The sequence below is a fragment of the Lepidochelys kempii genome, chromosome 4 (genome assembly GCF_965140265.1).
Source record: "Lepidochelys kempii isolate rLepKem1 chromosome 4, rLepKem1.hap2, whole genome shotgun sequence".
NCBI classification, from domain to species: Eukaryota; Metazoa; Chordata; order Testudines; family Cheloniidae; genus Lepidochelys; species Lepidochelys kempii.
In genome coordinates, this window is record NC_133259.1 from 6,018,073 (window position 1) to 6,090,161 (window position 72,089).

Genomic DNA, 72,089 nt, shown 5'->3' on the forward strand with positions numbered 1-72,089 from the left:
GCATGTGATTGTATCTGCTGTGTTACCTTAGACTGTCATTAAAAAGATGCAGCCTCTGAAGGAGGTTAATTTAGTGGCTAAAATCCATAAATAATCTTAAACTTCGGTCCCTTGTTTCACCCCAGAGCCTAGTTGCTGCAGACATGCCAGTCCAAGCGATTACCTGGTCACGTGCTACTGCATCTTTATACCTACCTAGGTAATACCACTGGGCTACCGTCACTGGCTTTGTCACTGAGCCACATTCATGCACAGTGGTGCAGGGAGAGGAAACTCCACCTCCTCATATGATATCAGGAACATCTTATGTCACCTTGGCAGCCCGAGCATGATAGGACCTTTTCAGTGCAGTCACCAAGGAAGCAAATCAAGATAGTCACAATACGTGTATCTCTATCATTCTTATTCATAACTGATAGAACTTCAGTTGTTGCCCATTCAACTCAGCTGTGTGGTCATAAATCTAGAGCCAGAAAACTGCTGTTTGAGGGAGGCGTGCACCTGCATTGCCTAGCAAGTTCCAGCCGTCATTCTGCCCAAAGGGTACAAGAGGAGGTGGGCACCAGATGAGCTGGACTCAGGAAGCCATGTGCAGCCCATAGCAACAGCTTTATTGAACTGGGTAATTTATAAACAATGCTACAGATTCCCAGCTCCCAGGAGATGGCATGCCTTATATTAACCCTCTGCCCGGGGGGCAGTTCTGCAGTAGCTTGGGTTCAATCTGTCCAGCTGTCCTTTTCTAAAAGAAATAAAACTCTATGGCTTGAACCCCCACCCAGAGCCCTACTCTGAGTTCTGACTTTAGGAAATGAAACTATAACTCAAGCTGGTTGGATAAGGCTTCTCAGGTGGGGACTCAAACCTGGGCACTCCAAATCTCAGGCAAGTGCTGGGTAAAGTTTATACGTGCCTATACTCACTCTGTCCCTTAAATGTGTGCCCACATGAAACTCATAATATATCGAACTGGGGAGTAATTTCAGGTTAACCAAAACTGCATTTTTCAATAAATAAAACAATTCATCCAAAAAATTCACTGTAAGGGCCCTAGCCAGCGATTGCTGCCTATGTTCCTGCACTGTGCATTGTAACCTGCGGTGTACCTTTTATTGCTCTAAAGCCACAGGCTTGTGATTAGAGCCAGTGAAACGCTAACTGGTTTTCTTGGGAAATATAGGGAAAAAAGTTTCGAAAACTTCCCATGACTATGTCCAGTTTATTGATGACAAAAACAGAACAAACAACCCTAAAACTCCAGACTGGATTTTCTTCAGTAAAATATTAATGAATGTTACCTAAACTAGGGCTGTCGATTAATCACAGTTATCTCACACGATTAACTCAAAATTAATTGTGATTAAAAAAATAATCATGATTAATCGTGGTTTTAATCTCACTGTTAAACAATAGAATACCAATTGAAATGTATATAATATTTTAGATGTTTTTCTACATTTTCAAATATATTGATTTCAGTTACAACACAGAATACAAAGTGTACAGTGCTCACTTTATATATTTTATTACAAATATTTGCACCGTAAAAATGAGAAACAAAAGAAATAGTATTTTTCAATTCACCTCATGCAAGTTCTGTAGTGCAATCTCTTTATCCTGAAAGCGCAACTTACAAATGTAGATTTTTTTTGTTACAGAACTGCACTCAAAAATAAAACATTGTAAAACTTTAGAGTCTACAAGTCCACTCAGTCTTACTACTTGTTCAGCCAATCGCAAAAAAATTGTTTACATTTATGGGAGATAACGCTGCCCGTTTCTTATTTACAATGTCACCTGAAAGTGAGAACAGGCGTTCGCATGGCACTTTTGTAGTTGGCATTGCAAGGTGTTTACGTGCCAGATATACTAAACATTCATATGCCCTTTAATGCTTTGGCCACCATTCCAGAGGACAGGCCCCCATGCTGATAATGCTCTTTTAAAAAAATAATGCGTTCAGTCACAAACTTAATTAACTCCTTTGGTGAGAATTCCATGTCTCCTGCTCTGTGTTTTGCCTGCATTCTGCCATATATTTCATATTATAGCCATCTCGGATGATAACCGAGCATGTTGTTCATTTTAAGAACACTTTCAATGCAGATTCAAAATGCAATGAAGGTACCAATGTGCGGTTTCTAAATATAGCTACAGCACTGGACCCAAGGCTTAAGAATCCAAAGTACCTTCCAAAATCTGAGAGGGACATGGTGTCGTGGATGCTTTCAGTAGTCTTAACAGAGCAACACTCCAATGCAGAAACCATAGAACTCAAACTAGCAAAAAAGAAAATTCAACCTTTTACTTTTACAGTGTAAATATTTATAATAAAAAATAAATATAAAGTGAGCACTGTGCACTTTGTATTCTGTGCTGAAAATGAAATCAATATATTTGAAAATGTGGAAAACATTCAAAAATATTTAAATACATGGTATTCTATTAACAGCATGATTAATTTTTTTAATCGCTTGACAGCTCTACAAAAAACACTAATTGTATTTTAAAAAAAACCCACTAAATTTCAGTTTTCCGATGTTTTGACAAACCTAGACTGTTTCAACCATGACAAACATTTTGGTTAAAATGATTTTTTTTTTTTCGTTTTGGTGGGAATGGGAGGGGAGTTTCAATGAAAAAAACTTCCAGCAACTCTACTTTTGATGTGAAATTGGGAGCAGCCTCTGTTTCAGAGGGGTATGAACGAACACAAATGAATGGGAGATAGGAGGCTGGCATGTACAGCTGAGGTCGAAATAGGTTTAAGTGGTACTAATGCCTAAAGAAGTGTCCCAGATATAGTCTAAAAATCGTACCGTGGACTCTGTTTCAAAAATCCTTTGTCCTTGCTCTCATGACAATGATCAGTATAACTTCACATTGGGATGGTTTTTCTGAAATATGGTGTTAAAACATCTTCTGGAAATGGAGGTAGAGGAAAATAGATGTGTATGTCTAAAATAGGATTAGCTGAATTGCCACCAGTTAGATTAATGACAGTACATGTGAGTGCATGGCTTGAATGGAGAAAAAGCTATTAAATTAAGTTTCTTTACCATCAAGGTTTTCCCCTGAATGACCTTAGTTCCCAACGAATACATATTTGTTTAAGCTATAAGAATTCAATATCCTTGAGACTTGACATACATTTTCTATTACCCAGCTAAATACTTTCACCGTGGAACTTTTATTGTGAAGCAAAGCAAAATAGTTATCGCTTGGATCATTCATAATCATTTATCTTTTCATTACCAATATGTATTTCAGGCTACAGCAGAGTTTCTCATCTTGTCTACTGCAGCTGTTCTTCTTTAGCATGGCACTTTCTACATAATTCAGCTGTTTCCGCAGCAAAAGCTGATGTGAAAAAGCGAGGATGGTGTAAATTCAAAATATTAACCATTTTAGAAAAGAATGAAAGGAAATCCTGTTCCTTTTTTTTTAAAACTGTCATAAATCACAATCTCCAGTGCCCTATTAACCTGAAAGTCCTGCATCCATAAGGGGTTGTTTTTGTTTTTCTGTTGGATTGTGGGTTTTACAGATTCTCAATCTCTCTTTGATAGGGATTTTTTTTCTTCTTTTTAGTCGGAGTCCAGTGACGTGGATTCCAATCTCAGCTCTGGGATGGATTTTCTGTGTGATGTTGCACAAATCACCTTGGGCTTGTCTTCATGGGGAAACTTAGCACCAGAACTGGATCATTCTAATTATAGTGCTACCAGCATAACTCCCTGTGTGGACACCCCTCTTCTGGAATGAGCTCCCTTTTTTGATATAGCTTGCACAACTTCTAAAGGGACATTCGCTCTACCGGAAAAAGGCACTCATTCCGGAGTAAGACTTACACTGGTATAACTACAATGCTATGATATCAGTATAGATCTGCAGGTAAATCTCCCTATAGAGACTAGCTCTTCACATCACTGTAAGATGGGCAGAGTATACTCCACTGGGATGTGGGGAGGCTTCATTCAGTAGGGTCTAGGTTTAGGGGGAGATTTTTCAGATGCACCACTGGCAGTTAAGTGCCCAGCTCCCCTTGAATCTCAATAGCTCTTAAGCGCAAATGGCAGTTAAGTGCCTTTGAACATCTCTTCTTTATCTTACAATCTGCCAAGGCTAAGGAGCAGCATGCAGTTATGCTGCATCAGCAGCAGAGACCAGATTGTGACTTGAAATCCACGATTACAAACGTGGTTGCTTGATGGGCCACCTATCCCAGCCTGCTCTGCTCTCCAGGGCTTCGGAGAGAGGTCCTCTCAGGACTACCAGATGATCGGCTTGTCTCCTCACTGGTGAGAAGATAGGGGAGTTCAGCACATCCTGATCATGGAATTTTGACTGCAGTCTCTAAAGCTAAGGCCAACAGAATGGGCTTCATTACAAATCCCAGATTGCTTCCCCGAGATCCTCTGTCCCGCTCAGTGACTGCCTCACTCCCTGCCAGACAGGAATTCTTGCACTCAGACATGGAATGACATGGGGCTAGCCCTGTGAGGGTCCCTTGAATAAGCCTTGAAGGGCCTGTATATCCTGTTACAGGCTATTTAATGTGACTGCTTCCCTCTTTCAGGGGAGATTTTTAAAAGCATGTAAGATATTAGAGCACAAGCTCCCCTGAAATCCAATGGGATTTATGACCCTAAACCCCTTAAGCATTTCTGAAAACTTCCCCTTAGAGATAAGGGAGTTTTGAGATGTAAAAGTTCCAGTTATTAGGCTGTGAAGACAGAGATCCCACTAGTAAAAGACAGAGCTCTTTGGGTAATGGTGTCTACTTGGCCTAAATTTATACAAAGGGACTTAGGGGTTGAGTCAGGTGACTCAAGATGGGAAGCTCATTGGTACCTGGAAGCCCTGACTGTAAGCTACTTAGATGCCTCATGAAGTAAATAGCCAGCACAAAGCAAGTGCAAAAACCAACACCCCCTCCTATTTTTATCAGGAAGACTTAAAGGAAATGAGGGTGGATTAGAATTGTATCCCCACCCCTACTGGGAGCCACATAAACACTGAGCCTTGGCCTACACTATGGGGGGGGGGGGGGGGCAGGAATCGATCTAAGTTATGCAACTTCAGCTACGTGAATAACTACGTACTTAGATTGACTTACTCCGGTGTCTTCACCGTGGTGAGTCGACTGCTGCCGCTCCCGCATCGACTCTGCTAGCGCCTCTCGCGGCGCTGGAGTACAGGAGTTGATGGGAGAGCTCTCAGGGGTCGATTTATCACGTCTAGACTAAACGTGATAAATCGAACCCCGCTGGATCGACCGCTTCCCGCCGATCCGGTGGGTAGTGAAGACATAAGCTGAGGCACTCTTGCCAAATCTTTGTTCGCTAGTCTTGTGATATTTGGTGCTTTTTCCTCAAAGCCCTAGGTGCTGGATTCATGTGAATTTGCAAGAATCTCAGCTTTCACTTTTTAAAAGATGGTTTCTAACCTTCATGGCTGCAAAGAAAACATTTGAGTAAACCCGAAAAGCTCAACCCAGAAGTAAATAAAGAGAACCCTATAGGGATTAATTTAAAAATCATTTTTTTAAACCAAACTTGTGACATTTTGGGGCGCCTTTTGCATGAATTTTGAATTCTTGGATTGGCAATATTGGAAACAGTGAGAGGTTTTGCAGTGTGAATAAAATGGCAATAAAAAGTTTCTGAGCAAGTGCCAGCCTTCTCCCCCATGCTCACAAACAGTAAAGTGGGAAGGGTTTCTTTTAAGGAAAATGAGAAGTGACAATGGTTGAATGGACTGGAGTTTGACAATACCACTAATGCAACCAGAACTGGGAAGGACAGAATCATGAAGATTATGTGTAAAAGGAGATGATGTGGAGAACTGAGCTCTCTGGTCACACACACAATTGATTGGACTCCCAGAAGGAGGGGACAGGATCAGCAATGTTAATTGGTTTGTTTCATGCCTCTCTACTGTCCCTCATTTTCAGGGAGGTCACCCATTGAAGTCCCAGAGTTAACTTTCCTCCGCAGAAATCTGGCACCCCATCACTTTTGTTGTTGACACTTTTTCATCACAAAGAATTGTGAAACCAAACAGGGCATTGGCAAAAACCAAACTTGAATACATCACTCCTCCTGCAAGATAGGAGCATGTCACTACCAACTGCGATCTTTTCTCTTGTTAGTCTGAATGTACTTCATTTGCATTCACTGTCACTGAGCCCTCAGCTATTCATTTCACTGGGGTTCTGTGCTGGTAAACCAATAAATACATTTCCCATGATGCACCATGGTCTCTCTTATTGTAAAGAATAGAGGGGGGCATCCTGAAATCCCTGGCAAGAGAGCATTATGGGAGCTGTGATACATCGAGGGATCCCAGCCAACACAGAGGAATGGAGTCATGAGGCAACTGACCTGCAACTTCCCTGAGGTACCATGGCTGCCGTTCTTAATTTAAATATTTCATTCTTTGGATGAAATACTTTGGTTTTGCCCTCTTCAACAAAAACAAACAAAAATCATTTTCCATGGGAAACAGACACTTTGTAAACATTTGTTTACTTTAAAACACACTTTTCCATGGAAAAACCTGGACCTAAAGGCTAGACCCAATGCCCACTGAAGTCAATTTGAAATACTCCCATTTCTATCACTAGAAGAGATATTAAGTTGGGAGTCCATATTAACTATAAACAATTAGGTCCTTTTTACCCAATTATTGACACCAAGTATGTATTGCTATAGATAATATTAAAAATAATCCAGATCTCAGGGTTTTTCTATTTTATTTGCTTTTTCAAATGAGAAGTTTCCTGTTACAAAGAGATAATAAAAGTGAAATGCTAACCAGAGGAAGCAATTAACTTGGTGAGAGTTTTATTTAATAGATAACAAAGGAATGCATTACCAGAGAGATTTGCAGAGGTTTACATAGCTTAAACAGTGCTAAAACTGAGACTGCAACTTCTAGATGGGAAAATGGTCTGAATATCCTATTAGAACTGGAAGGATGGCAAGACATAGTGTCATACCAGAAGCTGTGCAGTGACTTGCAACTTAACAGATACAACATAAAATACTTTGGCGAATATATTATATCCTTGATTAACATGAAAATTATTATTTATTCTAGCAGAGTATTTCCTAGAGGGCCCCTTCAGAATCAGGGCTCCATTTTAGAGTTGATTTAATCTCTTCTAGCCTCCTTACCCCCCAAAAGCAGATTCAGGCTGGCCAGTGCATTTCTTGGATTTGTCTATCAGTGAATTGTTGTGATATAAAAAAAAGAGAAATTCAGACGAATCAGCCCCCAGGTTTGAATCCCCACTCTGGAGCAGGAACTTGAATCCAGGTCTCCTCCCACCAGATGAGTGCTCTAAGCCCCAGGATATACAGATCAGTGGTTGTCATAAATATAAAGGGAAGGGTAAACCCCTTTGAAATCCTTCCTGGCCAGGGGAAAGCTCCTCTCACCTGTAAAGGGTTAAGAAGCTAAAGGTAACCTCGCTGGCACCTGACCAAAATGACCAATGAGGAGACAAGATACTTTCAAAAGCTGGGAGGAGGGAGAGAAACAAAGGGTCTGTGTCTGTCTATATGCTGGTCTTTACCGGGGATAGACCAGGAATGGAGTCTTAGAACTCTTAGTAAGTAATCTAGCTAGGTATGTGTTAGATTATGATTTCTTTAAATGGCTGAGAAAAGAATTGTGCTGAATAGAATAACTATTTCTGTCTATGTATCTTTTTTGTAACTTAAGGTTTTGCCTAGAGGGGTTCTCTATGTTTTTGAATCTAATTACCCTGTAAGATATCTACCATCCTGATTTTACAGGGGGGATTTCTTTATTTCTATTTACTTCTATTTTTTATTAAAAGTCTTCTTGTAAAAAACTGAATGCTTTTTCATTGTTCTCAGATCCAAGGGTTTGGGTCTGTGGTCACCTATGCAAATTGGTGAGGCTTTTTATCCAACATTTCCCAGGAAAGGGGGGGTGCAAGTGTTGGGAGGATTGTTCATTGTTCTTAAGATCCAAGGGTCTGTGTCTGTAGTCACCTAGGCAAATTGGTGAGGCTTTTTACCAAACCTTGTCCAGGAAGTGGGGTGCAAGGTTTTGGGAAGTATTTTGGGGGGAAGGACGCGTCCAAACAGCTCTTCCCCAGTAACCAGTATTAGTTTGGTGGTGGTAGCGGCCAGTCCAAGGACAACGGGTGGAATATTTTGTACCTTGGGGAAGTTTTGACCTAAGCTGGTAAAGATAAGCTTAGGAGGTTTTTCATGCAGGTCCCCACATCTGTACCCTAGAGTTCAGAGTGGGGGAGGAACCTTGACAGTGGTTCTCAACCTTTCAGGCTGCCTTATCTGACCCTTGGTGTAGACAGCACTGTGTCGACGGCAGGGCCTCTCCTGTCAACCTAGCGACCGGCTCCCATGGAGGGGGGTTAACTATGCTGACGGAAGCAGCTCTCCTGTCGGTGTAGTAGCCTCGTCACGGAAGTGCTACAGTGGCGCGATAAAGTGTGGACCTGCCCTAAATTAACATAAGTAAGTCGACTAACAACGGCCTTAAGGCACAAGACGGCACAAGCCTTTGTTTATGGTTGTGTAAAAACCACAAGCATTGCAAGCTGCTGGTAGACAACCACAATGGTAGCAGTTTTAGAGTAATTAGTACATGGTTATACTCTCCACCTACCCTATGCTCAGACTGGCAAGCCCCAGCATACTTCAGAGGTCTTCTGGAGGACCTCCTCCATTTTCACTTCTCTATGGGTGCTCTCTGAGCACTAGCCCCAAACAGAGTTTTGGGGGTTAACTACCAGGAAAAGGCCACTGCCCCCAAAACCTAAGGGAGTAGGATGCAGGCTGATCTTTTCCTCCCTCACTGCCTGCTTCCACTGCTTAGGGTCATATACACCTTATAATCCTCACCACAAGAACGAAGGGGTCCCTGGCAGCCATTGGCTAGGGATTATGAGGTATTTCAGGTAGGGGATGGCTGCTAAGAGCTCCCAGGGTTTCCTAGTTAGCAGTGCTGGCAGAAGGAATGGAACGGTTTCCCAGCTCCTACTGTCCTCTGTGCACTGGGGATTTTCAGGTTGCTTCCTGTATTTCTTTTCTGACAAGCCTCTTCAGGATTTTGAAAGGCAAGTGGCTCTTGGTGGCCCCCTGAAGATGAAACACCTTGTCCCAGGAAGTGAGGGTCAGGACGCTGGTCCCACAAAGACCTTTAAGGCAAAATGAGTGGGTGCATGGGAGCTGAAAGGATAGGTAGGGAAGAGGCCCTATTGCTGGGTTAGAAGTGGCATTTGCTTTTGTGTCTAAAATCCAAATTAGCCTTCAGAGATTGATTGATTCCCACCCCTAGGAGCCTACCCTTGCACTGTTCACTGCTTCTACTCTTATGCTTTCACCATGACTTTTAAAATGAGGAGCCTATGTCTGTCTCAAGCCCATGGCTAGGCTCTTAAATGAGTGAGCTGATTGGGAGAAGTGCTGAGTACCCAACAATCCTTTTCAGATAAAAATCATCATTACACCAACCAGCAACTTCACTATGAAATTTCTCTGCATAAGCAGCTCCTACTAGCCAAGACTCCAGCTACCAAGATGGTCTGAGGGTCTTCTGGGCATTGGTTGCTGCTGCAAGAATGAACACAGCTTGGATTCTGGCTGAGATTTTCCAAAGGGCCTATGGGAATTAGATGCCCAAATCCCATTAAGTTACAATGGGAGCAGAGCACCTAACTCGTATAAACTCCTTTGGAAATCCCACCTCAGTGAGCCCAAGTAGCTGGAAACTGATAAAATGGTTTTGTGGTATTCATGCAGCTGAGACAAGTGATACACTCAGACAAATCAGCGTACAAGTCTCTGGCTGAAAGGGGAAGCAGGATATGGGGAAAGAGTTAGTAATGACCAATGGGATCAATCCATCCTGCTCTTCCCACGATCTCCTAGATTCTCTCAGGATGCTCACGAGATGCTCATTGCTCCCCCAAAACATCTTCTTGCCCCACAAAACATTCTCCCTTTTCAACAATAATGTCACATGGTGACAACAACATGATGTCAAAACAAATATGCAAATAGACAGAGCCACATAGACTGACAACCCCACCATAGTCCTACTTAATGGAGGATTATTTGTTGGATGAGCAGGGAATCGGAACTGTAAGATAAAGCAAGGCATTAGTTGGGCTTTTCTTCATCTTGGTATTCTAGGACTGAATGATAATAAGAAAATATGACACACACAACCCCTTTGAGTGTTTGCAAAATGTTAGTGGACTTTGAAGCCATTGCAAAAATGGCAATATAGGAGATAAAATAAAGAAACCGGAGATGCCTCACACTCAATTCCTCTTACCTTTCCAAATTGACACACAAGCTTTCCATATGTATTTGAAGTATGAAGAAATCTATAAAATGCTGTGGTATGGACTGAGATTGTCTGTGTACTGAAACTTAGATTAAAACCCCTTTCAGTCAGTTTTATTCAGCACTGTAACTCTGAGCCAAATGTATTCTAGCAAAGTGAAATGCAATTTACACATTCCACAGGTCCTTCCCCTCTGATTAGGAGCTATAGTTATTGAAAGCCTCAGGGTGCTGCTCAGAAGCACTGCAAAATATTCCACCCAACTAAAAGCTCCCCTTTATGCAAGCAAAGCTTATTACCATCTGGAGAAGAGAAGCTCTTATGTGTAATGCATGGCTTACACCTTATTCATCGGGGTCTATCTCTGTCTTTGTGATAGCGAGGGGAGTTTGCTTCATGGGATCATATATCACAGGATAACTTTCCCTGCATTCTTATTCACAAATTGGCACTGTTCCCTTCTCTTGCTTTGAGGGTCCTGCCCTCTCTAGTTTGCACACTTTCTTGCCTGAATTCTAAAACTGTCTCCCCATATTCCCAGAGTAAGATCAGATTGCCTTATAAAGATAGTATCTAGCGTGAAAGGAGCAGAAATGCTGGTCATTAATACCTTGACATCTCTAAGGTTTTCCCATTTAAGATATGGGGCAGATTTGGTTGTTGTGACATGATTTCTCCTTCCCAACTCACAATGGCCTTCATTATTTTGACATTTGATCTGATTTCCTTCTGTACTCTTGGAATGATCACCTGTGCTTTTCTGAGTGTTCTGTACTGTGCAGACACCATAAGACACTCTTACTTGACTCAACTACAGCCAAACAAGAACCTTTGACTATGGGTCCTGCATTGCTCCGTGTACAGGAACAACTTACAGAAAGCTGACTCTTTGGATGAAGGTGCTTGGCATTTTGTAACAAGTACAGCCCTACAATGTGAGATCACCCCCTGCATTTCTAACTAAAGCTGTGTGGAATTCAGTGGTTTCAATTCACAGGGACACATACCAAACTTTTGTTGTTTGTTTGTTTTATAAAACTCTGGCATTTCTGCCCTTGAACCCAAACACCCACGTGAACCCCAGCCAAATCCATCATTTTGCCCAGCTAGAGAGCCACTTAGAGCATTTTCCACCTTCTATCTTGAAGGAGGGTTATCAACTCCCTGGCTTCCACTGTCCTGAATCCTGCCTAACAGAAACAGATTCCTAACTCAGCATTTGGGAACCATGGGGGTGGGGAGGTGTGAGTCAGGTAGGGTTAAGAACCAGCAAGAAACCACGGATCATGGGAGTTATATTTCTGGAGCAAGCAGAGAAGGAGATAGACACAAAGGGAGCCAATGGACATACAAATGTGTGCTGCAGTAGCTTTACTGAAAACTGAAACTATCAATAAAGTGAGGCTTTGCAGTGGAGAAGGGCAAGTGCTGAAACATTTAAAGTGACAGGACATTGCATTCCTCCACCCTACTTTAAAAAACTTTCCAAACACACACACATTATCATTTTACCTGGCTAACAATAAACACTATATAACCTAAGAGTCACAGGTGGACTATAGCAGACTCTTAAATTGCAAGGGCTTATTCTGCCCTGGAATAGCAATTTACTAGCTAAACCATTTAAGTTCAGACACACAAATGGTTCTTGCTCTCTTGGGTTAATGTGGTGATGGCGGTGCAGCAGCATCATGAACATTTGGGGGTAAAGAATCAGCTGGATCTGGTACCAAAGTTTCTTCCACCAACTTGTTGAAATAGAGTTGTAATGGAACGAGGTTCGATCAGAGGAACGTAGAATCATGGAATATCAGGGTTGGAAGGGACCTCAGGAGGTCATCTAGTCCAATCCCCTGCTCAAAGCAGGACCAATCCCCCACTAAATCATTCCAGCCAGGGCTTTGTCAAGCCTGACCTTAAAAACCTCTGAGGAAGGAGATTCCACCACCTCCCTAGGTAACACATTCCAGTGTTTCACCACCCTCCCAGTGAAAAAGTTTTTCCTAATATCCAACCTAAACCTCCCCCACTGCAACTTGAGACCATTACTCCTTGTTCTGTCATCTGCTACCACTGAGAACAGTCTAGACTCATCCTCTTTGGAACCCCCTTTCAGGTAGTTGAAAACAGCTATCAAATCCTGCCTCATTCTTCTCTTCTGCAGACTAAACAATCCCAGTCCCCTCCAGCCCCCTAATCATTTTCGTTGTCCTCTGCTGGACTCTTTCCAATTTTTCCACATCCTTCTTGTAGTGTGGGGCCCAAAATTGGACACAGTACTCCAGATGAGTGAGGCCTCACCAATACCGAAAAGAGGGGAACGATCACATCCACCAATGGAGGGCTGAAGGTGACCCACCTGGGAGCTGGCAGCAAACCTTTCAGAGCTGCCACCTCTCCAGCCCCCTCCACCTAGTTCTGCAGGTGAATGCAGGCTGAGGCACTTCAGACTTGAGTGCTGTTCAGTGAATAGTGCATTAGGTTTTTTTCTCTCTCTCCTCTTAGTCACCTCCATCTGCATCTACACATGTAGAGGAGCCAGGAGAAAGCTCTTCAGAAGCCCCAGAAACAGCAGCCCTGGAGGTGCAGCAATAAGGATTGCTTAGCGGGGGGAGGGATATCTCAGTGGTTTGAGCATTGGCCTGCTAAAGCCAGAATTGTGAGTTTAATCTTTGAGGGGGCCATTTGGGATCTGGGGCAAAAATTGGGGATTGGTCCTGCTTTAAGCAGGGGTTTGGACTAGATGACCTCCTGAGGTCCCTTCCCACCCTGGTATTCTGTGATTCATCTCAAACTTTTTAAAAACAATTTGCTGCTCATGGTGGGAAAACATGCATGGGGCTAGTAAGGTCAGCTCTCTTGCTCTTCTACCCAGGGGGTTAGAGTGGCTATTGAATGGCGCTGGTGGGAAATAGAAGAGTGTGAACAAAACTGGAAAAGTGTTGCCAGGGTAAAAGAAGGTTGTTCTGACATTTCGCAGCAGTTTGTCATTGAATGCCTTCGAGGAAGCAGGCCAATTTATAATCCAAGATTATGCAGGGTCTTTAAGGCTTTTCTAATCAAAATTTAACCAGAAAGTAATTTTCTGAATGCTCCAACAGGATTTCAGATTGCCTTATTCAGGCACATCGTGTCAACTAAGTCAAGACCACTGCTGTGCTGAATCTAGCTCGTCAACTTAATTTGCTGTACTGATTTCTAGACCTGTGTTGAATATTATTTCTCTTTTGCTAAATGTAGTTGCTATAAACCCCCCATATATCTGCTAATATTAATGTCAGGATTGGCTAACGAAAAAATCTGAGTTATAAAAAGCAATTGAATATAACCAGGAAAAGCTAGATATAAATGACCAAAACATTGCCTATCAGTTACAAGGCTGGGATTTAAAATGGAAAAGTAGGAAATTCCAAATGAAATGTCTGTCTTTAAAAACAAATAGGAGGGTAGGATTTTCAAAACAGTGCACAAGTCCCACTGGAAGTAAATGAGCCTCCTGGGCCTAAATCCATTAGGCATTTATGAATCTCCCACCCATAATGTATGATGGTGCTGTTATACAAGGTGTGTGGTGCTTTTTTTTTTTTTTTTTGCGTTGTCTTAGAATGGGAACAAGTTTCATTGCAGGGAGCTGTTGAAAATGGCAAAGTTTGCCCTCTGGCTTAATCTAACTAGAATCAGTTCTTGGGGCAGGGTTGCTTTCTGGGAATTGGACATTGGTGGTTAGCTGATATTTCTGAAAGGGAACTATCTGCTTGTTTGTGACCGCTTCTATTCCAGAACTGGTGTAAATAACAGATTACACTAGGAATATACCCAGAACCCATATCACTGACTTCTCCTCCAACAAGCAGCTGACCTGCAAGGCCCACCTGCTGCAGCTCAACAGAATAGCCCAGACTTCCAACTCCATAATGGAAGAACTCTTTATTGATCAGTATATTTGGGTTTATATACTGCAACTATTACCGCAGTCCCTACGTACAACCAAACTGACATGTTACAGGGCTTGAGGTGGGAATGACTGAGTGAAATTCTCTGCCCTGTGCAATGTAGGAGGTGACCATAATCTGTGGATTTGACCTTTTCATAATGTAGCAGAAAAAAGGTGGCAAAAGCTTTTCTTCGTATTCCTTCTCCTCCAGCTTCCGGGGAAGGTTTCATGGGAGATTGATGATGAAAAGGTGACTCTTGCATTGCATTCTACAGGTTGTAAGATCTGTAATCCATTTAATATCTCAAGATAGGGGGACTCCTTTGATCTGGGGCTGTCCCCAAAAGGCCCATTCTCCTGACCTTGTGAGTTTGTGAGAACACTAAACTCTTTTTGCCCTGCAGAACCATAGCTGCCATGGTGGGTCCTGGTCATGGAAAGAGGGGTAAGCAAGCTCCTTCATGTGTTGTGCCCTGAATATTCCAGTGAAGATTAAAATTGGCAGTTGGATTCAACAGTGTGTGTAGCACCAGGGTGATGTGTTCTCTAGTCCCCTATTGCTTGTGATGTGGGCCGCCTCAAACTGTAAGAATTGGAGATTCTTCTGGGTATTCAGTGTCGCTCCAGGTAGAGTACATTATGGTAACTGAGCCTGGACCAGACCAATGCATGGGTAACTGTATCCAGGTCTGTTCCTGACAGGAAAGGTTACAACTTTTGGGCAATTGAAGAAAGGCATTTTGGCTCCCACAGCCATCTAGCAGTCCAGGAGCAGGGAAGAACCCAGAAAGGCTCCATGTTAGATGCTGTCTCAACAGTCAGTGTGGGGGAAAGCTCCATTTATAGTGAGGTTATGTTCTTGTCAAGTTGTGCAAAACCTCTCCCTCCACCCACAAATGTCACCTGAACCTTGCCTGAATTTGGTTATGGTCGGCTGTCTATCCTGCTGGTGCTACTCTCATTGGGCATTCGGAGAGCTGAAATGCTATGACAAAAATAACAAGCATTTAACTGCCACTGAGGTAAAAAGGTGTCTAAAAATGTTTACTAACATCCAAACAGACATTGCATTTTGAATTGCCTAGATTCCTTGTTTCAATCATCCTTGCTCGAAAGGATCAGTTCCTTTCCAAACTTGGTTAGATACAAGAAAGGTACAATGATGTAAATTGAAGGCAGTGGGTCAACCCTCTCTGCATTGAATTTCCTGACTTTTTTCCAGTATGCCTCCTAATCTGCCTGTGATTTAAGTACACGGTCTTGCAGATTTTCATATTTTTAATCTCTTGTGGACGGTTGTGAAAGTTTTTTTTTTTATTTGATAGATTAGAGCGTCTTTTTTGGGAGCCAATTGATTCCTCAGGCAAATTGTTATATATATATTTTAAAAGTAATGTAGTGTATATTATGTACGTAATGAATGGAAAAGTTTTTTTCATCTTCTGGTAAAGAAATACTGTTTTTTAAAGGAAGTTGGAGAAATAGGACGTGGGTGGAATAATAGATGGGTTCTGCTGTCTCAGTGGAGCTCTTCTAGGGGAATTTTGATGGCTTCAGAAATCAAGAAGGCAAATGATATTCCCCCTCCCAGAATGAATTGTGTGGGGAATGCTATAAAAAAGATCTGGTTTAACTTTAGTGGCACTTGTCATAAATATAAAGGGAAGGGTAAACACCTTTAAAATCCCTCCTGGCCAGAGGAAAAATCCTCTCACCTGTAAAGGGTTAAGAAGCTAGGATAACCTCGCTGGCACCTGACCAAAATGACCAATGAGGAGACAAGATACTTTCAAAAGCTGGGGGGAGGAAAAAACAAAGGGTCTGTCTGTGTGATGCTTTTGCCGGGGACAGAACAGGAATGGAGTCCTAGAATTTAGTAAGTAATCTAGATAGATATGCATTAGATTATGATTTCTTTAAATGGCTGAGAAATTAAGTTGTGCTGAATAGAATGAATATTCCTGTCTGCGTGTCTTTTTTGTAACTTAAGGTTTTGCCTAGAGGGATTCTCTATGTTTTGAATCTAATTACCCTGTAAGGTATTTACCATCCTGATTCTACAGAGGTGATTCTTTTTACTGTTTCTTCTATTAAAATGTTTCTTTTCAAGAACTGAATGCTTTTTTTCATTGTTCTAAGATGCAAGGGTTGGGGTCTGTGGTCACCTATGCAAATTGGTGAGGATTTTTACCAAACCTTCCCCAGGAAGGGTTGCAAGGGATGCAAGATGCAAGGGTTGGGAGGAGTTTGGGGGGGAAAGATGTGTCCAAACACCATTTTCCCAATAAACCCAGATAAACGTTTGGTGGTGGCAGTGGAAGTCCAAGGGCAAAGGGTAAAATAGTGTGTACCTTGGGGAAGTTTTAACCTAAGCTGGTAAAAGTAAGCTTGGGGGGTTTTCATGCAGGTCCCCACATCTGTACCCTAGAGTTTAGAGTGGGGAAGGAACCCTGACAGCACCGCATATGTGTAACATGGCAATGATCTCAAAGGCTCTAGTGGGCTTTTGAGAACCAAAGCTAGGTAGGATATGGGTGCAGAGCAGTATTGCTTCCTCCATAATTAGCTGTGGGACTGTCAGCTAGATGGAGCTCTTCTTCTCAGAGTTACAGAGGCTTTCTCGTCAGGTGCCTCCCCACTCCACCTGTATCTCAGCCCAGACACACATGGCTGATCTCTTCACCACCTCCTCCTCAGCATGGGGACTGAGGGGAAAAAAAACCCAACCCCTCTCATTTGTAGTGATGCATAGAAAAATCTTAACAGTGGTTAGGCAACTTCTTTGTTGAGATCACTGCCTATGTCATGTTGCCCAGATATTGTCTGTTTCCTTTTGCTCCCATCTGTGTCTTTTCACTTATTGTCTCATGTCTGACTGCAAGCTGCTTGGGGTAGGGACCATCTTATTTTCTGATCTGTACAGCCCCTAGCGCAATGTGGTCCATACCATGGTTGGTGCTCCTAGGTACTACTGAAATAACTAATATTGGATTGCTGACCTGTTAATCAGAAATAGGTCTAATATAACTTATTCCATCTAATTGGGGTACTTTAAAGTGAAGTTAGTGAGGGGAGAAGTGACTGTGAAATTAGTTATTGCACAGCCCATGCAGCTGCAGAAGAAAAAGCTGGAGTCTATTTCTGCTCAGTGGAACTGCTAAATAAGTTCCAGCTGCATCATCTCATTCACCCATGCAGCACAAGAGGTAGAACACAGCTTTCCTTGCAGGCCCAAAGCCCAGGTTAGCAGCCTGCCACTTTAGAAAAAGGGTCACTTGTAAAACAGAACAAATTTGGAAGACCTAGACACATAAGTCAGAATTATGGAAGTACAAGATGACATGTCATTTAGAGCGTTACTGCATTTTGAGGAGGAGTCAGTGAGGCTTGTGCTCCTAAATCTTCCAGGTGCTTCTGAAAATCCCCCTCCAAAGTGGGTTTCCCAGAATGAAGCTGAGATGAAACATGTATAAAGTTGTGGTTTCAGCAGATAGTAGGATGGCCGTAAATGATTAGAGCAAGCCGTTACGAGTGTGAAAATGACAGGATTGTATTTATCTTTCTAATGGGGGGTGGGGATGTTTTTTGGTACAGTGCAGGGACTGTTGAAGTCTGAGGGTTGGGGCAGGAAGAGAAGGAAGATTGTTTTTAATTAGAAATACCCCCCCATGTGGTCAGGTGTTGAGATGCTACAGCAATATCTGCCATTCATGTATCCACTGGAGCTGGTCAGATTTTCAGATGGATTTTTTTTTCCCACTGGAAAAGGCTGCTTCATTGAAACCAAACATTTTGTGGAAACGTGTCACTTTTGATGAATCTTCCAACAGAAGATTTGTCAGCCCTGCTGTGCGGACTGCTCTGGGGCCAGGGACCCTTCCTGACCCTGGGGCCAGCCAGCAGCCCAGGCTCCCTGACTCCCCCAGGGCAACGGTGCAATTGACAATCATGTCAATTTCAGGCAGCAGCTGCCCTGGGAGCAGATTTTCATTTTGGGAACACTGTGTGCTTCTGAAGACACTTTTGAAAAAGTGGTGCTCAGTGACTTGCAGGAATGGAGGCAGGGTCAGAGCTGTGATTAGAACTCGGGTGTTATTTATTCACAGTAGACCTGTCCTCTCAATTCCTGGCCTGCATCATCTCATTTCTAGTCTCCCACTTCCTTATTCCAGCCTTAAATCTGGCCTCCTTTAGGTTATTCAGCAAATGTTTTAAATCGATCCTGTCAGGTGATTCTCAGCTATGAAATGCGGTGTTTTGAAATTCTCACTTCCAGGTTAGTCAGTCACAACAAACAGCTCTCCAGATGTTAGTTTTTGGGGGCAGGAGGGTCTTAATATATTGAGAATCAATGTGAAAATGTTACACTTCCAGCACACTGCATAATTCCTCACCTGTTGAGATGAGAATAATCTACCATGTGTTGTATGTAACAGATTTCTGCAGAAGTCCCTGTGGGAAATGAGCTCATCTCTTAAAATTCAAATACAGACACAGCTTCCTGAACGGCTTCAGTTTTCAGGGATGGCTTTATTTGTTTGTTCCCCTCCTGCAGCCACCCCCTCCAAACAAATAGCCTCAGAGGGCATGTCTACGCTGCAATAAAATACCCATAGATGGTGTGTATCAGCAGTCTCAGGCTGCAGGGCTATGAAACTGCAGTGCAGACATTCTGGCTGAGGCTGGAGCCTGGGCTCTGGGACCCTCTCCCCAAACAGGGTCCGAGGGTCCAGGCTCCAGCCTGAGCCCAAATGGCTACACTGGAGTTCTGTAGCCCCGCAGCCTGAGCCCCAGTCAGTTGACGTGCACCAGCCATGGGTGTGTTCCTGCAGCATTGACATACCCTATGTGTTACTTAGATTCGGGTTTGAACTTTGTTTCATAAGTGATCCAGTTCCTAATCTGAAATTCCAACCAGATTTTCTGATGCTTGAATATGCTTAAGGAAAGCTAGGCCAAATTTTGAGTGAACCTGAGTTAATTTATGGTTGAATGTTTTGTAAGGTCAATACAGCTTCATTTCTAGAAAGTGCTGTATTCATTTATATACAGCATCAGTACTCAGTCTTTCTCACCCTACCACACACTGGCAACACATTATAACAAAAGTAAACAACTTTACAGCCCCTTTACCAATGCCTGGCACTTCTTCAATGGATTTGTGGGCCTTTGCCCTCTGGACAAGCCCTGTGGCTTTATTCAGTTTCTAGGATATCAAACAATTGTTGTCGGTTCACAAATTCACTGGAAGGGGTTTAGAATGCACAATAGTTCCTAATATGTGCCTGGATTTAATCTTACAAGTTTACGGCTTTCCAGGGAGTTCTGGTGCATTTTGAGCCCTATAAACATTCCTGGGATTCCTCCTTTGTTCCTTATCTTCTCCTCCAGTGATTCTCTCCATTCTACAACACCAGGACATAATGGTGACAAGGACTGGCTTTGTATTGTGAACATGATTTAATGCCAGTGATAGTGAACTATTGGTTTTACAAGGTGACTATCATTCACAGAGATCCCATTAGCAGAGCTGAGCCCAAACCTTAAACTCTGTGTCCAAATACCCCCAAGTCTTGTAGAGTGAAAACCCAGGTCTGGATTTAATCCCACATCCCACTATCGAGATTTGCCTTTATCAGAATAATAGGAACAAACAAAACCCCTAAATCCTTGTTTCTTGCAAACCCAATTTGGATCATATTTGTAGCTAAGGGCTATCTCTAGCAGCAAGTTCTCTCTAAATCCATTGATGCCATTACTGCAAGCTTCCCATCCCATTTTGTCTATGATTGCATCAAAATTAGCCTCCTGATAAAATACACTATAAACTTTAATTGGATTTCACCAAGCTCGCCCCTCTTTCACAAACAGGATGAAAATCCAATGGCTTTTTATGGGTAATGTAATTACCTGCTCTTATTTTGTAAATGAATTTACAAAGTTTGAATACAACCAAAGAGAGGACAGTGTGAAAACAGAAATCAAGTCCACTGTGCATGTCCTAAGTGTCTCAGACCCAAGACAAATGAACCTAGAAAATAAACAGATTGCAATGAACTTCATGGATAATGTCAACTGGAAGACTGTGTGCTGACGTTCGAGGAAGGCCCAGTGGCAAATGGAAGGTGACTCCAATCTAGGCATTATGGGAGTGAGAATAGGTTGCTGCCCCTGGGGAAGGAGGAATCAAAAGATTAAAATATGATTCTATGTGGTAGCTTAGCTAAACAAGTTGAAGTATTTCAGGAGATCTAGACTTACGGGCAATTCAAGTCTAAGGTGGTCAAAAACATCTTACATTCCTCTCTGTTGGCTTGAAAGAATTGCCAAACAGGGTCAGAGGAGTGGCCCATCCAGCCCAGAGTCCTATCTTGGACAGTAGCCAACACTCTCTGTGCTTCAGAAGAACATGCAAGAAAGTCCTTGGTGGGCAATATTGGAGTAACCTGCCTGAGGGGGAAGTTCTTCCTATTCCCCTTGCAGTTTGAGGATGTTGGCTCATTCCCTGAAGCATGTGGGCTTATATACCTGAAGTTCTCATTATCCACATGCATGACTAGGCCCTAGTATCTGGGACTGCTCCAGCCACCTTTGCTTCAAACTGACCACTGGACCAGCTGGGGGCTCCTGGGGTAATTGGAGCTATTGAGAGAACCCTTTGGGGCACTCTACATTGTGCCCAGCTGCCTGTGGTCGCAGGGCTGCTCCACCAGCAGGCAGTGCCAGAGTGCAATGGCATTCCAGGCATGTCTCTTTTGCTCATAACGGGCCAGGTGCCTTATCGGATCATGTATGCTGCTGGGTTTTGTTACCACCGACCTTCTGGTGATCATCATGAGTGGATGTTTGAGATCCAGTGTTATGTTACTAATTGGAGATGCACTCCTAAGTGCCATGAAGCAAGTGGAGGACAGACAGTAAAGGTGACCACACATTGTATTGTTCAGAGGCATTGCTGTTGCTTTTTTTAACAGTTGAAATTCCACAGCTGCTTAGCAGTCTTGCTTCCTGAACAAACCCTGCCAAGAACCTAATCACATGACTAGTCTAGAATAATCACCCCAGTCATAAAAACACTGTCTGCCTCATACTGGTTGGAGTTCTGTCACTTGCAGACGTCTTGCAATTTTTTTTTCTTTGTTCTGTGTCCCACCTCAGTGTTCCTCCTCCGGATGAAACAGACCCGCTGACTATGCAGATGCTACAGAAAGAAAGCTGCCTTTTGGCTGCTGTTTAAATCTTTCCCCATGCATTCCAGAAAGGATTATTGGAGCATTGCACAGTTCTTATGAGCAAAAATTCAGCCAACAAACAGTGGTTCTCCGCTGGTGCTCGGTGGTTTGATGTTTCCTCATTTAGGAACCTGCCCTTTGTACTACTGTCCCAGTAGAAGTTGCAGTTACAGAGGGGGGCAGCGGTGTGTGTACCTGACCAGACAAAGAGAAACAGGAGGACACAAAGGGAAGGATGCAGACTGTTTTCAAAGCCCTGCTGCCTCTCTTCGCTAATCTCTGAATGGCTTTCGGGTCAAGCTGGCGCATCCCTTACCATTAGCAACTTGCGACTCTGTTTTTCAAAAGCCTTCGGGAACAGAGGACAGCGATCAGCTTTCACGAGAGCACTACGAGCACACATGAGAGCCTAGTTACTAGCATTCTCATTCCATTTCCGGCATGGGGCACATACACACGTACAGCCAGGCAATCCGGGCCAGTCTCTCTCTTCTGAATGGAAAGTGCTAATATTCACTGCTGAGAGAGGACCTGATGCTGGCAGGGTTTTAACCGCAGACACAAGGTTCCATTAGGCAGGGTGACTATTTTCTCTTCTACCTGTGTTTCTCAATGGATGTGAGAGATGAGATCCTGAAGCCTCACTTTCCGATGTGCACAGCTGGGCAGCAGAAACCAGATGTATCTGTCAAGGTTCCTTCCCCACTCTGAACTCTAGGGTACAGATGTGGGGACCTGCATGAAAACCCCCTAAGCTTATTTTTACCAGCTTAGGTTAAAACTTCCCCAAGGTACAAACTATTTTACCTTTTGCCCTTGGACTTTATTGCTGCCACCACCAAGCATCTAACAAATATATAACAGGGAAAGAACCCGCTTGGAAACGTCTTTTCCCCCAAAATCCTCCCCAAACCCTACACCCCCTTTCCAGGGGAAGGCTTGATAAAAATCCTCACCAATTTGCAGAGGTGAACACAGACCGAAACTCTTGGATCTTAAGAACAATGAAAAAGCAATCAGGTTCTTAAAGGAAGAATTTTAATTGAAGAAAAGGTAAAAGAATCACCTCTGTAAAATCAGGATGGTAAATACCTTACCTCCGATTCAAAACAGAGAATCCCTCTAGGCAAAACCTTAAGTTACAAAAAGACAGAAAAACAGGAATATCCATTCCATTCAGCACAGCTTATTTGATCAGCTATTTAAGCAAAACAGAATCTAACGCATATCTAACTAGATTACTTACTAAGTTCTAAGACTCCATTCCTTTTCTGTTCCTGGCAAAAAACAACACAGAGACAGACTGAAACTTTGTTTCTCCCCCGCCTCCAGCTTTGAAAGTATCTTGTCTCCTCATTGGTCATTTTGGTCAGGTGCCAGGGAGGTTATCCTAGCTTCTTAACCCTTTACAGGTGAAAGGGTTTTTCCTCTGGCCAGGAGGGATTTAAAGGTGTTTACCCTTCCCTTTATATTTATGACAGTATCCAAACGCTGTCACAAGAAATGCCCCAGGGGTGTCAAAGTGATTAAGAAACTGGCTGAGGAAAATGAAACATGATTGCATTCCCGTAGCAGCCCACAACTAACCTGGCCCACAGTGCACTCGGTATGCTGAGGTTTTCAAAGAAGGGGGAAGAGTTAGGCCTGTATGTTCAAAGAAATTTAAGCACCTAGCTACTATAGATTTCAATGGGAATTAGGCACTGTCATAGGGCATGCCTGCCCTGTAGCACCCCCTGCTGTGTTAGCATGGCACTGCATATTCTCCCTGTCTCAGTGTCCCTTCTCAGGGAGCCAGTAATTCCACTTCAGGCACACTTGATTCAATGATCCATTCATTAAGCCTTATTATAAAGCCTACAAAAGAGGGTCATAGCAAAGTCCCACATAGACAGAAATACCTTGTGTTTCTGAGTGTTCCCCTGAAGCTTGCCATCTAGACTTTGTTCCTAGTCCCCTCAGGGTTCTCTCTCTGTCTTTCAATCTCTCCTCATGGTAGGCACCCCAGCTGTCCTCCTGGAGCTGGGTGGTACTTAGAATCATAGAATATCAGGGTTGGAAGGGTCTTCAGAAGGTCACCTAGTCTAACTCCCTGCTTAAAGGCAGGACCAATCCTCAATTTTTGCCCCAGATCCCTAAAGGGCCCCTCAAGGATTGAACTCACAACCCTGTATTTAGCAGGCCAATGCTCAAACCACTGAGCTATCCCTCCCCCCATTTTAGCTCCCTCAGCTGGCCTCACTTACTCTACAGGCTCAGAGGGCATGGCAGCTTTCTGCTGCTGTCTGCTCCTGCTGACTCAGGGCTTTGCAGGAGCCTGCTGACTCCTTTCTCTGGCTACAACTATCTCTGCCCCTCTATGAAGGAGGAGGAAGCATTTATGCTGGCCCCTTCCCTTGGCTCATTCCTGAGTGAGAGGAGAGCCCTGTCCCACGTCCTCTGCAAGGCTCAGAACCCAGGCCCCTAAAGATACAGTAAAACGATTTCTTCTAAATGCTGCTTCTTACTGGGACCTCTTTCCTCTCTCCACATATCTCCTCAGGGTTCGTGTACCACACCACCCCTAACTCTTAAAGGGCCATGCCACATGACGGGGAAGCCTAACCGGAAGGCAGTATTGCCCTTAAGAGGCAGATTGCCCTATCACAGGCACCTAAAGGCCTTTGAGGATCTTGGCCTTAACTATACAAATCCTGGAGCCAGACCCCAACTCCCTGAGGCTTCTTGGAAAGTTAGCACTGGGTTTTTTTTTGTTTGTTTGTTTGTTTTTCAGGGTTTTTTAGTTAACAGTTTTAACAAAAAATGTAGTGGTCAACATTGAAATATTTTGCTGTCACAGTTCAAAACTTTTTTTGACAAAAAATGAAACCAATGGATTCAAATTGTAACTTTGGAGTGTTGAAAATAAACAAAATGTGATCTGAATTCAGAACAAAGCAGCATTCATTTCTCATTGTGGATTTTTGGTTTTGGTTGGAAATAAAATTAGGATTTTTCAGCCAGCTCAAATCTCAGCCTTGATAAGCTACTCTCTACAGTCAGCTCTTCTGGGGGAATGATCACACACCAACCTCCCTAGCAAAAGTAAGTGCTTCAGCATGATTCTATTCCCCTTCCCTCCCCGCGACACACGCAGACCTTGGTCAATAGAACAGCTGCAATCTTTGTCTCTTTTCATGACGTTATTTTTTTTTAAGTCAATTTTAGCCAAACATTTCTAGAGTAATTTTCCTCCCCATTTACTCAGGATTCCTCCTTTACTGAAAGTACATGAGTGTCCGTAATGGCTGATATGACTTTATTGTGACTGCTAGTCAGTCATGCAGTCGTCCATCTGGGGCCAGAAACCCATGAAATTTGAAGTGTTTCATTTAATAAAGCAAAATAATACTAACTAACTTGCTCTTCATAACTGATGTTTCTCCTATTTGGTAATGCAGCTTCCCCCAACAATTTGACACAGCATTTATTTTCATTTTCTCACCTTTTAATTGTTTACCTTGGGAGCAGAATACATCTGCACCGTTAATTCAGTGAAGTCTTAGTGCTCAAATACATTGGTTAGTCTCTAAGGTGCCACAAGTCCTTCTTTTCTTTTTGCGGATACAGACTAACACGGCTGCTACTCTGAAACCTGGTTAAATACAATTAATTTTGCCTGGTTGGTTCTGCTTATTCATCTACAGATCAGCTTTTGCAATAGTTATTTTTATTATAGTAGCAATTAAACACCACAACTGCAATCAGGGCTCCATCGCACTAGGCACTGTACTCCTGAGTACTATCCCAGCCAAGACCATGCTACATGCGCAGCCTGCAGCCTGCAATGCGATGGCTACAGTGATATTTTTAGCACACTAACTCGATCAAAGCTAGCATAGGTACATCTTCCCAAGTTGGAAATGACACCTCCTGCTCCAGTGTAGATGTGCCATAGTAAGAGACTGGCTCTCCCTCAGTGAGCTCACACTCTGAAGAGACAAGACTGACAAAGGGTGGGAGGAGAATCAGAGGCCCAGCGAGGTGAAGGCCACAGAGTGAAGATGGGAACGGAACTGAGGTCGTCCGAGTCTCAGTCCAGTGCCCTACGTATTTGATCATAGAATCATAGAATCATAGAATATCAGGGTTGGAAGGGACCCCAGAAGGTCATCTAGTCCAACCCCCTGCTCAAAGCAGGACCAATTCCCAGTTAAATAATCCCAGCCAGGGCTTTGTCAAGCCTGACCTTAAAAACCTCTAAGGAAGGAGATTCTACCACCTCCCTAGGTAACGCATTCCAGTGTTTCACCACCCTCTTAGTGAAAAAAGTTTTTCCTAATATCCAATCTAAACCTCCCCCACTGCAACTTGATCATGCTGTCTCCAAAAGAAGCATCAGAAGTCAACAAGCAGCACTATGAATGCTGATGTCACTAGCACTGGAAGAAATGAACATGCCTCTGGTGGCCTCTTTGACTGGTGAATTAAAAACACTTCCAAAATTGTAGACTGCCTTTCAGAAGGGTATCTTCAGCTGGAAACCTTTTTGCTCAACAAAATATTAGATAACTGTGCTACCACTAGAAAAGTAGAAACTTAGAACAACCTAAACCTCTACTGACTGGACTTTGCCTGGACTTAGGGGGCCAACTTCTACTCTCTGATTGGGCTTTGATGGGCCAGGAAATGCTTGGCCTAACCCAAAGGCCATGGAAGACTCCCAGTGACTTCAGTGCGCTGCGGTTGAGCCCTCTGAGGTGGACTTGGCAGATTTCCTTCCAACCTCCCCTCGAAGACAATCTTTCTCACCCTACCTTTATGGCATGTTCTGCCTTAGGGGACAGTATGGGCTCACTCCTTCAGGTACAGAGCACTCTGACCCAGCCAAAGCACTTTAAGAATGTGCCTAAATCTTAGCACACAAATGGCCCCATAGACTCCAACAGGCCTGTTTATGTGCTTAAATGTAAGTACACAAGCTCTGTTGGATCAGCCTTTCCACCATGCACTTTCTGAAGTGTGGTTGACCCTGATCTCCCTCCCCTCTGCCACAGACCACCACAGAGAGTGGATAACACTGCAGTCTGACCCCCTCCTCCAAGTACCCCTCTCCCTTTGCGAGGAGCACCGGAGGTACCTCCTTAGTGCATGGAAGTCTCCGTGGTCGCACCTTGGCATAGCTCCACTCCAGTCCAAGGTGCTACGCTGATTTACACCAGCTGTGAATCTGGCCCTCTCTGACTGTGGGAGAAGCGAAAGACCATCACAAAGGTATGAATTGTTGTAAATGGGACCATACAGCCGGTGAAGACCTAGGAAATGTAGGTGCAGTAAGTGATACTTACCTGGAGAACCCTGCTGCTTCCCCGCCATCTCACCTTCTGCCCCTGAAATTAGATGCAGTAATTTTCTCTGAGGGCTGCTACAGCGGTGTAGCAGCAATTGATCACTATGCTGTGCTCTGCAGCTGGACTCTGATTGCCATAGAGAAGAGAGTTGTTATGTGCTTCAGCCAGAGAACAGCAAAGACCCATATTCTTTTATTTTTAACACCAGGTAATTCAGTGCATTTGAGGGGAATGCAGATGTGGTTCCCCCCCTCTCTTTGGGCTATTCGTCTTGTCCTTCAAGTGGTGTCAGGTGGGGTGCTGTACAGATCCTCATGCTGAAAGCTTGTATTCATACTCTCCTTTAAATCAGACTTGCCTTTCCCATCTAAGTGATGTGGAACCAGAATGCATGAGGAAGAAGAATAAGGAGCCTTGAACTATTCTGACAGGCTCTTATCCTGCCCTCCTTACTGTGGTATCTGAGCACCTTCCAGTCGTGTGTTAAGCGATGTGACTAACATCTGTCCTGAGTGGTACGTGCTCTCTCATGAGGAGAATTGTGGGTGCAGTGATTTTTATTTAGCAGGGTTTTGTTTTATTAACACAAGGCATCTTGTACATTTAAATGAATGAAGCCTGGTAGACGTGTCCCTAGCACTTGGAAAGGAAGGTGGGGAAGTTTTGGGGCGGTTCTTGGTTCCTGGGGGGAGTTCATTCCACAGTCTGGGGCCTGGAGAGAGATCTGTCTCCTGCCTGGATGAGATCACCATTACTGTAGAAAGTTCCATTGTGCCAGAGAAGCAAAGCTGTTGACCACAGTCTTTAACCTGGAGCTTTAGGCTCTATTAGATAGACTGGAACCAGGCCATAAAGCATGTTGAGGATGAGGACTGAGTACTTGAAACTGACTCAATAAGCTTGTGCTTAAGCACTCTTCTGAATCGGGGCCTGAATATGTACTTGTGAGTAGAGCTGATCAAAATTGGGAACTTTCATCCCATGGGAAATTCTGAGATTTTGAAATCTGTTTCCCCTCCCCCCCACCACAATCAAGATGAAAAGTCAAACTCTCAGAAATGATTCATTTCAACAAGGTTGAAACATTTTTTTTCGAATTTATTGTTTGAAATGTAGCAATAGTTGAACCAATAAACTTCCCATGAAACATTCCTTCCTTATAAAAACAAAATGTTCCAATAACTTCCTGTCTAAATTTGACACTATGTTGCCATAAAACATTGAGATTTCATTGGATCAGCAATTTCTGACAGAAAACCGTTCCATTGGAAAGTTTTCCACCTACCCTTGTTGTATTTGGACCTTAAACCTGTTTCTGTAAATTACAAATATCCACTTAGTGTGAAATTCATCCCTGTGCAGAGCACGGGCATAAGAACTGAGCACCATGTAAGTCCCACTTAAATCCTATTTTGAAGCCTGAAATGGTATGTAAGTGGTGCAGAAGTCCAGTGCTGACCCTCTGCACAGGGGTGAATTTCACCCTCAGGGAATGGAAACATTTAGCATGTGATCTATGTATCCAATTACAACAGTTCCAATTTCAATTTTCAAAGGGCTGCTCCTGATCAAACTACAGATCAAAAATTAGTCCCAGAAACCATCTGGCTAATACATTTATTGAAACCTTGAGCTGTTGCCTGTCAGCTCATGAACAGAAAAAGAAGTGACAGAGAAAAATTAATCTGAGAATAGAGGCCAATTCCGAGCAAAAATCATATGCTCCTATGTGTTTTTTCGCAACTTGCTCAATGAAGCCATGAACTTAACTAGGACCTCTGCATACTGCCATAAAATATAAGAGCTAATAGATTATGCTTATTTGTGAATGGTGTAAACATGTTAGATAAATATTTTCTTACTTTATATCTATTGAGTGTATATCCAGATGAAGTATAAATAAATATAAATGTAAAGATAAAGGGCATGGGATTTTCAAGGGTGCCCAATGTAGGGAGCAGAATTAGGTCATTGTTGAAGGCCGTTGAAAATTCCACCCAAAATGTAGCAAAGAAGCCATTTCCCAGGTGCCTGGAAATCTCTCTATCTAAGGTTCTTATTTGGTGCCCATTACTGTAGCAACTGAGCCCTCAGACTCTTTCTTAAAATGTAATTATCCTCATGACGTCCCTGTGAGATAAGGAAGTGCTATTAACTCCACTTTGCAACTGGGGAACTGAGGCGAAGGTCTGGTTGTTCTGCAATCATGAGCCGTGCCTGCAGCTTGAGTACACATACCCAAGCTAACTTTAGTCTAGCTAGCTTGGATACTGGACAAGCAATGTTGCATTAGCATGGGGTTCAACATAGTTTATATGAGCCTGCTTAGAAACCATGGGTAATTACTCACAGGGCTACCCCACCCTGGAGCATGCCCTATTGCATCTTCACTAGTCTAGGACTCGAGCTAGCTGGATTAAAGCTAGCTTGGGTAGGTCTATTCAATCTGCAGTCACACCCAGTGGTTGCAGTGTAGGTGTATCCATTGTGACATGCCCTGTGTCACATAAGATGTGTGGCAAAGCAAGAATGTGACCTGAGTCTCTCACTGCCTGGGTTAGTGCTCTAACCATCATTCCTCCAATTTTGGTTCATCCAACTTTATGTTCAGAATGTGATCATGTCTGATAAAGCCTGAATATCAGCTCAAAACACAACAGAAGAGGCAACATCAGGGTTGTCGGTAGAAGTAAATGAGGTAGAAGCTCAGTTACAACCACCAGAGTTATGAACTGACTGGTCAACCACACACCTCACTTGGAACCAGAAGTACGCAATCAGGCATCAGAAGAGATCAAACAAAGAAACAAATACAGTACAGTATGACATTAAACAAAAACCACTAAAAAAAGGGAAAGTTTAAAAAATTTGACAAGGTAAGGAAACTGTTTCTGTGCTTGTTTCATTAAACTTAAGATGGTTAAAGCAGCATTTTTGTTCTACATAGTAAAGTTTCAAAGCTGTATTATATCAATGTTCCATTGTAAACATTTGAAAGAACAATCACAATGTTTTGTTCAGAGTTACAAACATCCTGCATTCCCACAGTGTTTTTAACTCTGAGGTTCTACTGTAGACTCTAATCTTGCTTTGATTTTGACCAGGCCCAGGAGCCTTTGAAGCCTTGAGACTTTTCTTTGTTTACCAGAAACCCTACTGCTTTTAGCAAGTGTGTACCAAGGTCGTGTCTTAGTAGCCTTTCTGATTTCACTGCATTCAAGATACCGTGTAATCCCAAAGAACTCAGGAGATAGACTACTCCTGTCACCATAGTAAATTCCCTTGTGGGTAATGCACAGGCCAAATGCCATCAGCTTCCATCATGACAGTGCTCCTTCCCAAGAGAAACTCTGGGATCTATTGTAACTAGGAATAAGGATAAGGATCCTGAATGAGGTTTTCGGAGGGGGTTTTTGTCAGAAATTGCCATTTGTAAACAGGCTTTTAAGTCTTCGAGCCCATTCACGTGAAATAGTGGAGCAGTCCTGGGGACTTGGGACTCACAAACAGAACATATCCATTCAGCTTTAACTATTTCCAATGGCTGGAAGTTGAAGCTAGACAAATTTTGACTCGAAATAAGACACATATTTTTAACAGAGAGGGTAACTAACTGTTGAAACAACTTAATAGGGAGCATGGTGGATTTAGCATCACTGGCAATTTAAAAAAAAAAATTAAGACGCATCACAGTGCATATGCACAAAACCTCCTGGGGCAGGGTGTTAACAATAAGTTGTATCCATAGCCTTTCAAAATCTTGGTGGAGACAATAAGTTGATTAGTTGAAGATTCCGCTTCCTTTTTTATTTCCTTGGCGAAGGATACTCTTGGCGAAGGATACTTTTCCTTGGCGAAGAATACTGGCGAAGGAGCTCTGATGTGAATATAGACATTTCCACAGTGGCCAGAAAAAGTCAAAGTGCTCCACAGCATTGCAGAAAGCAACCCAGCCCTGGAGGCTCCTTCTGAATGGAGGAAGGATGTGCCATTGGTTGTGGGAGTCAGATGCAGAGATCTGCTCCATGGATTAGGCCTCTCAACAAGATCTAGGCATGAAGATCTGCAGCAAGATCCCCTCGAGATCATTTCAAGGACAAAGCACCCAGCCTAAACAGGGAAAATAAAATTGCTTTCTTCCCTGATTTATATATTACACTTTGATGAATAAAATGGGTTCTGATGGATTGATTATTTTTAATTACCTGTGGTCAACTCTCCAGCATGTCATTGTTATTAAGATTATGGTAGCATGGAAGGTCCCAAACAAGATCAGAACCCCATTGTACTTGGCTGATACTAACACCCTGTAAGAGATAGTCGCTGCCCTGAAAAGCTCACAATCCAATTCAACAGAAGATGGGAGGGGAGTGAGAAGCACAGAGAGGAAGTGACTTTCTCAAGGTCACACAACAGGTTAGTGGCAGAGCTGGGGATAAACCCAAGGTCTTCTGACTCCCAGTTCAGTGAGTTCTCCACCAGACCACACTACATCTCCAATGGCCTGCCACAGCTTCCATGTTACACAGCAATGGTAATACGGGTACAGTATGTTATATCTGGATCACAGCGGAGACATTCTCCTTGTTTTTACTTAAAGAAGTGAAGATTGTTTTCTGCTTGTATATCTCCACTTTCCATTATTAACTTGAGGGACACTCATTTCCAACAGTTGGGCCAGGAGACGTTGCTCTCCATTAGAGAAACAGAAAATATCACTTACAACAAACCTGGACAGCAGCAATTTCTCCTGTGACAATGCTAAGATTTTTTCCCCCTAATGTTATTTTGACTTCTGCTCGGTGAAAGACCACTATTTTCACTGCTTACCTTTGCTTTATGTCTGGCTGGATATATGGGCACTGGTAACTCAAGATATAACAGAATGTTAAGGTCTATCTTTTCTGTCACCAGAATGTTCAGTCTTCATTTTTTTGTTTGTTTGTTTTTATCAGGAAAAATGCAACTCAGTCTTACATGTGAGTTCAAACTCTCTTCTTCTTTCAGAAGGTCTCCATCAAACCATTGCTTTGTATGGGTGCTGAATTTCCCATCCTGCAGAAGAAATTATATTATTAAAACGATATATAGAAGATATAACAATGCAGGTGTCTTTCCCTTATTTATTCTTCAGTGTGATAGATATTTAATATGTGAGGAAAGGGAACAGTTTTAGTGCCATATCCATAAATAAAAATGAGTAAGCTGGTCATTCAGGGGCCAAGCAATTTTGATCTGTAGGGGACAGACTGCAAGACTTATTAAAAAGGAAATATCTTAGGGAAGATCAGGAATAAACAGTATGTGGAGGACTTTACAATGGAACATCTACAGATACAAATTCTATGATGAAAACTAGCAGTAATTTAGTTTCATAGAGTTTAAAGCAAGAAGGGACCATAAGAATATCTAATCTGACTTCCTGTATATCACAGGCCATAAAAATCCACCCAAATACATGCATGTGGAGACGGACTACTTCAGCTGGACCAAAGCATTCTAGTTCCCAGGATTTAAAATTGTGTACCACAGGCAGAGAATAGGAGACACAGAGATGCCACCAATGCCCAAGACCCCTGCAATGGCAGGGAATTGAGTAGGTGAAATATACCCAAATGATCCCAGCAGGTGATCCATGCCATATGCTGCATAGAAAGGCATCCCACACAACCCCAAGGTTGCTGCTGATCTGAACGATGGACAAATGCCTTCCTGTCTCCAGATCTGGTGAACGGTTATACCCTGAACAAATGAGCAGGGCAAGATACACCAACCAGGTATCTAAGACAGGATTTTCTGTTATACCACAGAACACCAGTCCACCCTAACCACTATCCCATCTTTAACCATACAACATAAAGGCTGAAAGCCAAAGCACTCAGAAGAACTGAGTTAATACTCCATATAATACAAACTGGAATTATTTTACATAGCTCTCATTTACAAAACAAGCAAAGTTTGAAGAAAACCAACACAGAGCATTTGGCAAGTTTAATTTATTTAATTTGGCTTGTTCAAGTTTCATCTAACTGAGGGCTGGAGAGAATATTGGTGGGAGGGAGGTGATAGAATTAATGCTTTAGCCTTTAATTAGTTTATGCCTTCTAGGTGGCAAAGTATTCCTCAAAGTTAAGAGGAGGGAAGATTTGGGACCAGAAGATGATAAATCAGGGTATTCTTTTTCTGCCTCTGCCATATATTTCCCATGTGACTATATTGCCAACTGAAGCATTCAAATATTATGTCAGGGCCAAAACACAAATGAAATCTGCTTAAAATAAAATAAAAAATTAAAAGTAATAGATTCATAGATATTAAGGTCAGAAGGGACCATTATGATCATCTAGTCCGACCTCCTGCACAACACAGGCCACAGAATCTCACGCACCCACTCCTGCGAAAAACCTCTCACCTATGTCTGAGCTATTGAAGTCCTCAAATCGTGGTTTAAAGACTTCAAGGAGCAGAGAATCCTCCAGCAAGTGACCCGTGCCCCATGCTACAGAGGAAGGTGGAAAACCTCCAGGGCCTCTTCCAATCTGCCCTGGAGGAAAATGTTTGGGTTCTTTTTGTCTGCTGGAGTTGCAGCCTTTGGGGTTCATGTTTTCAAGGGTTTTTTTTTGTTTTTTTGTTTTTGTTTTTTCCTGCATCCAAGAAGACTAGGAACTGGAGCTTGTTGACACTTAAATATTCCATTTAGCTGGAAATATTGACATTTCGAAATTTGTTTTTGTTCTGAAATATTTTTTTAAAAATCCTATGAAGTAAAACTTCAAGCTACCATGGCCAGTGGACTGCAGGGGTATTAACAGGCTGCTGGAGCTGAATGGGCCCTTTTAATATATGAGTACATATGCTAAATAATCTGTCGCATCTTGCATTTGGCTTTGATGCTGGGAGTACCTTTCCCATACCTGAAGAAGAGCTCTGTGTGGATCAAAAGTTTGTCTGTCTCACTCTGATGGGGTGTCTGCCCCACACTGGCATCCAAGAGGTTAATGGGGCCCTCGGGAGGCTGTGGAGGAAGCAACCAATAATAGAAGGGTTGTGAGGAACAGCCAATCATAGCCCAGCAGGCTCATATAAGAAAAGCTGCAGGGCAGAGCAGGGTCAATTATTCCCTGGAGCTCAAGGAGGGAGGACTGAGTGCCTGGCTGGCAGAAGAAAGCTAGCACTGTGGACAGAGCAGTGCTGCTAGCAGGGACCAGAGGAGCTAAAGAAGAGCTCCTGGCTGGCTGCTGGGATTTGCAGGCTGAGGCCTTGAGGCAAGGGTGAAGAGAGTGCTGGGGACATGGGGAAGTGGCTGGACAATTGGCTGCAGTCACCACTGGGGAAGTGGTGGGACGGTTGGACTACAAATCTCACCCCCGGAAGGGGGTAGTGCAGATCATGATCTGGCTGGAGGGCTTTTTCATGAAGAGAATGCCATGGTCCTTGGAGTGACATGGGTCTAGGAGCAGAAGTGACAGTGGGTGACACACCACCAGGAGTGGGCGTACTGACTTGCAGCATTAATCCCCAAGACATCTAGAAGGAGGCACCAACATGGTGAGTGGAGCCCCATCACACTCACCAACAGAAGTTGGTCCAATAAAATATATTACTTCACCCACCTTGTTTCTCTAAAAACATGTAGTCCAACACAACAATAAATGGCAGGCCAGCTCTTACTAGTTTGTTCATCTTACTGCAAACTCAGGGAAAACCAAAATTAAAAGATAGAATTCTTGATCTAGGCTGTCCATAAGAGTGTTTCAGGATAGGTGACTACTACTATTTTAATCACAGGTGTTCTTTTACATATCTTAAGGGACACAGGGATGGTGAACAAGCAAAATCAGAATTACTACCCATGGCTATTTTATTATTTAAGAAAGGGGGGAAAACATTAAGTAAAACAATACAAATGACAAGCTAGTTACCTCCATTACAATCTCTTCTGCATGTCTCCCTGTGGAGAGAGCTTTTAACAGACGTACCCTGGAGAGAGAACTGCCTCTGGGAGGTGCTTTTCTCTTGTAAGTTAAGACCAAAGTGGATTGTTTCCCCAAATTATTGTGATTTCAGTTTTAATATATTTGATACTTAAAACGGTTTATATGTGGGCAAAATAATTTGTTTAAGGGCAAGTAGATCCTAATGATTATCTGTAAATAACTAGACAGTTTAAAATTGTGGGAAAGTAAGCCATTTTAACTAAATCATAAGAAATGGAACAAACTTTTAAGTAAATGAGTTACTTGGGATAATCGATTTATGGAGCTGTTTAAAAAAAAAGCCGATTTCTGAATATTAAGAAACTTTAATCCAGTTAAATCCCACTATTTCTCTCTTTGCCGATGTTTAAGTGTTGTCTCCTCTTGAAGAGTACATGATCTAACCATCTGGTTAACAGAGAAACCATTAATATTTTGTTATAACATCATCTTCCTGTCCCAATAAAATAATTACAAAAGTTTCCGATCCAATCCCTTGGTAGGGTCTTAGTTAACTTTCCTTCCCCAATCCAGGATGAAGTCTTGGAAAGATTTTCCTTGGGTTGGTTTCTTCTTGAGTCTTCTGTTTTTCTTAGCTATCTGTGGTAGCTTACTTGTAGAGATGGACAGGATGAGTTGTGGCATACTTGAAGTATGAGCAGGCTAGTAGCGTGTGTGCGTGCCGGTGAACATACAGAACTTTACACCCTTGTCCTTATTTCCCAAAAATTAAAGGAAAACACACCTTTCAGGCTTCTTTAGATTCAAACTCTTTTATTTGTTCCATGCCTTCAGGGTTAACTTAGGTGATATTTCAGTTCCTGAATATGCAGTCTCTAAATGTATATATGCTTTAGGGTTGTAATTTTTTCTTGACAATTATGTCCTCTGTCTTTGTGGTGGTCGAATGTAAGGCACAATTTAGTCACTGTATTTGGTTTTGGCCAACGTGTTGCCTAAATAACCTTAATACAGTGAGAGTAATTAACCATTGGAACAGCTTGCCAAGGGTTATGGTGGATTCTTCATCACTAATAGCTATTTAAAAAACAAGATTGGATGTTTTATCTAAAATATCTGCTCTAGGAATTACTTGGGAAGTTCTCTGGCCTAGGTTATACAGGGGGTCAGACTAGATCATCACAGTCATCCTTTTTGGCCTTAGAATCTATGAATATGCCTTTTGATTAAAGACAACCATTTAAAATGATTCCTTTCTATCCCACAAGTTAAATAAACTGCCTGTGTATTAATGATCCAAACCACACAGGTGGATCTGAATCCTGATGATAACTTTCCCAGAGTTTGGCTGGGGACAGGGTGGTTTTGGAACTGGAGCTTTGGTGTGGATCCACCTTTGCTATCTACATGAATATCATTGTAGGTAAATGGAGTACTCATAAGGAGTCTACTAAGAAAGCCTGGCACAAACACTGAGATATGGACTAAGAAGTACAAAGAGGAAGGATGGCCCAGAATTTAGGGCCCTGTCCAGAGCCTCAGGAGGCCTGGGTTCAGGTCTATGTTCTGTTACAAACCTCCTGCATGACGGTAGGCAAATCAGTTAGGACCAGGTTTTTAAAAGCATTTAGGCATTTAACGTCCATCAAAATCAATGGAGTGAAGCTTCTAAATACCTTTAAAAATCTGATCCTTAGCATCTCTGTGCATCTGTTCCCCATCAGCACAATGGGGATACTAGAGCTGCCCTACCTCCCAGAGATGCTGTGCGGGTAAGTGCCTTAAAGAGCATTAGGCACTCAGATACTGTAGTAACAGGTGTCATAGGTATCATAGCTGGGAATGAGACATAATACCTTGTTTTAAGCCCTTTGTAGACAAAGAACACTTTCTGCATCTATAAGTTATGGTTTTACCTTCTCTAGAATCATATTATTGAGGGAGCTAAGGGCATTTCAGTTTCTATACTCATTATTTCACCCTGTCTGTTTTGGAGAAAGGCTGCCAACTGCATTTAATTATGATAAATGAATGCTAGTTTTGTTATATGAACTGTTTACACTAGTTATGAAACTTCAGTGACAACCCCAAAAGTAATGTTGCTCAAGGCAGTTGTAGTAATCAGAGGAATGATTTTCCATCACACTGGTCAGGTTGAGATTTAGACCATAATCGCAGAAGCGAGAGGCCAATTAGTAGTATTTCTTGGCTGATCAAATCACGGCCTTTATGGAGGTCATCTTAGAATTGGCAAATATCCAGGATACGCTGCACTGCAACACTTTCCAAGGGTCCGTGCTCTGTATGTAAAAGACTAACAAGAATATCAGCTGTATTTGTCTAACAATAGTACCTAGAGGCTCAATCATAGAATCATAGAATATCAGGGTTGGAAGGGACCTCAGAAGGTCATCTAGTCCAACCCCCTGCTCAAAGCAGGACCAATCCCCAACTAAATCATCCCAGCCAGGGCTTTGTCAAGCCTGACCTTAAAAACTTCTAAGGAAGGAGATTCTACCACCTCCCTAGGTAACGCATTCCAGTGTTTCACCAATCTCCTAGCGAAAAAGTTTTTCCTAATATCCAACCTAAACCTCACCCACTGCAATTTGAGACCATTACTCCTTGTTCTGTCATCTGCTACCACTGAGAACAGAATTGATTCCTTGAGGACCTGCTCCATGATTTTTCCAGGGACTGAGGTGAGGCTGACTGGCCTGTAGTTCCCCGGGTCCTCCTCCTTCCCTTTTTTAAAGATGGGCACTACATTAGCCTTTTTCCAGTCATCCGGGACTTCTCCCGTTCGCCACGAGTTTTCAAAGATAATGGCCAATGGCTCTGCAATCACATCCACCATCTCCTTTAGCACTCTCGGATGCAGCGCATCCGGCCCCATGGACTTGTGCTCGTCCAGCTTTTCTAAATAGTCCCAAACCACTTCTTTCTCCACAGAGAGCTGGTCACCTCCTCCCCATGCTGTGCTGCCCAGTGCAATAGTCTGGGAGCTGACCTTCTTCGTGAAGACAGAGGCAAAAAAAGCATTGAGTACATTAGCTTTTTCAACATCCTCTCTCACTAGGTTGCCTCCCTCATTCAGTAAGGGGCCCACACTTTCCTTGACTTTCTTCTTGTTGCTAATATACCTGAAGAAACCCTTCTTGTTACTCATGACATCTCTTGCTAGCTGCAGCTCCAGGTGTGATTTGGCCTTCCTGATTTCACTCCTGCATGCCCGAGCAATATTTTTATACTCTTCCCTGGTCATTTGTCCAATCTTCCACTTCTTGTAAGCTTCTTGTTTGTGTTTAATCATGATTAGAACCCCACTGTGATAGGCACTGTGTAAATGCATAGTGAGAAACAGCCTTTCCCCAAGGAGCTTATAATCTCAATACACATGAGGTAGGAGAGGAACCAGAGGCATGGAGAGGGGAACACATGGTGACACAACAAGCCAGTGGCAGAGCCAATAATAATTATTATTAATTAATAATACTTTCTGGCTCTTGTCACTGTTCAGGGCCCACAGATATTTATTACTGTAAGTATAGGGAATATGACATCTCAGATACTGCTATGCGAAAACCATTGGCAAATACTGTCTTTGAACAGCAGCTGTTATATGTCTGGAAGCATAGACCACATATGTGCCAATGTACATGAACTTTTCACTAGCAAGTATGTAGCTAAAGCAGTTAATATAGTATCTAGCTGCTGTACTCATTTTTGCGCCAGGTTTTGATCCACTCACTCTAACTGAGTAACATCTTATTGTATGAACAGTCCTACTGAAGCCAATGGGACGATTGTGGAGTAACTTGCTAATCAACATGAGTGAGGGCATCGGAATCTGTCCCTAAATGGGACATGAAGAGGACACTGCGGATCCTGGAGTGAGGCAGGTCCTCAGGGTGAGTGGACCCTATGACAGTTAAATAGTTAACAGTCAATTGGTATGAATCCCACTGGATTCTTATTAGTAGCCATACTGCAAGAACACATGGAAAGCCTGATCCAAACCTCACTGAAGACAATCCAAAGCCTCTCATTGGACTTTGGGTCAGGTCCAAAGTCCCCAATGAGGATTCGAGCCTCATTGTGCTAGGTGCTGTACAAACACATAGGAAAATGCATTCCTTGCCCCAAAGAGCTTGCAGTAACATGTAAAGGTGTTAAACATAAACCAGCATGGTTCACACTAATTCAGTGTTGTCAGATGCTCAGCTGGTGTAAATCAGCATAGCGCTATTGACATCAGTAGCGCTATCATGACTTACACCAACTAAGGCTCTGGGCTTAGGTGCACAATGTTGTATATTCTTGAAAAAAATCAGGATCTTAATTAATTAAAGAGTTGAACCCAAGATTTCTGCTCTTATTAGAGCTTAGCTACTGCCATTATTTTACAAGAATTAGTCTTATTGGGCCAAATTCCTTCTTGGTCTCACTCCAGTTTGAAGTCTGAAGAATTACACCAGAAATGAACTTGTCCCTGGACTCTGAAATTAGGTATATGTTTTTGGAGATACCTTTTGATTATTTAGTCCAGACCCTTCCCCTCTGCCTTGCTATACTTCTGATTAATACAGTATGTCCTGCATAGACTCCACCAGTGTAGATCATGCTAATAGACGGTGTTTGTAAAAATTGTAATTCTTGAAGTCACAGCACTGAATTAGAGCTTTTTTGGTGTTTGGGTAAACCCATTTGAAATCCAGCTGCCTGCCAGCTGTGGATATTTGTAGCAGTTATTCTTCTGGCTGCTTTTCACTCTAACTTTGTATTTAAAAAGCTTAATGAGTGGTTTTATTGCCAGTTTAAATGTCTATTTATAATCCCTTCATCCCAAAATGAATGTGTGCATCTGATTCTTGACATCTCTATATATTTAATATTGTACAGAGCGGTGTGGTACACTATAACTACTTTCTTGGCATGTGTTTGAAATGATTGCATTACTTGGCAGTTTGAGTAACTGTGTCTGTTCATTTAAAATGTGGGTTTTGTAGATATTTAAATCTACTATTTTTTACGAAGACGTTTTTCCTCATTAGTTAACCATCCTTTACTTTCTCTTAACACTTCTTGGGCTCTGAATACTCATAAAAGAGTGCAGAAAGCTGTAAGTTTTTGGAAGAATTCACCTACTTCATTCTGCTAAGAAGATGCACCCAGCACTGGCTGCAGTTTTTAACATTTGGATACATCAGATTAGGTGCCTAAATCCACAGACAGGCAAGTGCAAAACACCAGTTAGATCTGCTTGAAGACAACAGAACAACTCTGGAAATCAGTCTCTTTTCATTTACTGGGAGAGGTATTCAACATTATAAAGGGCTGTTAGGTAGCTAATTCACAGTGATAATCAATGAGAGTTGGGTGAGTAATTCTTATTTATTCCTTTGGAAATCTTCCCTCGGCAAATAAGGATTCATAGAGTTTAAGGCCAGAAGGGCCCATTAGATCTAGTGTCCAGGGTTAGATTGTGCCTTCAGACACAGTCCTGAGCAAGGGATTTTGTGTAAAGAGAAGGAGGCCCAGGAAGGCGTTGTGACTGAGACATGCCGCTCTGATTGCCCCTTGTTCTGAGAGGCTAATGTACCCACAGATGGCCTGTACCCACAGAAAGTTATGACACACGCACCATCTCCCCCGGACACACACACACACACTGGTTCATAGAATATCATAGAATATCAGGGTTGGAAGGGACTTCAGGAGGTCATCTAGTCCAACCCCCTGCTCAAAGCAGGACCAATCCCCAACTAAATCATCCCAGCCAGGGCTTTGTCAAGCCTGACCTTAAAAATATCTAAGGAAGGAGATTCCACCACCTCCCTGGTTCAGCTGTACTGGATGGAAAGTGGGAGGGAAAGGGGTGGAGCAAGACTCCATTCATTCTCCATTTACTCACTTCCCACCTGCTCCAGGGAGGAGGTATAAGTGGGCATGTGTCACTTCTCACTCTGTTGTGACTGGACTCAAAATCCAGGTAACTCGCATAGAGGAATTAGGGGAGTTTTTTTGCTCCTCCGCAGAAACATGGAGTCCAAGGCACAGTCTAGTTGTAAGTATTTTGGGCTGCTCCTGCTCCAGTAGAATTCAGTAACAAAACTCTCATTAAATTCACTGGCACAGGATCGAGCCCTCAGGCACCTGCTTTAGAGGCCCCACAGCTAAAGATTTTGGCTTTTATTTATAGAAGTTATTGATTTATTTTTTACATGTAATTATAGAACTATTTCAGCAGGCTGAGTAGAGACATTTAAGCCATCATCCAGGGAAACAAGAAACCATGAGGCTAAGAGGAGCCCTGACAAGGCTGTTGGGGCCAGAGTGTATTCATAACCTGCAGGAGTAATAGGGAACATGATGGGCTGTGCAGAAAAGGGCTCAGGGGATTTGCGAAATGATAGCAAGTTGCACAAATCTATACTGCCCAAGGCCATACATTCTGGGAACAATGGAGCAGATTTAGAGCTGATATAAATCCATATAGCTCCATTGAAATATTTCAAAAATGGTTGAGGGGCTGTCTCATTATGCAGAATGTGGTAGAGGTGGAATAGACTGGTTTGAAAAAAGACAGAATATATTTACCCATTACATTTACCCATATCTAGATCTGAACTCAGACAGAAGATTTCTGTTCAGGTCTGAAATGTCGGGGTGAACTTTTCCCCTTCTGTCTCCTTAGCATGACTGGAGCTGAATATGCTTGAGAAGAGAGGCTGAGGGAAGTGGGATTATTTAGTCTGCCGAAGAGAAGAGTGAGGGGGGATTTGATAGCAGCCTTCAACTCCCTGAAGGGGAGCACCAAAGAGGATGGATCTAGGCTGTTCTCAGTGGTGGCAGATGACAGAACAAGAAGCAATGGTCTCAAGTTGCAGTAGGGGAGGTCTAGGTTGGATATTAGGAAACACTATTCCATAGAATCATAGAATCATAGAATATCAGGGTTGGAAGGGACCTCAGTAGGTCATCTAGTCCAGCCCCCTGCTCAAAGCAGGACCAATCCCCAACTAAATCATCCCAGCCAGGTCTTTGTCAAGCCTGACCTTAAAAATTCCTAAGGAAGGAGATTCCACCACCTCCCTAGGTAACCCATTCCAGTGTTTCACCACCCTCCTATTGAAAAAGTTTTTCCTAATATCCAACCTAAACCTCCCCCACTGAAACTTGAGACCATTACTCCTTGTTCTGTCATCAGCTACCACTGAGAACAGTCTATATCCATCCTCTTTGGAACTCCCTTTCAGGTAGTTGAAAGGAGTTATCACATCCCCCCTCATTTTTCTCTTCTGCAGACTAAACAATCCCAATTCCCTCAGCCTCTCCTCATAAGTCATGTGTTTCAGTCCCCTAATCATTTTTGTTGCCCTCCGCTGGACTCTTTCCAACTTTTCCACCTCCTTCATGCAGTGTGGGGCCCAAAACTGGACACAGTACTCCAGATGAGGCCTCACCAATGTGGAATAGAGGGGAATGATCACGTCCGTCGATCTGCTGGCAATGCCCCTACACATGCATCCCAAAATGCCATTGGCCTTCTTGGAAACAAGGGCACACTGTTGACTCATATCCAGCTTCTCGTCCACTGTAACCCCTAGGTCCTTTTCTGCAGAACTGCTGCCGAGCCATTCGGTCCCTAGTCTGTAGCAGTGCATGGGATTCTTCCATCCTAAGTGCAGGACTCTGCTCTTGTCCTTGTTGAACCTCATCAGATTTCTTTTGGCCCAATCCTCTAATTTGTCTAGGGCCCTCTGTATCCTATCCCTACCCTCCAGCATATCTACCTCTCCTCCCAGTTTAGTGTCATCTGCAAACTTGCTGCGGGTGCAATCCACACCATCCTCCAGATCATTTATGAAGATATTGAACAAAACCGGCCCAAGGACCGACCCTTGGGGCACTCCACTCGATACCGGCTGCCAACTAGATATGGAGCCATTGATCACTACCCTTTGAGCCCGACAATCTAGCCAACTTTCTATCCACCTTATAGTCCATTCATCGAGCCCATACTTCTTTAACTTGCCGGCAAGGATACTGTGGGAGACTGTGTCAAAAGCTTTGCTAAAGTCAAGGAACAACACGTCCACTGCTTTCCCCTCATTTCACGAGGAGGGTGGTGAAGCACTGGTTACCCAGGGAGGTGGTGGAATCTCCATCCTTAGAGGTATTTAAGGCCCAGCTTGACAAACCCCTGGCTGGGATGATTTAGTCAGGGTTGGTTCTACTTTGAGCAGGGGGTGGGATTAGGTGACCTCCTGAGGCCCCTTCCCACCCTAATTTTCTATGATTCTGTGCTAAAATGCCATGAGAATGGGTGTCCTTGCAGAATATCTAGCCGTGACCAGATGTGCGAGAAATTTCCTGAGAAATACCCTCTTGTCGTGTATTCCAGGCTATCTGTGTAGGTGCCAGAGTTATGCAGAGTTTGCCCATCATCTTTAAAAAGCCTCTCCAGCCTTCTTTTTGTGGGCTGGGATAACCCCTGAGAATTATAATTCAGCAGGTACTGGAGCGAGCTGCCTGTTTCAATAAGCGGCTATCCTTGGTCCCAATGCTTTGCTATGAAGGTTCAACATGACCTGAACTGTCAAAGCAAAAATCAAACAAAAGGTTTCTGAATTTCAAAAGATCCAGACAATGAGATCCCTTTACATTTAATTAAGTCCTATTTTTTACCAGTTGTAAAAGGCACATTATTAAGTTAACTCATACAATTCACTTATCCTCAGCTGTAGTCCTCCCCGTGCCTGCTGATATCATTAAATTCTATTCAGAGGCCACATTTTATTGCTGTGATATAGTCAACAGAGCAAGTTTTAAGCTTTCAAAAATGTCATCGTAACTATACTCAGGAGCTATCTCTTTATCCTGTATCCTTTGCTATCTACGAAACAGAGAGAAATGGTCTGTTAGAGATAGCATTAAGAATAAGAACCTGGGAAGTAAAAGAAAATTACTTGCATATTACTTAGCAAGGAGCTTATGAATTGGAAAAGGAGGTGCAAATGTCTTAAGAAGTGTGTGAATAATAACGATACAGATAGTGGCTGTCTTAGCTCCTACTTGAGTTGAATGTGATTTAAAGCAGTTGGGATCATTAGATACATGAAGAGTTACTTACTGCTCCCTGTTACATTTAAAATTTGCCTCTCTTCAGTAACACCAGCTTCCACGCTGCAAAAATGTATGCATATGGTTAACTGTAAGTATCTTGGCAGGATCAAGCCTATAGAAGGTAATAGGATGTGCACTCTATAGCAGTCAATCAGTGGAAATAAGTACTGGTCTAATGTAATATTTGATCAATTTCCTTATAACATGCTTTTCCAATGCACTGCGTTTCACCCCTTTTCAAAAATTCTTTTCCACATGAAGAACATTCCCATTTCCCCAGATTCTGAAACGTGGTCTCTTCTGCTTCATACGGGTGAGAAGGGGACATTACTCGTCTGAAGTCGCACCCATTTCACACTGATGAAACCTGGTTTAGTGAGAGGAAAGCCAACCTTTCATATAACTGTCTGCCTATCTACATTATCTACAAGAGTCAAGATTTTCAGAGACTAGTGAGCTTGGGTGACTGTTTTTTGGGAGCCCAGCTTGGAAACACCTTAAAGATTTTTCAAAAAGTGCTGAGCATCCACCCTCTAAAAATCAGGGGATCTTTATGGTATCTCCAGTCGGGGCCCAAAACCACTAGTTGCTCCTGAAAGTCTTGGTGAAGGCACCTGTCTCCTTTGTACAGAAGTGCTGAGCAAAATTTTCCTGGAGTATAGGAAGTTTGGACAACTTCTCTGTTCCCCTGAGTACAGAAGTGCCTGACTTTGTGTGCTGGGTCAGGATATTTTTACGAATGGGGATTGTAGATGGGAAAGTGTCTACCACGAAGGGCCATTTATACACTTTGATCTGAACACAGACAAGCAGGAATCAAAATGTGCTCTGTGTAATCAAGTCCAGAGACAGCATCCAACACAAAGAACACTCTAACATGTGTCTCTCCAGCTGTATCATCATTGTGAAAGGTAAATGGCTTGGGAAGAGGTGGATGGTGGCTATGGCGAGGTGGTTTTGAGGTTCCTATTTTGTGAAAGGCCTGGTTCTAATCAACAAAGCCTGTAATAAAAGTGTGTTCTGAAAGGAACAGAGTCAGTGGCATTTGCCAGCCAATTTTGGTTGGTTGTATTCCTGGTGATTTCATCACATGATATAATCTTTAATTAAAGATTAATCTTTAATTCCTGGAGACTCCAGGCCAATCCTGGAGAGCTGGCAGTCCTAGGATGTGATCATGTCTGCCTTTGCTTGTTCTGAGGCCAGCTGCACCAACTTCATTCACCTTGTGGAGGTGTCATTCAACCCTGGCAAGTAGAGACTGCAGTAATTTATCCTTGAAGTGACAGAAGTATGGGCCACTATGGCTAGATCTTTGTCAGAGAAGAAAAGGTGCAGTTTCCAGACTTCACCACAAAGATGGAGGAAGGCATTCCACACTGTAGCATCCTACATGGAAGTTGGAGGGAGGAGCATGATTGCAGGGGGGAAGAGTTTGGAGGACGTGCCAGGAAGCCAGTCTGTATGTACACGGTTAGGATCCTGCTGCCCACCACTGTGGTAACCTGCATATTAAGGCGCAAGAGGGAGCCCATTATGACCCTGACCTTGGGCCTTAAATTACCTTCGTGGTGCGTCATCTGATGCCCTCAGGGGCTGGTGGGATATGGTCCCATGAGCAGACATGGAAGGGTGTTGTCACTCCACGTGACAATTTCTCCCCCAATATTCCAGGAGAAGGTCTATACCAGTAGCAGATTATCTCCTACTATGTCCTAGGTCCTCTCCAGTGGCTAGCATGCTGCAGGGCAGAGATAGCTAATACTCTGCCCAGTCCTCACTCCTGCCATGCCACTCCCTACCCACCTGCATAGGAGGGGGAGTAGCGCCTGCAGGGACTGCTCTAGAGCCAGGCTACCCCATGATACAGCTACCCTAGGCCTCAGGACCAGTGCTGAGGCCCCTTTAAGACACCCCGATAACTTAAGCCCACCCTTTCCCAGAGCACCAACCCTGTAGGCACTGGCTTGCGGGTCACCTCTCCAGAGATGCATGATAGTTGGAGTATATAACATGCAAATGCTGCAAAAGGGAGTCTAACGCAATTCCTCTTTATATTACGCTGCACAAAAGAAATACAGATCTAGCCAAAATAATAAATACCTATCTATCTCCATTTTCTCAGCACTCTGAAGTGCTCTTTGAGATTGGGGCTCTCTAAGAAGTCCAGGATCTTCTCCGCTCCTTCTGGACCTTGGCACATGCCTTCTTTTCTGGATCATGGAGTCTCTTCTCACCAGCCATTCTGGAGAGAGGGAGAATATAATGGCCAGTCCCCTTAGTTGGGTGATGCCTAGTCAAGCCTCATCATGCAATCACAGTCTCCCACCAGGTGATCCATTGTTTAGTGAACTAGTCCACAGGATAGACTGGGATCTTGGACTGACCACTTTGTCCAAGAGTGTTTCAATTTGAATAGAAGACTATCAAGGTTTAATAACCCTCTATTGTTAGCCTTGTGTCACCACATCATGGAATTTCATCCCATGACAAAGATACAAAGTCAGCAGAGAAGGCAAACAAGCCGCACATTCAAAAGGGAGTCTTTAGTCTGACACCGATCAGTAGAGTCTCCATTATGAAACAGAATTTGTAAGTTGTACATAAACATATTCCCCAAATCATCACAAGCTACACAGTGCTTTCTGGACTGGGACTCAGGAGAGCAGGTACTAGTCCCTGATCTGCCACTGGCCTGTTGGGTGACCTTGGGCAAGTCACTTCCCTTCTCTGTGCCTCAGTTTCCCCATATGTAAAAAGAGGGGTTATGACACTGGCCTCCTTCGGAAGGATATCATAGAATCATAGAATATCAGAGTTGGAAGGGACCTCAGGAGGTCATCTACTCCAACCCCTTGCCCAGAGCAGGACCGATCCCAACTAAATTATCCCAGCCAGGGCTTTGTCAAGCCTGACCTTAAAAACTTCTGAGGAAGGAGATTCCACCACCTCCCTAGGTGAAAAGTGCTAGATATTACTATTAAAACTCATGTTGTACCTGCAGCCACATCTTTGTACTTTGTATGCCAGCCTATGCCTGAGACTTTGTACACAGTAAACCTGTGGGTGCAGGTTTGCCTTTTGGAAAATTTAGTCCATAATTATTGTAAAATGACTAGATGAATTAGGAATACATTTTACTTTTTAGGATATAAAACAGACCGTGAAATTAATATTCCGACACAGTAGAATAGTCCCTGCTATTACTTAAACTGGCTTAATTGGAGTTATAGCAATTTCAGATGCCATAGCAGCAGCACTGTATAAATTAGGTATGCGTCCCTATGAATAATACACCCATTATCCAATTCCCTTTCCCACTAATTTCATTCCCTTCTTAAAAGATGTTAAAGCTCCTGTCATCTACTTAATAATAAAGATATTTTGCTATTCGGAAAGAAATAGTGGAGGGCTAAATGATGCAGGGTTGTAAGATGACAGGGTAGAGAATCAATAGAAGTGAAGGTACAGGTCTTATACATTTTGCAATGTAATGTACTGCAATGTTCTGTCTGGTTTTGAACGTTATGGCAACGTGACTGTGATGTTTTATGACCTACTTCCATTTGCAGATGATTAAAAGATTCTGAATAATCAATGAAATCTCTCACTCACACACAGACACCCAATCATGTGCTTGTTTGCCTTTGTAATGTGCAAAAGATGACTGAATGGAAGATATCACATCCATCTGCTGACAGCATTCTTCCTGAAACAGTGGTTCACTGCACAATCACAGCCACTGTAACCTAAAGCGCTGTGCAGAGAAAGGTCATTTGGTTTTCTGAAGGATTTTGATATTTCAGTCTTTGGTTTCATTCTGATGTGGATGAAAACCAAACATTTCAAAATTCTTCCTGAAAGGGACTACCCCAGAGCCATGGACCCTGGAAGCCCTGGGGTCCCCAGCTGAGGGGCAGTCCACCAGCTGGGCTGCCCTAGAGCTATGGATTGTGGGCTGCAGACAAGTTGGGACTTTGGAGCCTCCCAGCTTCCCCATCAGCCTGCCTGGCAAACTGCGAAAGGAGCCTGGAAGCCTCAGATCCCAAGTGGGGTGCTGCATGGCAGCCTGTCAGGCAAGCTGCGGGGGTGCTTGGGTGCTTGAGGGGGGACTGCCAAAGAGCAAGGCAGGTGTGCTGGGTTCCGAGGGACCGTCAGGGAAATCATGCCACCTCAGCAGAGGGTTTCAATTTGGATGAATCAGCAGATTCTCATGAAGCCGCCTAGCTCTAACAACCCCGCTTACTCAGTGTGGCTCTGTCTCCCTCTAGCAGCGGAGCGACACAGAGGTTTGAGGCTGTGTGAAGGGACATGCTGTCACTCTGGCAGAGAGGAGATAGATGATCTCCTCTGGGCCTGGTCAACACGAACGAGGCACAGCTGCAAGGTTTGCTCTACCTGGGGCGGGGTGGGGAGAGTGGGTAGGGGAAGAATGGGGAGAAGCCTGCCCCTCTCAGACAGCGGAGACCGGCTCGCTGCGAGGGAGACAGCAGCAGACCTCACTGCTCCCAAAACTGTGTGACCCAGCCTCAGAGCAGTAAGCCCCAAGAGGAAGGGCTGGAAATAGACCCTGTTTTTAGCTGAAGCCCAAAGGGCTGACTGGGGAAGACCACCTGATATCCAGGTAACCCTTACTTCTGTTTTCCTACAAACTCCTCTCTTGTAAGGGAAGGAAGAGAGGAGAGGACTTCTCTTTTGTTTGCTTGAAGAATGCCCTCTGCCTTGGGTATCTGCTGGGGAGGGGGGGCAGAAAGACTTTATAAGGAACTTGGAGCAGGGTCTGGAGGGGACTTGATGGAGCTCCTCCCCTCTCCCCACAGTCTGCTGCTGGTTTTGAGCCAACAGAGCTGGGTCTTTTACCTCAGGCAGGAAAGGCTCATGATTTTAAATCCTGAGATCCCAGGTTACATAGAATCATAGACGAATCATAGAAGATTAGGGTTGGAAGAGACCTCAGGAGGTCATCTAGTCCAACCCCCTGCTCAAAGCAGGGCCAATCCCCAACTAAATCACCCTTCAGTTAACTTCAGCTCTTCATGATAAAGGAAGGAGGGATAGCTCAGTGGTTTGAGCATTGGCCTGCCGAGCCCAGGGTTGTGAGCTCAATCTTTGAGGGGGGCTGTTTGGGATCTGGGGCAAAAATTGGGGATTGGTCCTCCTTTGAGCAGCGGGTTGGACTAGATGACCTCCTGAGGTCCCTTCCAACCCTGTTATTCTCTGATTTTATATTTGGATACAATCTAGAAGTAGATCCTCAGCTCAGGTAATTGCCCTATTGACTTTAATGGAGTCTTTGACTTCAATGGAGCTACCCCAATTGATACCAGGTCCAATTTTTTTCAAAAAGTCCCCTAAACCCTTATTCTGGTGCCTAAAATAGAGGGTGGCCTTTTTTTTCAAAAGTGCTGAGCACCCACCAGCAGCTCTCTTGGAAGCCAGTGGGCCTTGATTGAATTACACCACCTAAGAATCTGAACGTTTAGAGCTGAAGGATTTTTGATACCTTAATAATGCTAACTTGTGACTGCTTTTTTCCTAGCTAAAGCTATAAAGAAGGGATCCAGTATTTGAGCCACTCAAATGTATTTTATTTTGTGTGTGTGTGTGTGTGGGGGGGTAAATAGAAGAAAACAAAATATTTTGGTTTTTTTTCAAATATTTATAAACCTACCCACTCCCCCACCCCCACCCCAAAAAACCCCACACAAACTGCAAATGTGTCAAGTTTTAGTTGATGAAAAGTGAAATTATTTTTGGTTTCAGTCTTTCAACACAAATTTTAAAAAAATGGAAATTTTCTTGTAAAGATTCAGTTTCTACAAAAATCCATTTTTATCATTAAACCCTTTTGATAATTTTTTTGTCAATCTCTATTCAATATTCCTGGTGGAAACTAATAGCCGTAGGTTACCAGTGGCTGTAGCATGTTGTGTTTTCATTTGTAGTCTACTATTTACACAACTTCTAAAAGTATAGGGGAAGATTTTTCAAAGACACAAATGGAAATTAGGCATCTAAAGCCCATCAGTTTCAATGGAAGTTGGACTCCTAACTGCCTTGTATGCCTTTGAAAATTTCCGCATAGGAAATTTACCCCTCTGAGTTGCAATTCAGGAAGTAGAATTGAGGGATATCTTTGTATGGTTGTTTTAGAATAGACAATTTTAAACGGTTAAGCTGAGAGGTTGGGTGAGACCTCATTGACATTAGTGAGTTGAACCGTAGCTGGTCATACGGGATAAATGTAAGAAACAATCAATCTCCTTTATGGAACCAGATATCTGAAACAATAGCAGCCTCCACCCAAAATGCAGAACTGAGGCAAGCTTTGAGTAGAGGCAAAACCGTGTGGCCCAGCAGGTGTCCCTGGAGACTGATGCAGCAAACACGGGGGCTGGTGCACTGATTGGTGGAGTCATGTGTATCAGTCTGGTGAGAGAAGGAGCAAAGAAGCCCCACACACAGACAGAGAGGCCCTGGTAGTGTGAGCCTGAGAAAATGTTAAGAACTTTGGGGCGGAGTGCTGGCTGAAGTAGGCTTGGAACAATGAGCAAAGAAACTATATCCTGCTTTTTGAGTCCTAATGTGTTCAGGGAAACAGGACTTTGTACAGTGTAAATAAACAGGGTTGCATTAACGAAATACAAATTTAGACATCAATTTCTCCTCCTAACAGAAACACTGGAAATTGGCTAACTGCTTAGGTCAAAAAGGGGTAACAATACTTTACACTCTTACAGATGTTCAATAGCTCTGAGACATGGGGGAGGGGTAGCTCAGTGGTTTGAGCATTGGCCTGCTAAACCCAGGGTTAGGAGTTCAATCTTGAGGGGGCCATTTAGGGATGTGGGCAAAAAAATGGGGATTAGTCCTGCTTTAAGCAGGGGATTAGACTAGATGACCTCCTGAGGTCCCTTGCAACCCTGGTATTCTATGAGATTGCTTGAACTGGGAATATTTATCTACTTTCCCTTGCCTGTTAACTTCCAGGCTTTTCATGCTTAATTTTTACTGTAACAGTTGTGGTGAATTCATTTTAACTTTCATGTTGAGTAACAACCTGAACTGACAGGTAATGAAGATTTTTGCTGGTGAATACAGATATGCTCAAATAAGACATTTTATTGAGAAGTATTTTACGGCTAACCGACAGACTTGCTTGCACAGATAATTATTCAAACAACAAAAAGCCATCTTTTGGCTGTGTAGCTCTATTATCGCTAGAACTGAACAAATTATTTGTCGGAAATAATTTATGCAAAGAATTCAACCTCCTCTTCATGATTTGTGTGGAAACAGTTTACAGTTTTCTTAGTTGTATTCATTTGAAGCTTTTCACAAGTAATTTGTATGGCTATTTCTGGGACTATTTCCTGAGCAGTAGGTTGTTTGCAGACAGTTCATTATGAGTAGTAGGTATTAGAAATGAAAACTACACTGGTTAGTTTTGATTGGACACATCATCACAGGGTCCGGCTTCTCTTCCCCGCTTCTAGTCCTCATTCAGGAAAACACTACAGCCATGACTTGAATGGGACTTAAGCACATGCTTAATGTTCAGAATGTGCTTTAGTTGTTTTCAGAATGAGGATGCTTTCCTGAATTGGGACTATAATGCAGGCAACTCTTGAAATCAGGTATCTGCTGTCAGTCATCTTCATGAGCTTAATATTCACTTTGTCAGTATTCTCCAACATTAGTTTAAAATCTGCTGTTTCCAATAACATTCCAGCCAGAAAACTTGCTCACCACAATATCCGTGGAAAGGGAGCGCAAAGGGAACAGTACCACAACCAAAGCAAATTCCGATTTCTATCTGAGTGAATATTCAGGGGGGAAACATGAGCTATTGCTTGATTCTAATTACAGCTAACACAAAGGATATTGTGCATGGAGTAAAAGGATTTGGAATAAAGGTTTTCCCCATATATTATCTAACCCTCAAAATACAGAATGAAGCATGTAAGTGGGTTGCTGCTTTCTCTATTTGTAATTATGTAAGACAAGGACAGCTGTTTACAATTTGCAGATTGTATTTTCTCCACCTCTGCTGGATAGAACAAAAGCCTTGGGATCATGTCAAATTTATGTACAAGTATCAACAGGCGGGACATCTTTTTTTGCACAGTCTGCTCTAACTAATATGGATACTTTGGGAGGACACTGCACCATACAGTGGGGACCAGTCCGTCACTAAAATCTCATTGATGCTAATGTACTGTATGGAATTGTTACTAATCAGAGAAAAGTACATATACATAATTGCTGTTGAGGTTTTTTTTAAATCACTTAAGAGATTTTGGAGCGCATGTTCCATTGACTTTCAGTGGGAGTAATGATCCTAAACCCCTTAGGCACCTTTGGAAAACTCCCCCTGTAACTCGTTTTATTTAGAGCAAGGAAAACAATTCTTAATTTACGGACACAAGACATGGCCCCTGAAAGGAAACATTGGAATGACCCAACTGAATGGAAGCCAGCTTGCTCGTTAAGGTTTACCCCACCAAGGAAATATAGTACCTAAAAGCTGAAGGATGTTAACCTAGTTAAACATGTAATTTACTTTACACACTGATTTTATAGTGAGATCCTGAAACCGAACCTGAGAAAAATGGATACAGTACTATACCCCTTACCTTTCACACTGCATTACAACCTGACTATATTGGGTTATGTGCGATTTGCATACACAACTTTGTTTAACATTAGTTACGTTTGCTTTCATCAATAAACTGAACCATTCAGAAGTAGGGAATACATAATTAAGGATTAAAAAGTTGTATAATTAACCACTCTCAAGTTAGGAAATGCCAGAATGATTGTTGCCTGTGCAACCTTCATTCAGCCTCTTTGTGCATATGCATTATAAAACAGCTTTTAATAGCATGCAGAAGTGACCACTAATGAGAAGTTTGGTGTAAGTGACTTGGCCAGCATCACATGGGAACTCAGTGGTAGAGGCAGGGATAGAATCCAGTTCTCCAGGGTGGCATTCAACTGCCTTAAACATGAGACTACCCTTTATCTTCCTGCAGTCCCCTGCCTAATTCATTGCACAACCCACTGGGGATATCATCTAGCAGCTCCTCCATGGAGCCATGAGCACTGGTGTGTACCTAGCATGGTTCACAAACTCCCCCAACACCTGTCCCTTTTGCAGTGCGAGAGAGACCCTGGTGCACATCTACTCCGAATGTGTCAGGTTCCAGCTCGTCTTCTGGCTCACCTTGAACCTCCTATTGTCTCCTAGTGAGGTTCTGGCTGCACTTTGCACTCACCACCTCCATGGCCCCGCAAAGTTGTGATGCCGTCTCGTCAACCTCCTCCTTGCGCTGGCAAAGTCACCCATCTATCATACCAGGAAGAGAAAGCTGGATGGCAGAGGGTGCTCTATGACTGTGGGGCCTATTTCTGTTGCTTTATCCGAACACTTCTCTGGGCGATGTCCACTGGCTTGTTAGTGCCCACAGCTCCTCAAAAGGCATCTATCTGGGGTTCTCTGCTCAGTGTCCTGCTCTGGATCCCTTAGTCTTTTCCTCTTACCTCACTCCCACTCCTGTTTTTTCTCATTTGTTGTCAGGAAATCAGCTGAAGCCTGGACTCACGGCTCCTCCCCTTAGCTGGGTGGGAGGGCCTTTAGTTTTGGGGGGACCCAAGCCCACTCAATCCCAGGGCTTTCAAATAGCACACACCTTCCAATTTGTGTGACAAATGTCCTAGAGACCACAGACTCCTTCACTACGCAGCCCTGATCCATTCCCAGAGCACATCTGTCCTGTGTGCTGAATTAACTTGGGGTCTGATGTAAAAAGATAGAATATGGGATCTGTAATTAAAGACTTTATCATAATGCATATACACAAGGAGACTGAATGAAGATTGTATGGGCAATGTTCATTCTGAACTTCCTGACTTCAGAGTGCTTGACTTTGCAACATCCTTTTTAATCCTTGACATTGTTGGCAGGTGAGAGTTTAGGGGAATTTGGATAAGATTTAGCTCAAATGCTCAGGGCCTGATTTTCAAAAGTATGCAACACATATATTTAGGTACCTGCACAGAAGCTTTTGGGAGCTTAGCAGTTTTGAAAATCTGGCCTTCAATTCTTGGAGGCTTTTTGGAACCAAGGCCAGATTCTGGACTTTTGGAAATCACCCATCACTAAGTGTATGGCTGCTAATAATCTGCTTAATGTGTTAATGATGGATACCTCTGTAATTACTGGATACATATTTAAAATTGTATGAAGTTTTACTTGCAGTATTCTAAAATTATAGGCGATAGAGGGTTGTATAAATTACAACAGAACAAAGCCCCCAAACCTAATAATAGTAATTGCATCTAAGTCATAGATTTTTAAGGTCACCATTGTGATTATCTCATCTGACCTCCTGCATATCACAATAGGACTTCCCTTAATTAATTCCTCTTTAAACTACAGTATATAGATCAGGGATCGGCAACCTTTGTCACACGGCCCATCAGGAAAATCCTCTGGTGGGCCGGGGTGGTTTGTTTACATGCAGAGTTTGCAGGTTCACCTGATTGCTGCTCCGAGTGGCCGCGGTTTACTGTTCCAGGCCAACGGGGGCTGCGGGAAGCAACAGCCAGCACATCCCTCGGCCCGAGCCGCTTCCCGCAGCCCCCATTGGCCTGGATTGGTGAACCGCAACCAGTGGGAGCTGCGATTGGCCAAACCTGTGGACACTGCAGGTAAACAAACCCTCTTGGCCCGCCAACGGATCCTGACGTGCCACGTGCCAAAGGTTGCTGATCCCTGATATAGATAGAAAAAATCCAATCTTGATTTAAAAATGTCTAGAAAGGGAGAATCTACCACAACCCTTAGTAATTTGTTCCAATGGCTAATTTTCTCTCACTGTTAAAAATTAGGACTTATTTCCTGTCTGACTTTTTCTAGCTTCCACTTCCAGTCATTGGATCTTGTTACACCTCTGTCTGCTAGATTGAAGAGCCTTCTATAATCAAATTTCTTTTCTCCACGTAGGTACTGTGATCAAGTCACCATTTCTCTGTTAAGCTAACTAGTATCTAGGGACTCAATCTGTCACTATCAGGCATGCTTTCCAATCCTGTAATCGTTCTCATGGTTCTTCTCTAAACCCTCTCCAATTTATCAACCTTCTTCTTGAACTGTGGATACCAGAATTGGACACAGTATTCCAGTAGCTGTCAACTAGTGCCAAATACAGAGGTAGCACACCCTTTGTAACAACAAAATGCACTGCAGTAAACCACCCAAACTGTCAAGTTAATGTAAATGTAATGCACCAATATTTAACCCATTTAGTTTGGCTTTCCTGACTGAAAAGGAAATCTTACTTAATAAGGAAAAAAACAATGACTGCTTTTCCCCTAGTGCATCTATGCAGCAGTTAAGTGCAGGAACATAATCCAAATATTTTCAAACACTGATGCTTACTTTCAAATCCTTACGTATCTGATGTAAGTCAAAGTAGCATATTTTTCATTCAGCAGTTGAGAGCAGCCCTTTTTATGAGCACAGAGATAGATGGGTACATAAATGAGTAGCTGAAAGACTCACGTCTGTAAATCTTTACAGCACTCTCCCCCACATGAACCAGAGTTTGCTTCAACATTGCCATTGTACCACCTTCTAATCCCCTGTTCTGACCTGGGGGCAGCTACAGATTGCAGGGGCCTCTCGGTTGCTCTAACTTCTTCTGGCTTGTGAAACCCCTCGGGGGGCTGTAAGAATGCTCAGGGGAGATGGCTTGAAGCTGGATATATTTGTTTTACACCACCTCAGCGTTCCTCAGATCTGGCTTCATGTCACAGGGACTGCTCTGGCGCAATACACGTACACTAAAATAATAGACAAAATAATTGATGTGGTTGGGGAGTCAGTGAATCAATGTATGAATAAACATGGGGACATTTAAGCAAAGATTCATTCATGAGACTTCCTAAAATGTTGATCTCTTGTCTTCCATACGTTGTTGTAACACGATATCCCTGAATAGACCTGCTAACAGTCATCTTGAGGATACATTAGTTTCATAATGAACCTCTCCTAGGATCACAGGTCTTTAATCTGGCCAGGTTGAAATGTGTTCAAAGGAGTGTGTGTATCTTCTGCTGTCTTCATACAGAGGCATTCCCGCTGCTGCACTGTATGAGGGTGAAGTGATATGATAGGAAGTGTAAATTTGCCTGCATTTGAGATGAAAAGATTGGAAATCAGGCCATTACATGTGCCAGTAGGAAGCGAGTTTCATTTTCATTTTCTGTATCAGTAAAACTGTGTTTTACTTTGAAGTGAAATTCTAAGTGGGGCGAAGAAAAAGTTTGACAGTTTAAGGAAAGGCAGAGGATGAAGTGCCTGCAAATCAGTCATCTTCCCAGGATATTTCAAAACTAATCAAACTCATGCTGTTACTTTTAAAAATACTGAAAAGGGGCTGAGATATTAGGTGCTATCCTAAGCAATATAATCAGCCTAACTGTGCTCAACATTGTCACCATTGCACCAGCATATGCATGTCCAAAAAGAATTTTTCCAGCAAGTGACAACATTTAAGTCACGTAAAATGTGCACCCCATTTGGAAGAGAATCCCCTCCAAAGCAGATGGGATTCTATCTATCTCAGGACATGGTTTCATGAACTTTTGGGAAAACCTACTCCCAGTTCTGGTCAAGCCAGGGCTGAGTCTGAGAAACTGGGTGGCTCTAGATGGAAATCATACAAAAGTGGGTGGTTTTGTCAGGTCGCATCCAAGACTAGGCAAAACACAACAATGGCAGCTGATTTTTAATTGGGGTTTATTTGAATCAAGGGATGGCGAAGGGTGATCCTCACACAAACTGAAACCAGGAAAACATGAAGAGGTTCATGCAAACCTCTCTGATCAAGCAAATTGAGATCTCCACAGTTCTTTCGGGAAATGGTTATGAACTAGGTTCTTTCACTCTTACTCAGATTAAGAAGCAGCACATGACTCTGCCAGGAAATACATGGGGCAGTTAGAGAAGTAAGATATGTCTCCTCATGATTGTTGATATTACGATTTGTCCTCATGAGATTAGAGCAGCTTGTTCCATCATCTGAACAATAAAACCAAAACCCATGGTGATACAACAAAGCAGTCTTCTCTCTGGGCATTCCTATATATTCCATAGAGGGGAAATGTCCTCTTTATTATGGTCTCTAATTGTCCACTGACTTTATTCCCCAGTCCTACTTTAAAAACCTTTACTTTTCAAAAAGCATGTATCTGTTTGGATTGTAAACTCTTGGGGGGGGCAGGGACTGTCTCAAACTGTGTGTACAGAGCCTAACACAAAGGGGCATCATTCTTGGTTGGGGCCTCTTGATGCTTTTGTACTGCTAATAATAATAATAATTAATAATTAAATAACCAAAAGTAGGAGGTGAAGTCCATTGTTGGAAAGGAAATGCTCCCCCAATGAAGACAGTCCTGTTGTTTAGAATGTATAACCAAATACCAAAACACCTGGTTTCAGCAGTGGTTGTTTTGTGTATTATGGTAGCACCTGGTGAGCCCAAATCAGGGATCAGGAATTGGTCTGTAAGAACAGTACCGCCGCAGAAATGAATGTTTAATGGATTTATTGCTACTTGTTTTGCAATGAGCAAAACGTGGGTTAAGTGTGCTGGATTCATACAACTGTAGAGTGGAATCTACTAGTTATCCATGGAATTTATATTGCCGAATTGAATAAGTGCAGATACCCAAAGCCACGTGGGACTGGGGGGGCTGATTAGAAAAGGACCCAAACCGATCTTGAACCTAGATATATTCAGCATTGCAGTGATGCTCTCCCCTCCTCCCGCCGTGACCTGAATTAGGCATTATCCAGTTCTTCCAGCATGTCTTAAACCCAACCTCTAAATAATAAATATGATCAGTTCCTTCACAATTATTTAACATAGCATCCAAATGTTGAGAAAATATGTATTCAGAGAGAGAGAGAAAGAGGCACTTATAGCCCAGGCATCCAAAGTGTATGCTACCTCCCCATTGCAAAGGTAGTTTAGAGCAGCTGGAAAGGCTCATTTACTATGTACTATGAATGACACTTAAGGAAAAGTGAGATGTGAGGTGAGAGTGATAGGTGGAAAAGCAGATATCCAGCTTGTCAGCTTCCTCCATTTATCACAGGTTTACCTTTTTGTTCTCAAGCAATGTTTTTGATGGGTAATAAATAGAAATACAGGAAAACACAATTCCTTTGCAACATAAGCTAAGTGAGAATAGCAAAAAGCAAAAGTTATTATCTGTTCCAACCTGCTCTGAAACACAATCCACATGTTGCATCAAAGTCAAAAATTCAGGCCATTCCTGGGGTTCTGGCTTCATTAATAAAGGAATGAACAGTAACATAACATGGAGGTCAGCTGAAGTCTTCTACCTAGCCTTAGATGCTGGTGGCATTCCTCACTAAATACTGCTCAGCCCACATGCTGTATCCTCTCTCCCTGGAGAACAACTCCCACTCCCCTTGTATCTGGGAGGAGTAACAAGTCACCTGATTAACCCCTTCCCAGCAGTGTCATATTCTGCCCACTGGCTGCTACACTTTGTCTGCTACAAACTCCTTCAGACTTGTCACTTTAACACAGCATGCTATACACACACGTACACATCACAATAAGACTGAATGTACAAAACCATCACATGTCTAAGGCAACCCGCTGGGGAGCCTTAGCAAAAAAAAAAATTGTTTGTTTTTAAAATTTTTTTAGGAGGATTCACTGGCTTTAAAACTGAGGAACAAGGGAGTAGAAGTTAAGTTATACAGGTGCTTCTTGAGTCTTAAAGGGTGATATTTTCAAAAGCACTTAAAGGATTTAGGAGCTCAAGTCCCATAGAATTCAGTGGGATTTAGTCTCTTAAATTCCTTCTGGGGGAGATTTTCTAAAGCACCTAAATTCAATTAGAACAGTCTCTTTAGTTATGCTCCACTTAAGATATTTGGCAGTGGAAGCCACGTTACTCACATGTTCCTTAGGACGGTGTTTCCCAGACACTGGTAGGACAGGGCTTGTTATTCCTCACCTGAGCCCTCTGCTGGGCCTCTGTGCTGCCAGCCTGCAATTCAGCTGTGCATTGCCTATTCTTGAGTTGAGCTATGTCAGACTCCAGGCTCACTACTATGGATTAGAGTGTGCCTAGTTGAATGGGAGGTAGTCAGCACTGGTGAGTACAATTTAGATCTTAAACTAAGATAATTGCCCCTCAAACACTCGGAGTCCCTGCTCTATCACATCCTAAAATCTCTATACATTCAGGTGAGGCAGGAAAACAATGCCTGCTTCTATTGTGGAGAGTGTGCACTGGTCCGATGGGCTTGATCCTTCTGCACCTTGTGTCACCAGGGGCTGACTTACTCAGATCCCGGGGGGGTGCTCAACCCCCGCTATGCCCCAAGCCCCGCCCCCACGCCACCTCCGCCATACCTCTTCCAGTCCCCACTCTACTCCTGCCCCCACCTCTTCCTGCCCCTGCCCCTGCCCCTCCCCCCCAGGGCCTCCTGCATGCCCCTGAACGGCTGATCACAGCAGGCAGAAGGCGGCAGGGGTGCTGAAACAATTTTTATAGTGAGGGTGCTGAGATCCATTGAGCTAAACTGTATATAATGGAAACCACTTCAAGTCACCCCTAGTTCCAGCATCTATGGGAGGTGGCTAGAGGGAGTGGGAGGAGCTGATTGGCATGTCCTGCTGGGGGGTGGGAGACGCTGAGGGGGAGGGGGAAGCGCTGATCCGCGGGGCTGCCAGTGGTTGCTGAGCACCCACCATTTTTTCCCCATGGGTGCTCCAGCCCCAGAGCACCTATGCCTTGTGTAGCCATTTACACCTGCACAGAGTGGGTGTAAAACTCTCCCATGCTGTTACACAGCTGCAGATGGCTATGTGTGTCGCATTAGCTCAGCTGGTTGAGCCAGAGACCTGTATGGAGTGCCATTTCTGTGCTTTCTTTCTTTCTTTCTTTAATTAAAAGATGCCTGCACAAGAGCTCCAGGCACCCTGACATTTAACCTTAAAAGAGCATCATACATCCGGCAGCCATGGAACACACTCATTCCTCAGGAACAAATTAACTCAGCCAGGGAATCAGCTACAAAGAAAAAAAGGCTTTTTTCCCCCATCATTATCTCTGAGAACGTATCTTCAGCCCTCTCAAATCACTGGCATTGCAGCCTGCCCAGATGGGTCATTAAACTCTGGCTCTTTCAGACAAATTGTAACTGGCCTGCTCAGCTCAACAGCAGGGTTTGAACACAGGACCATTAGCTGGTACCACCTCAGCACTCAGGCAAAGGTCATTGGCTGGAAGCAGTCAGGCTCAGAAGTGTCTTATATGAACTAGGTAGTAGGTGGAGGGTGAAGATTCACAATTTCCTAGTGTGGGTTATGTTATATACCCAAGGGGGAAGGCAGATTTAGTTGGGGATTGGTCCTGCTTTGAGCACTAGATGACCTCCTGAGGTCCCTTCTAACCCTGGTATTCTATGATTCTATGATTCAGTGGGGAGTTGGGCCCTGATTTCTTCCATTACTCCACAAAATGACGGATATTTGCCCGAGCTCTACACAAGGTGCCTCAATCACACCTAGGGTGATCCACTGTCCCCATTTGGTCCTTTGTCTTTCTGCTGTGATTTGCCAGTTGTTGGGGTAGCTTCTTTGTGATGCAGACGCTTCCCCTAGGAACTACACTGAGCCCACCAAAAAGCCATTGTATGCTAATAGCTTCTGGTTACTTCTAACCTGCATGACCAGCTCTGTAGCCAATTGCACACCTCAAGCCTCAGCCAATCTTTCTGTGAGTCAAATCACATGGGCTGTGGCTTGATGCTTGGGACAAGTGGTCCCAAAATGCCACTTGTGTTTAACAAACTTCTCAGCCAATAGACTGGCTACAGGGCCTGTCACTGCGGAATGTGGGAAGTAAGAATTATCTCAGCAGAAACAGATATGGGTAAGCTGAATGAAAACTCTTCGTTCTGCTCTCTGGTATACAGATCTTGCTCCTATTGACTCCAGTTGAACACACGTGGAAATCAGAAGGTAGGTTTTATCTCAGCATTTCGTATTCTGGAGTATTTTAAAATGGACATGATCTTATAGTCACTATAGAAACACGTGATCCATTCAGTATTTCACTTGAACATGTAGTTGATTTCCAACCTCTTGCCAAGTAAAGAAAGACACCGCGATAGCAAATGAAAACATAAATCCCTCTGGTTTGCCAGATTTCTCTGTCTTTATAACATTGCTGTTTTCCTTTGTCATTCTGTGTTTTCCTTCCTGCCCACCTTTCAGTCTGTTCAATGGACCATCTTCATGGGCCCCTGTCTAAATAGTGACCTGGGTCCCGATCTTGCAGGCTCCTCAGTAGAGACAAATCCTCAGACCGGCTCAGTGCCCCAGTGAAATTGCTGAAGCTCTGTGTGGCTGCGGGAGTCTGGCAAGGCAGAACAACTTTCAGGATCTGGGCTACAGTCTGGAACATATTTTTGATGGTTTTATTGTGATTTTATTGACATTGTGTGCTTTTCCACTAACAAGTCCAGAGGTGCAGCAGAGCAGAACATACAGTGTAACTATTCAAACTGAAAATACTACAGACTGTTTCCTCTCATGATAAAGTCCCCTTATGTAAATACAGTGTAGCTCAAATCACAGGAAGGCTCTGTAAAGCTACCCTTTCATGAAAAAAAGATGAAATAAAGCAGAGGGTTCAATCAAGACTTTGCCACAGGCCCTAGGGATGGGCAATAGATTGCTGCAGTGCACCAGGAGTGGCCTGGGAAGCAGACTGTGATGCAGAAAGTCACTATCTGCCTCAAAGTTCCCATACTGCTCCAGGGGGTCTATGTTTCATCAGCCCTATACCTCGTGCAGCATACGTCTCTTGGCATGTCATTGAAGTTCTGCTACCCAGCACATTGCGGGGAAGAGCTACGGATGTTGGCATTCTCCACCCCTGCCTGGCTATGTCCCACACACGTGAAAAAGATGGGAAACCGTGACTTTCCAGAGTCTCCTTAGCCCACCACTGTGCTGCTACCCATAATGCCTCAGACCTCTAGCTCTCCTGCATGGGACAGTGCAGGGGGGCAACTACTGGCTCAAAGAAAGGAATGTGAGGGAAGAACGCAGGGCTTTCATGTCTGATCAAATATCATATATCTTTTCCAGTTTCTCCAAAATGGCTCTTTAAGACACTCTGCATAAATGGGACATTTTAATCATAGCACTTAGCCTCCAAAGTGTTGCAGAGGTGCTACCTTCTCATAATTACACAGCATCCATCAGTTCCCATTGGCTTGATGCAGAATTGACAGTTAATTTCCTTATACAGTAATTGTGTGAGTCCGAAGAGAACAGTGGGAGGTACTAGTTGCTGAGCCCCTCACAATTAAAATAAAGGAGGAGCTCCTGTAGGTGGCATCAGTTGCAGGCTGTTCTCTTTCACAATATGTGGTCCAGAGAAGGAGAAAACACACTGGCGGGGATGTTCACTGGAGGAAAATGTGGTGTATTTTTAAGGAAAGCTGAGTGCAAATTAATGAAAACATTCATTAGATGAATATTTTTTCTGCCCTCTGACCAGCCTAGAATACTAATTACGGTCCATGACTCTAACCTGCACACTTCAGTCTAAAGTTACTCACGTGTGAGTCTTTGCTGGATTAGGCCCTTTGCCTGCTGTTACATATCTTTATACCAAGAGCTAAATATTGAGTAAAAAACTGATGTTGATTGTTCTGTGTTTTTTTTCCTTAAATTAATACTCCTACATATTTTTCCTTGTAAATGACACTTTTCATACAACTAAGGAACCCCTGGATGACTACTAACTGTTGTAAATTCTGCTTGTAAGTTTTAATTAACCTTTACTTTAATCGCTGCTAATTTCCACTGGGCCAGGATACTCATGGGGGGCAGGAAGAGACATCTGTATGGAATGCTGGCCTGCACAATATCTTTGATTAAGCACATAGCTTCAATTATGCTGGTTCTTGCTTTATTGAAAAGTTCCACATTATTTTCTAAGAGCAATGGAGACCTTATAAATATTTATCACTGCTTTTAACCTGCAGTTGCCAACAAGATAGCAGTGGGAATGTTGCCTCTCTGCACTAACGTTATCTGGAAAAATGAGTAGAGCAGAGAAAGCATGAAAACTAGGATGTCAAGGCCAGATTTAAAACCGAGCTAACAGAGCTTAGGCCCCGTTATTTTTGACTGGAGCTGTTGGATGCTGAGCACTTTTGAAAATCTGCCCCTAAAGTTGTTTTCTGCCTTCATTTTTGCAGTAAAAGTTTCCTAAGCGCCTAGGTTTCAGCCTCTGTGCATGCACACTGGAACACCAGACCAGGCAGCTGGACCCCCAAGCCACAGAACAATGCACAAATGGGGAGGACAGAGGTGTTTCTCCACTTAATTCACCTTCTGGGCCCGCCCTGATAACTGCTCAGGCCTCACCTACAAGATCAGAGGCTCCTATAGCTGAAATTACATAAAATGGCCCAGAGGGACGAGGCAGTTGCTTCTAGCCCAGTGGTTAGGGTACCTCAGATGTTGCAGTCATCTGGTTCAAGTTCCCCTTCAACTTAAAGGGAAGAAGGGATTTGAATAGGTATCTGACATCTCTCAGGCGAGCACCCTAACCACTGGGCGATTGATTTCAATGGGCGATAGGCACCAGTGTTTTTGAAGGCCCCAGAAACTATCTGCATCTTTTGGCACCTAAATAAATTTACAGATGTGGCCCCAAAGAGCCCACGTTACTTCTGAAGATGGGACTTAGGCTCCTAGGTTACTTAGGCATGTTTGAGACATTGAAAAAATGGCCTGATTTTCAACAGTGCTGGATGCCCAACAGCTCTCAATGAGGTCAATGGGAGCTGCAGGTGCTTGGTATTTCTGGAAATCAGACCTATATAAGGATTTAGGAGCTCAGCGTCAGGTTCTTATTTTTGGAAGTCTTGCCTCCAACCTTCAGCGGCGCTTGTGCTGTTGAAATGAAGGAAGATGATGAAAATACCAAGAAACTGTGAATGTAACAGCTCATTTAACCTCTTCTGCTGTTGTAAACAGGTGTCAGGTAGGTTACTGCCCCGGTGCTGCTGCTATTGACGGACTGTGTTTAAGGGATCACTATAGTCATGGCCATTTTCCTAGAAGTTATAAAGCAGTTAGACTAATCTCGCACGTGCATTGTGTGACAGGCCAAACAAAGGACCTCACATTTCTAGTCAAGGTGCCTCAAGATCTCCAGTTCCCTTCAATTCCCATGCTGTTTTGAGGGAAAGAAGCTCCTTATACCCAGCCCCTTGCCCAAAAGGCCTTGCCAGAGCCTGGACAATACCTGCACAGACAAGGACTGACTGCTTTACAGACAACAACTCCCAGCTTGCTTTACTCTCTGAACTAGTGAGAGAGAGGCTAACTGAATGTGTGTGGCCACAGTTTAATCCATTACTTAAGGATTGCTTGTTCTGTTCATTCCCTCTGGAGAACCTGGCATTGGCCACTGCTGGAAGACAGGATACTGGGCTAGATGGACCTTTGGTCTGACCCAGTGTGGCCATTCTTATGTTCTTATCACTACAAAGTTCCAGCCCATCCTGCCTTGAAACTGGTCTCAGGCCTAGATTAATAGCCTGGATTTCTCTCCTAGACCATAAACTGGCATCTTGAGACCATTTCCTTTCAGTCAGCCAGCACATTCCCAATCCCACAGGTATGTCTTTAGAAGAAATCCCTGCTACTGGGTGAGGTTGGTTTTAAAAGATTTCCACATCAACCTCAATATCTCTTGAGATGAAGGGCAATCAGGGATGGGCAGCATTGCATCAGAGGTGGCACACCAGATGTGTTTACAGAACACACCAATGCTGCACAGCAGTTGAGGATGGAAATAGCAATCTGTGGCTAGTTTCACTGGTGGATTTTTTTTTTCCTGCTGCAATGACTGGGGAATTTATTGCCCCAATGGATCTGCTGTTCAACCTGAAGCAGCTAATGCACCATGTGACTGGGATGATGTCTCCCTTAAGTGAGTCAATTGTTCATTCTCTGTTCGGAGGCTCTAAAAGTGAATTTCTGGTTGTTTACTGGGGGGAGTCAGATGATTTTTATTTAACTGGTTCTCCCTCCCACATTTCTGGGATGTGTTGCCAACATATAAGAAATAAAAGATGATGCAGTAGTCAGGGTGATAATCTGGGACTGGACTTTCAATTCCTGCTGCGTGACTTTGGGCCAGTCACTTAGTGCCAGATTTCTGTGCGGGGGAGGGGCTGTAAGGGGGAGGTCCATGGGGGTGTCAGTATGAGGGGCCAGAAGAGTGCCCAGAAGTCACCTACTATAGGACAAGCCCAACAAAGAAAATAACAGAACGCCGCTATCTGTCACCTTCAGCCCCCAACTAAAACCTCTCCAGCGCATCATCAAGGATCTACAACCTATCCTGAAAAATGATCCCTCACTCTCACAGATCTTGGGAGACAGGCCAGTCCTCACTTACAGACAGACCCCCAACCTGAAGCAAATACTCACCAGCAACTACACACCACACAACAAAAACACTAACCCAGGGACCTATCCTTGCAACAAAGGCCAATGCTAACTCTGTCCACATATTTATTCAAGTGACACCATCATAGGGCCTAATCACATCAGCCACGCCATCAGGGGCTCGTTCACCTGCACATCTACCAATGACAGGTTTCAGAGTAACAGCCGTGTTAGTCTGTATTCGCAAAAAGAAAAGAAGTACTTGTGGCACCTTAGAGACTAACCAATTTATTTGAGCATAAGCTTTCGTGAGCTACAGCTCACTTCATCAGAATCCGATGAAGTGAGCTGTAGGTCATGAAAGCTTATGCTCAAATAAATTGGTTAGTCTCTAAGGTGCCACAAGTACTCCTTTTCTTTTTACATCTACCAATGTGATATATGCCATCATGTGCCAGCAAAGCCACTCTGCCATGTACATTGGCCAAACCGGACAGTCTCTATGCAAAAGAATAAATGGACACAAATCTGACATCAGGAATCATAACATTCAAAAACCGGTAGGCGAACACTTCAACCTATCTGGCCACTAAGTAAAAGATTTAAGGGTGGCAATTTTGCAACAGAAAAGCTTCAAAAACAGACTCCAAGGAGAAACTGCTGAGCTTGAATTAATATGCAAACTAGATACCATTATCTTGGGTTTGAATAGAGACTGGGAGTGGCTGGGGTCATTACACATATTGAATCTATTTCCCTATGTTAAGTATCCTCACACCTTCTTGTCAACTGTGTAAATGGGCCATCTTGATTATCACTACACAAGTTTTTTTCTCCTGCTGATAATAGCTCATCTTAACTAATTAGCTTCTCACAGTTTGTATGGAAACTTCCAACTTCTCTGTATGTGTGTGTATATATATCTTCTTACTAGATGTTCCATTCTATAGCCATGCTGTAGCCCACGAAAGCTTATGCTCTAATAAATTTGTTAGTCTCTAAGGTGCCACAAGTACTCCTTTTCTTTTTGCGAATACAGACTAACACGGCTGCTACTCTGAAACATATCAAAGACTGTGAGGCACTTAGCTGCTACAGTAATGGGGACCATACAAATCCCAAACCAAACATTTTTTAAGATAAAGCCATATTTTAAACTTAATGGGGGAATTTATATATATTTGGCAGCCTTTTTCCCGCCATCTTGATGCTACAGGGGTGGCAATGAATCCCCAGAGATGAGTCAGGCCTTTGGGGAACAAAATTCCAGTCCTTTTCTCTGGCCTGTAAGCATCTCATTGCCGAGGTATAGTACCTGAAGTTTTTCCAAAGCAGTTCTTCAGCTCAGAACAGCTTGTCCAGACCTACGTCAGTTACACTCCAGGATTCAGCCCAATAAAAAAATTGTCAAGGAAGCATAAAGTTCCTGTCAGATATTTTCTGTTAAGAATATTTTTTTACAGCAGAAGCCATAGCAATCATACAGTTATGGAGTAAAAGTGTAAACTGATGAGAAATTTGGACAGCATTACCATCCAATGGGGAGCCAGTGGCAAGCCACTTAGAATGCCTCTGGTGTATGAAGCATGACAACCTGCATATTTGTTTGACCACAGATTATTCTGTAAGAAGTTTATTACAGATCTTGAGGGGGGTCTGGCCTATGCTGCTGACTCCAGCCCTTGTCCCTGCATTCCAGGTACAGTACTTAAATTATAAAAAGAAAAGGAGTACTTGTGGCACCTTAGAGACTAACCAATTTATTAGAGCATAAGGTTTCGTGAGCGCCATATCTTCTATTGAATCATTTATGAGCCTGTCCCACTTCACATTAAGAAATGGCTACATTGGAGACACCCAGAGTTAACATCTTTGCTTTGGTTTTGATTTGCTGGGTTGCACAGTTATTGTTCCTTTTGCCAACAACAGGTGCCTAACACTTGTTTTGTCTGGTAACTACACAACCTTTATTCAATTCTAAGCTGATTGGGAACAGGAAATGCAAACATACCCATAACACACAGATCTAATCTTAGCAATCTACCGTGACCCAGCTGTGGTGAATTCACCAAATGAAAGAATTTGTGTCCCAGCTGGTGACTAAAAAATGAATCTAGTTAGCAGGACCCCTCTGTTTAATCTTTCCTGATGGATCATGACACCAAGAACATCCATGACATGAACCGAATTTGACGTTCACCAAATTAATTTCTCATTTTCAACCCAGGAACAAGGAATGCTGTTAATTTGCAGCATATTCATTGCATACAGCAGCCTTTATGTAATTAGATAACATATGGCAACTGATGTGGTTGTTTGTGTGACATTGTGTTCACAACATGGGGTCTACTAAGAAAAATGACTGGGAAAGCGGCATTGTGAGGTTCCGTGTTTTACTATCTTGCACTGATTTTCAGAACCAGTATGCTCAGTTTACAAGTAAAAAGAGGGGTGCTTGTGGCATTGAACCCCATATTCTTCATAGTAATATTATTAGGATATGAGTATGGCATAATTATGATGTATTTTATGCAAGAAAAGGCATGTGAGATATCATTGAAAAGGTTTTGATTTACTGAATGTGATTATCCTATTTGTATGCATGCATCATATTTGTGTCTGAAGTTAGGAATATTTACTGTGTATCTGTATGACAAATACATTTACACCTGGGGAACGCCCACTAGGCAGAATGCAATCAGTCTAGATGGCTGGCTGGGAAGGGCCATTTGAGAAAACAATAGGCGTTAGAAGTTTATCTCTAACTGGGGAGCCTTCCTGAGGAGGCTACAAGCAGCCTGACTCCTGGCTGCTATGACGCTGTGGGGTCATGTGACCAAGTCATCTGGCACTGGACTCCGTCTTGGAATAACAGTATTTTTCCACTGAAAGGTGTAGGAACCAAGCTTGGAGATAAAGTGTTCCTGCCCTATGCAAAAGCTATTTAAGGGAGGGGAGTGACATCATCGTGGTTCTTCACTGACTCCCTGCCCAAAGCAGACTCTTGAAAACACCTGAGGAACAAGGACTGAACTGGGGGGAAGGGCTGGACCCAGGCTAGAGGGATTTCTAGCCTGTGAAAGAAGTACCTGGGGTTTTAAGCTGCAAGCAGCTGGCCCCTTAGGAATCATAGGATCATAGAATCATAGAATATGAGGGTTGGAAGGGACCTCAGGAGGTCATCAAGTCCACCCCCCTGCTCAAAGCAGGACCAATCCCTAATTAAATCATCCCAGCCAGGGCTTTGTCAAACCTGATCTTAAAAACTTCTAAGGAAGGAGATTCTACCACCTCCCTAGGTAACGCATTCCAGTGTTTCACCACCCTCCTAGTGAAAAAGTTTTTCCTAATATCCAACCTAAACCTCCCCCACTGCAACTTGAGACCATTACTCCTTGTCCTGTCCTCTTCTACCACTGAGAATAGTCTAGAACCATCCTCTTTGGAACCCCCTTTCAGGTAGTTGAAAGCAGCTATCAAATCCCCACTCATTCTTCTCTTCTGCAGACTAAACAATCCCAGTTCCCTCAGCCTCTCCTCATAAGTCATGTGTTCCAGACCCCTAATCATTTTTGTTGCCCTTCGCTGGACTCTCTCCAATTTATCCACATCCTTCTTGTAGTGTGGGGCCCCAAACTGGACACAGTACTCCAGATGAGGCCTCACCAATGTCGAATAGAGGGGGATGATCACGTCCCTCGATCTGCTCGCTATGCCCCTATTTATACATCCCAAAATGCCATTGGCCTTCTTGGCAACAAGGGCACACTGCTGACTCATATCCAATTCTGTAATCAGCTTAAACCATCATTTAGGGTGAGAATTTGCTACTTAGTATATTACGCTTAGATTGCATTTTTTTTATTTGCTAGGTAATCTGCTCTGATCTGTTTGCTATCCCTTATAATCACTTAAAATCTATCTTTTGTAGTTAATAAGCTTGTTTTTGTTTGTCTTAATCAGTGTGTGGAAATCAGAACTTGAGGCAGAAAGCTGTTGCATATCTTTCTCCGCACTGAGGGAGGGGGCGAATTTCATGAGCTTATGCTGTACAGTTCCCTGTGCAGCGCAAGACAGTATAATTTTTAGTTTGCCCTCCAGAGGGGGGTAGGTGCCTATGTGGCTGGGAAGTTCCTTTGTGGAAGCCTTCCCATGCACAGCTGATTGCAGCATCTGTATGTTTCTGCGGCTGGGTGTGTCCCTCCCTATATGTGGGTTGGTGAAGGTGCAGACTGGAGCCTGGGATAGGGCTTGACTGGCTGGTCACAGCAGTACAGTGTAAAGGGAACCCGGAAGGGTGGGTCAGGTGGTCTCAGTGGTACCCTAGTTCTGGGGGGAACCTGTTACAGTGATTATTATTGTTTGTTATCTATTTGTATTGTTGTAGCACCTAGGAGTCTCAGCCATGGACCAGGGCCCCGTGTGCTAGGCGCTGTTGGATTTAGTATCCTGGATTGTTAATGCCCTGCTTTGTAAATTGGGTTTATTCTTACAGCTGTGTTTAGACAGTCTTGTTGCTTCTCATTTCTCCATTCCGTCTGATTACCCCCTCCTGACAAGCATTAGCTCCTGAGAAGCATTAGCTGTCTGTGATACTTGTAAATCTAGTTTTCTGTACTTTCCCCAACTATAACATATGACATATTAAATATTACATTGAACACATGATCATATGATCAAACCCCACAGGTTAGGGTGATTAAAAATAGCCTTGCTATGTTGTATTCGTACGAAACCTCCTCCATGATCTTTAATGTATTTTCATGCTGTTTTGGTTGACCACAGCTGGGTTCCCAGAACTTTCGGTTGACTCTACTCAATTCATCTCCAACTCCTACTCCAAATGAGCTCAATTAAATTTTACTAGCTAGCTTCATTCTAAATCTACACAATCCGCACTTAACACTATACCTATGGAGAGGCATCTCTGCTTAAATAATTAACCCCTTAATCTGTGTCAACAATTACTTTAAAAAGTCCCAAGAAAAAGCAGGGAGAGGGGTATGCTCCCTCTCTCTGCTCTCGTTGACTAATGTGCTCTTAGCTGATTGAGAGACAGTTACTCAGTCTGGACCTCCCGAGCAGTCTAGAAGCTGGCAGTAGACGAATCTGGCATAGCCCAGAACGCTGCTAGGACTGTACTACTGCAGCCTTTTTGGCAGTACAATTAAAACATAAATCAACTCTCTTGCCACCTCAGAGTGTGGGTCACCGGGCGCCAATGCTACTGCAATATCAACTTCAGGTACCTCAATATTACAACACCGTTCTACTTAGAAAGACCTCTTAACATATGTATAAAGATTTGAAACCCCAATGACTAGTAAATAATACCCAATGAGGATGCCCTTGGAATGCAATGTGGGATCCTTGCCCAGTTACAATTTCCATGGAGACTTAATGGTGGGAGACAGGTGGTCACCACAAGACATGCTAAGTTACTCTGATGGTCCAGACCTCAAACACTCCCTTGTTTGAAATATGCATGTTTGTGTCTGTCTGCTATTTCTCCCTGGAGGGCATATCCCTCCCTCTGTTACAAAGTTGATCAGTGAAGAAAAACAGAAGTAGCATACTAGAGCAAAAAAACCCCAAACAAACAGAAAAGAGAAATGGCCAAGGAAAAAGAGTTTCTGGTGAGTTGCAGTGTTTCTGACCACCATCAAATTCTGACTGAGACATTAGTTAGATTTCAACTGAGATTTTTACTTAGTTTCCTATCCTGTGTAGAGAGTCTGTCCCTGTGCGCCCCTTGGGGGTCCCATCTGCGGTGCCAAATCTGTAGTCTGATCTATAGATTATTGTGACAAAGTTCCTCCTCTGCCTTGGTGGGTCCTGCACTTATTGGTGGATTTGCTCACCTCAGAGGCTCATGGCAGCCCTCAGTTTGACCACATTTGTGGCTCAAATCTGCCATTCACTCAGTTAGCCTCATCACTGGCCAGCATGGGGAAAAGGAAGAAGAACAATCCATGCAGTCTCTGCTGATCCACCTAGTGGATCGGGGAACAGGCCAGAGACCTTCCCCTCCGGTGGAACCCACACTCCAGGTCAACTCCTCCGGTATCAAGTAGGGAGTTGCAGGGATGGGGGGAACCCGGGTCCGCCCTCTACTCCGGGTTCCAGCCCAGGGCCCTGTGGATCGAAGCTGTCTACAGTGGGTTCTGTGACAGCTACAACTCCCTGGACTACTTCCCCATGGCCTCCTCCCAACACCTTCTTTATTTTCACCAGAGGACCTTCCTCTGATAATAGGATAATTGGCTGCAGGTGTTCTTAATCAGACTGTCTGCCTTAATTGTTTTCAGAAAGTTCCTGATGGTTCTGGAACTTTCTCTGTTACCTTACCCAAGGAAAAGGGACCTACTTAACCTGGGGCTAATATATCTGCTTTCTATCACTCTCCTGTAGCCAGAGGTTGGTCCTGGCAGAAGTCACAAGGGTTGGAGACCTCCTGGAGTATGACCGGGGAGACTGGTTGGATTCCCCTGAAGCTCGCTCAGCGCATGGAGCTCTCCAGACCTCATACTCCCCGGCGCGTACTTCAGGAGGTGAGGGCCGCTTTGCTGCCTGCTGCTCTGGTTTACCTCAACCAGGTCCTGCTCAAGGGCATGCCCCGCCCACCCTCCACCCCA